Raw genomic sequence first — 67,485 nt, forward strand, 5'->3', positions numbered from 1 at the left:
AGTAATATCTTGAAGGATACAGGCTGATAGGCCTCTGATTGGAAAGGATAGAAATTGGAATAGAGGACAAATAGGCTTGCCAACTCACGTTTTATGATCTAGCAGCTTGGATTAAAAGAAAAAGACATGGACTTTGGAAACTTTGGTTTGAATTCTAGCTCTGAAACCTGTTATCTGAACAACTACTACCAAGGCTCAGGTTTCTTATCTGTGAAATAGAGATAATAGTTGCATTGCCTACCTCACATTGATGTTGTACTGGAAGACTGTGAAGGTTCCTCTAGCACTCTCTACATTTAACCCGCACTGGCTTCTCCATTCCCTTCTTTGGCAGGGCCTGCTAATGTCATTGGGAGCTAGTTTCCCTAGATGGAATTGGTGAAGCTCCTGAAGGACAGCTCTGTGATGTGTATTCAAGACATGATTTAGAATTGATAAGAAGAGAGAATAGGGCAAAAGCAGAGAAGGTATGAACTTTAGTGAATAGAAGTGAATAGAATGCCCCAGAGCCAGAGGCATGTGGGTAAAACTGATTCCCCAAAATGTCCCTTGATTTCCAAGTCCTGCTAAGATTGGATTAGCCTGAGACCCATTGCTGACCAATCAATGAATGTCAAAGTGATTTGGAGTCTGTAAACTTCAAGAAATCTTACTAGGCCTTTGGGCAGAGCACCTGCAAGTCCACAAGAAGAAAAGGAGAAAGAAGGAAAGAAAGGAAGGAAGGAAGGAAGGAAAAAGGGAAGAAAAGAAGAGCTATGTAACAGCATTGGGGCTGTTCCTATTACTCACAGAGGTTGTTGTTAGTCCTTCATTCTTGAAGAAGACCATGACATATGACATTGTTGGGCCTTGGTTGGTTTGGAGTGAATTCAGTCATTAACTGTTTGTTTTGGCCAGAAACCTCCCTTCCTAGACTGAATTTTTTTTTTTTTTTTGGACTACACAAAAAGAGGGTCCTAGCTTCTTTTATTTCTCATCTGTCTCTGAGATTCTTATCCTCCCAACAGTTTTTTCTCCTTTTTTTTCTTGAAGTGGTCACTCTTGGTCTCTTTGCCTCATCTCTCTCTTACCTAACCTTAATGACTGAATGGGTGTTGCTTCAGTCAAACTGTGACTGGGAAAGACCTAACTTTAAAAAGTCAAGGTTTCCCACTTGATTTGTATCTGGCCACTGGATTCAGATGGCTCTGGAGGAGAAAGTAAGGCTGGTGATTTTGTTCAGCCCTCCCTCACTTAAATCCAACTGACTTGCGTGTCATGGAAGACCTCCCCCTCCCCATGTCATGGTCTTCAAAAATGAAGACCAAACAACAAGGAGATAGGACTTTTGAGGTGAAATTACTCAATCCTTGTTTGGACTGTATCATTGCATTGCATTCTTGTATATTTTATTATTTAAACTAATCAGGGTGACTTCCCTGATTTCTGTGTAACAATGGAAATTTTTGCAAAGGAATCTTTAATTTGAAAGATATAATACCAAATATACAAACTGCCCCAATTTGTGGAGGGTCTAATTCTCCTCCTCCCCTTCACCATCTCAGTCTCTGGGGAAGGGAAGAGAATTGAGTTCATGGCTTAGTTCCTGTGGAGCACAATCCCAGGTTCAAGTCCCAATACCTCCCTCCCCCAGACTTGAGTCCCAGGCACTCTGACTTCTCAGGGTTAACATGTCAGTGGGACTGGTTGCTATCTGAGAACATTTCAGGGTTCTCTTTGATGTCTTGAATTTCTTTAGTCTGCCAACCTACATTGATGCATTACTGGTGGTGTTGTGAATGAATCCAAATATCTGGAGAACAATATGGAACTATGCCCAAAAAGCAATAAAACTGTTTACCCTTTGACTCAGCAATTCTAATCTAGGTCTATATCCAGAAGAAATTGTAAAAAATGGGAAAAGATCACATATTCCAAAATATTAGTAGCAGCTGTTTGTGTAGTGGCAAGGAATTGGAAACTGAGGGGATGCCCATCAGTTGGGGAATGGCTAAACAAATTAAGGTACATGAATACTATGGAATATTATTGTTCTATTAAGAAGCTATAAATGGTTGGACTCCAGAAAAGCATGAGTTACAGGATTTGATGCTGAATGAAGGGAGCAGAACCAAGAGAATATTGTACACGTTAACAACAACATTGTGGGATGATCAACCTTGATGTAAGCACTCCCCTCAGCAGTTCAGAGAGCTAGGACAACCATATTAGACTGGCTATGGACAATGTTATCACAATCAAATGGAGGAAAAACAAAACAAAAGAAAAAGGAAAACCAACCCTTCAGAATCTGATGAACACTTTATAAAAATTATCTCTTATTCCTTTCCCTTAATCCTAATTCCCTATACTGAAAATTACTACTATGTATGTTTATCCAAAATATGTATGTACAATGCTAGCCTGTTTGCCACTGAGGGGAGAGAGGGTAGGAAGGGAGGGTGGAAAGAAATTTTATAACTTAAAAATATACATGTGCATATGGATGAAAATAAATACAATTTTTAAAAAGTCTGCCATCCTAGCTCCAAGGTCACTAGGCTAGTCCTGTGGGGATCATCTACAATATCTAAAATTAAAGACAAACCACCCAGAACAGAAACAAACATCACCAGCCCTATATCTTTAATTGGGAAAGCAAAGAAAGGATGTTTTTGTTCCTTCTCACTGGTTTGGCTCATGGCGTCCACACTAGGTACAGCAGATGAGAGAGAAAACAGTGTAAAAGATGGGGAGTGGGGAGAAATGGGGATGTGGGAAGAGAGTGAAAGGCTTGGTCTTGCCAATTTTAAAGATGCAGGCAGCCAATCAAAGGGATACCCCTCCTTGCTATGTGATGGAACAAAGAGAGTGTAAACTGGGTCCCTCAAAAGCATCTCCATGTTAGAACTGAATATGCCCGGAAAAGCCCAGGTTATACCTTTTGACTACTTGTTTTATATATATTTGCTTGCAATCTTGTGATTTTCTTTTTTTGTGTACCAAACATTTGGTGGGAGAACTAAATTGACCAAGATTAAACTATTGCTATTTCCAATCTGGAGCAACCAGGGAAAGAGGTTTTTGTTCTGAAAATCCTGAAAGCAGCATAACCCTGAACTGAAAATATATGATGTGTAAAAGATAGATAAAATTTTAACCTAATGTCCCCTTTGAAGACAGGAGAGTGAAAGAGGTATTGCTTAGTCATGGTCATCATTCTTCTTTCCACAAAGAAAATTAATGTCCCTTGGAGATATTGAACAGGTCATTTCAGATCATATCTATCTGAAAAATTCCTGTTGTGCTCCAATTGTTTGGTTCTTTATTACCTAGTTTAACCTGCTATACTGGTAATTAATCCAAAGAGTACCCAAACAGCAAGAAAGAATCGAAAGGGCACCAATGTGTAAGATACTCACATGTGGCAAAGGGGCTTTTCCCTGACTCCAGAATTGCTTCACTTCCTTGATGGAGTTCTCAGCTGAGGGTGTCCTTAGCAGTATTTTTTTGGGGGTACTCTCAGGGTCAGTGTCTTTTTTGAGTTCATACCATTTTTTTCTCCCATAAGGAGTCATAATCTCTAGACCTACTGCCATCATCTGTCTGTAAGAACTACCTCTTTTGTCAGCTATTACAACTCCAGGGAAGTCTGTGACTGATTCCTGGAGGCACTGAAAGCTCTGATGGATCTTCTAGTTGTTGGGATATTCCCCTTTCAGAGAGGAGGAATGAGGGATAGAGGAAAAACTGAAAGAGAAGAGAAAATAGAGAGAAAAATCACAGATAAAAACAGAGAGAAAGAAACCTGGAGAAAGGGGGGGGCAGAGAGAGTTAGAGTGAGAGAGAATAAAATGGACAGGAAGAGAGAAAGATGAAGAGAAGAGAGGAGGAGAGGAGAGGAGAGAGAGAGAGAGAGAGAGAGAGAGAGAGAGGAGGGAAGAGGATCGATCCCGAGGACAGATCAAGGAACAGACATGGATATGATCTCATATAGAAGAGTAAGAAGTAGCTGGACAGGTAAGAGCTGAACTGAGAGAAATGTCATGATAACCCCAAGAGAGGAGAAGGCTTCAGAAATGTTTCATTAGATGAATGTATTTAGCCTAGGTATGAGAGAAGTCTGAAGAAGAAGTATGTTATAAAACTTATGGAAAACTCAGGAGACTACCTGCTGAGGCATCAGAAGTATGTTGAAGGATACAGGATGACTTTAAGTCAAATAACTTGAGAGAGATGATCTTTGTCAGTTCACAGCTTTAGGGTAATTGTGCTTTAATGGCTCTTCTAAGCATTTCCTATTAATTTCATTTTAAAATTTCTTCTACTTGGGATGATGTAGTGGGATGGGATTATTGAGCTCTGAGAAGGGAGAGTTGATTAGGTATGGGTAAAACAGAGAAATGGGAAAATGCAGGAATATCTATCTCTCCTTTGGTTGAGAGAATATACCCTAGTGGATCAGGTCTAGTTTTTGCAGCTGTTTTACTATCTGAGAATGCTATAAAATTTGATTGCTATCCAAGAACATTACAGAATTGTCTTTCATGTTAGAGGACTCTTGAATTTCATTAACACTGCTAATATTAGATGATATCCTTATTTTAATCACAGACTCCACTTCCTTGTAGAATTCCTAATACTGGCTTCCAAATGAGTCCTACCTTCAGTTTCAGACTGATTCCAAAACTTAACCTAAGACTAGAACTCAGCCTTTGGCATAGTGCTTAATTTTGATCATAGATTTAACTTTTGAGTTCTGAGCACCAGTCAGGTTTCTTACTCCTGCTCCAGAAAGAGGACAAATCTTTTTTTATTTTTTAAAATGACAAATCTTAACCCCAGACTGATTCCTAATTTTGGCCAAATTGTGATGTTAACTCAAAATAATTCCTTAGTCCTGATCACAAACTGAGGTCTAATCCTTACAATATTTTAAGCTTCTAACCTTAGTTTTAAAGTGTGTTTCTAATCCGAGCCCTCAGTTGACTCCCTAAATTGGCCAAAGATGAATCTCCTAATCCCAGGTCAACATTGACCTGGTCACATCGGGTCTCCTAACCTTAGACCCAGACTGGTCACCTTATCTGGCTCCTTAATCCCCACTAGAAGCTCATACTTCTTGACCTATTAAGGCCACAGAATTACACTTGAGGTGACTGCATTGAGCTTTGATCACAAACCCATAGTGACTAACCCTGACCCCCAAACCTAGTTTTCACTGCATTCACTCTCAAACTGACCCTTAGCTCCAGACAGAACAATATTTGTAATGTATAAATGTTGTTTATACATTCACTGTTCCTACCAGATACCAGGTTGTCCCTCACTGAGCTATAGACCAATTCCTAACCCTGACTTGAGATATCATGCAATGATGCTCACATTTCATGACTCTCCTTTCTGCTTTGCTCCCCCCCATCTGTCTTCCCTCCCTATTCTACTTTCCCTTTTTTAATCCACAGATTTCCTTTTCTTATAAAGACCCATATATTCTCCTTCATGTTCCATTGCCTCCTGGTGCTTGCAGTCAATAACCCACTTCCTTCAGTTTATGCTTACCTTTCAGTTTCTTCACCCAAAAGGCCCCTCTTTTAATCTGGTTTTTAGTCTTTTCCTTACCTAGACTTAATTGATGGCCTATGTGCCTTAAAGTCTACCTGCCGTGGAACATTCCTTCAGCTTTATACTTGAATGGATCATATTAGGAATAAGAAAATGAAATTTCTTGTTCCAGTGGGTAAATTGGAACAGCATGAGGTGGCTAAACTAGAGCAAGACCTAGGAAACAAGAGTTTGGGTTCTGGAAATGAAGTTTTCATTCCTTAGCACCTAACTCTTCAAGATGAAGTATTTTGATTATAAAAATCTGTCCTTCCATTTACTGATGGAGTGTGGGACATTGGGAAGAAGACTGAGACTAGGGTAAGGAATTTTGGATTCTAGCTTCAGCTATTGATGTTTTGGAAGCCTGAGTGTTGTTTTGTTTTCAGGCTTGTCTGATTTCTTTTTGGGATTTTCTTGGTACAGTTACTGGAGCGATTTGCCATTTCCTTCTTCAACCCATTTTACAGATGAGGAAACTGAATTAAACAGGGTTAAGTGACTTGCCCAGGGTCACACAACTACTAGGTATCTGAGACTGAATTTGAACCCAAATCTTCCTGACTCCAGACTCACTGCTCTATCCACTACCATCTAGCTGCCCAGAACCCTGAGAATAAGTTATTTAATGTCTCAGTCTCAGTTTTTTCATCTGTAAAATGAGACTGATAATATCTGTCTCACCTACATACTGCAACTTCTAGAGAGATAAAGGCCACAAAGACTGAAATGTATTGCACAAATGTGAAGCATTATTACTATTAGGAACAAGAGGAAATGGAAGAAATCAAGCATATCCACAAAAGGCCAAAGAGAGCAAAGTAAAAGATTGTGTCAATAAGAAATTAAAATCAACATTTCCTTGGTGGAGGGTATAAAGTGGGTGAGTCTGACTTGGGAGGGGGGTGAGCTGCCTCTGTTGTAGATGGGGGCTAGGTATAGGGGTCACTCAGGACAATAATTTTTGCAATTATCCTCACATATACCTTCCTTTATTTCTCCCCAGCCTGTCACCCAGCACATGGTCATATTCTTAAATAACACCTTGGAGGATGGGATACAGATGGGCTGTATGGTCTTCTTGATATGAACTGGTGATTTCAGTTTTACCAAAGCCATGTCCTTGGGGTGGTCTATCACTGAAGTTAGGATGAATGATGATTTTTGTCACAGAAACATCTATGGGATGCTTTAAATTGAATCACAATGGTAGGAGAGCAGTTGCACCCACATGAAATTTCCAATTTCTGATATCTTTTTTGCTAAAGAGGGAAAAAGAGGAGAATAGATAATATATATGATAGTCCCAGGGTTCCTAGGTCTCAGGTACATTGGAGATGATTTAAATCTACATCTTTGATTTTACAGATAGGGAACTGAAGGCCAGAGAGGTTGTAATTTCTCTGAGGTGTCACAAGGAGCCTGAAATCTTGGAGAGAGTTCTAATCATTGCTACATTGGAATTTGCCATGGTTATCAGTTATGGCTAAACCCTGGACTCAGGGTTTTTTTTAGGGGGGCAAGGTAATGGAGTTGTGACTTGCCCAAGGTCACATGGCTAGTTAAATATCAAGTGTCTGAGGCTGGATTTGAACTCAGATCCTCCTCACTCCAGGGCTAGGGCTCTATTCACTGCTACACCTAGCTTTTGAATGTATACTTTGTATACTGTATACTGACTGTATACTTTGATAGAGCTGCTAACCCCACGCCTGTATTCGAGGGGTCCTTAGTAGGTCCCTCTCCCAAATTTCATATCTACGTGCCTAACATAGTACCTGAATTACACTTAATACAATGGAAAGCATGGTGAATATGGAGTCGGAAATCCTGAGTTCACATCCTTTATTGACTTTTACTTATCTGTGTGCTCTTGGGCAAGTTATTTGACTTTTTTGGCCCTAGGTTTCTTCATTAGTGAAATGAAGGTGTTGGCTTAGGTAGTGTTTCTTTTGGATCAAAATCTATGATTTCTTTGGGCCTGAAAGGTTTGATTCTTTAAATTCATTCCATAAGCACTTGGTTAATAAGCAAGGCACTGTTACCAATGGGTACACAAATATCCCTTTGTGAAGGTTGGGGGCAGTATGGAAGGAGAAAGGGAGGTTCAGTGACCATAAGGCTTTCTCAGGTGTTTGTGGGGATTAGTTGACGGCTAACTGAGAGCAGGAGATGATAGGAATTTGGAATGGGACATACCTGGAAGGAATTGGGAGTAGATGGAGGGGCACAGAAACTGGGGACTCCAAAGGTTCTTTTTTTTTTTTCCATTTTTTAAGGGCAGCCTTTTTGGCATCAGCATTTTTTTCTTTAAGGGTCCATTATTATTATTTATTATTATTATTGTTATTATTGTTTTTAGGTTTTTGCAAGGCAATGGGGTTAAGTGGCTTGCCCAAGGCCACACAGCTAAGTCATTATTAAGTGAGGCCGCATTTGAACTCAGGTCCTCCTGACTCCAGGGCCGGTGCTCTATCCACTCCACCACCTAGCCCCAAGGGTCCCTTATTGTTCATTTGTCTATGTTTTCAGATCTCTGGGGTCCCCTTTCTTCACCCCCCCAGTCTAGAGGTTCTAGACCCTGCTGGGAAGCAGGACGCCCCTGTGGGGGCACCGGCGCAGGCTGACCCTGGATCCTCTGGTTATGGGCAACCTGGGCCGGGCCATTCTCCCCGATTCCACAGACTTGGAGAAGCGGGGAGGGGGACTGGGGAGATGCAGCCCCCCCCCCCCCTTGTTCGCGCCCCTCGGCCTCCCCCATCGGTCTACTCAGCTTTTGTTCTGGTCCCTTGCCCCACCCGCGCCTCAGCTGCCGGGGCCCTGGGGCGGAGGCCTAGGCCTTCCTCATCCCCACCGCGGCCTGAGCCACTTCCCCACCTAGGCTCCGGGGCCCCGCGGGAGGAGGACGGGGCGGCCCGGGTCACGGCCTCCCCGTGGAGGAGGCCCCGGCCTCTGGCCCGGCCGGCGCCCCCGGGAGCCGGGCGCCCCCGGGAGCCGGGCGCGTCCAGGAGCCGGGAGCCCCCGGTAGCCCCCGGGAGCCGGGCGCGTCCAGGAGCCGGGGCGCATCCAGGAGCCGGGCGCGTCCAGGAGCCGGGAGCCCCCGGGAGCCGGGCGCGTCCAGGAGCCGGGAGCCCCCGGGAGCCGGGCGCGTCCAGGAGCCGGGAGCCCCCGGGAGCCCCCGGGAGCCGGGCGCGTCCAGGAGCCGGGCGCATCCAGGAGCCGGGCGCGTCCAGGAGCCGGGCGCCCCCGGGAGCCGGGCGCGTCCAGGAGCCGGGCGCCCCCGGGAGCCGGGCGCGTCCAGGAGCCGGGAGCCCCCGGGAGCCCCCGGGAGCCGGGCGCGTCCAGGAGCCGGGCGCATCCAGGAGCCGGGCGCGTCCAGGAGCCGGGCGCCCCCGGGAGCCGGGCGCGTCCAGGAGCCGGGCGCATCCAGGAGCCGGGCGCGTCCAGGAGCCGGGCGCCCCCGGGAGCCGGGCGCGTCCAGGAGCCGGGCGCCCCCGGGAGCCGGGCGCGTCCAGGAGCCGGGAGCCCCCGGGAGCCCCCGGGAGCCGGGCGCGTCCAGGAGCCGGGCGCCCCCGGGAGCCGGGCGCGTCCAGGAGCCGGGCGCCCCCGGGAGCCGGGCGCGTCCAGAGGTTTCTTGGCCTCGGGGATCTCCAAGGCCGGGCGGACGCCTGGAGGGCCCCGGCCCCGGCCCAGACTCCATGGGGTCACGGGGGTGAAGTCTGTGGGAGGCGGGGGTGACCTGCCCGGGGGGGGGGTTCCGGATTCGGCTCCATCAAATGGGGCATCAGGCTGGCCCACCCTGGAGATGGGCCCAGACCCCAAAGCAGGAGCTCGGAAAGAGCTAGAGGCCGGGAAGGGGAAGGGAGGAAGCAGCCAGAGTGCCTCCTCCTGAGGGCCCTGCAAGGGAGGCCCACAAATGGCCAAATGGCGGGGGCTCATCCTCCTAACCACCCAGGGGCAAGGCTGCCTCCTCATTCCGTGGTTGAGGTCACCCAACTAAGTGTTTGAAGCTGGATTTGAGTCCAGGTCATTCTGAGTCTAGGCTTGAGGTCAGCTGTCCGGGTCTATCCAGGGTAGCTCTGGAATGGGGCATGATAAGACCCGATGATGGCGGGAGAGAAAGGGTTGTCATCTTGGAGGGACCCCAATACGGTAGAGAGAATAATGTGTATATTCTTAATTTATTTATTTTTATTTTTTTTATTGCTTACAGATATATTTCTATTTTTCTCTTTTATTTATTTATTAGGTGCTCTACCTTTTTTTAGAAAGATTTTATTTATTTTGAGTTTAACAATTTTCCCCCCATTCTTGCTTCCCTCCCCCTATCCCCCACAGAAGGCATTCTGTTAGTCTTCACATTGTTTCCATGTTGTACATTGATCTCAGTTGAATGTGATGAGAGAGAAATCATATCCTTACGGAAGAAAAATAAAGAATAAGAGATAGCAAAATTAGATAATAAGATAATGGTTTTTTTTTTTCTAAATTGAAGGTAATAATCTCTCATCTTTGTTCAAAATCCACAGTTCTTTCTCTGGATACAGATGGTATTCTCCATCACAGACAACCCCAAATTGTGCCTGATTGTTGCACTGATGGAATGAGTGAGTCCATCAAGGTTGATCATCGCCCCCATGTTGCTGTTAGGGTGTACAATGTTCTGGTTCTGATCATCTTGCTCAGCATCAGTTCATGCAAATCCCTCCAGGCTTCACAGAATTCCCATCCCTCCTGGTTTCTAACAGAACAATAGTGTTCCTTGACATACATATACCACAGGTTGTTAAGCCATTCCCTAATTGAAGGACATTTACTTGATTTCCAATTCTTTGCCACCACAAACAGGGTTGCTAGGAATATTTTTATAAAGTGATGTTTTTAACCCCTTTTCATCATCTCTTCAGGGTATAGACCCAGTAATGGTCTTGCTGGATCAAAGGGTATGCACATTTTTGTTGCCCTTTGGGCATAGTGTATTCTTAATTTAAAAAATTATAAACTTATTAGCTGCATACAAAATGACCAATAAAATAAATGTATTAAAATAGAAAGCAAACTCTTACCCTAAACTCTTAGTCAGGATCAAGAAAGTCTTCTTGTATTTTTGAGGGTCATCTGTTCTGGAGATGATCGTTATTTTTTTTTTTTTAAGAGGGGATGGATAGCTATCTCAACTTTTTTATGTCCTTGTTTTTTTTTCCTCTTGGTTAAAAGGGACATAAATTAGAAGAATTAGGTAGCTGTATGTGTGGAAAAGACCATACACAGACTCTTTTTAAATCAATAGGGTGAGCTTGGGATTGCAGAATGAATTAGTAATCAACAGATTATAGATTTAGCCCTGAAAGGCTAATTTTCTCAAATCTTCCCAGTTCAACTCCTTATTTTACTGATGAGGAAGCTAGACTCAGATTGGTTAAATAATTTGCTCAAATCACTTAATATTTAAAACATTTGCATTATAGAGGAAGTAAGAGATTTGAACCCAGAAACTCATACTTCCAATGCAGTGAGTTGGGAGGTCAGAAATAAAGATGTGAGTTCATTATAGTGTCACATTTTAGGTGAATTCTTCCTAAATTGGAATGGCTTCTCTTTGAAGGGAGGAGATGCCTTCCTTAGAATTTGATTGGTCTGGAGAACTAGAGTCTGAATCACTGACTTAATCTTGTCCTGGTGCATTAAGACCCCCTCCTTTGGGGAACTGGAATCCTGAAGGCTTGGTTCCCACTGTACTGTTTGATGTTCTGATGGAAATCTCTGTTCATTCATTTTTGCAACTTCACCCTCAATAACTCTGTATGTCTAATCTATTGTCAAATCTTGACATTACAAGCCCTTTGTTGATGTCCCTTTCTCAAATAGCCCCCACCCTAGTTCAAGACTTCATTGCTTTCTTTTTCAAAAGTCTACCATTTGGTTTCCCTACCTTAAAATTTTCCTCACTCCAATTCAACCTCCATTGAGCTGCTAATATGACTTTTCTAAAGCATAGTTCTGTCAATGCTACTCCCCTGCTCAATGAGCTTCATTGGTTTCTTATACCTCTAGGATAAATATTTGTATTTAATTTTTTTAAATTCATTTTTATTTGTATTCTTAATACCAAATTCCCTCTCTTTACTTCTCCTTCACTCACTGAGAAGTCAAGACATGCAATACTTATTGTACATATGAAGTCATGTGAAACATTTCTTCATTAATTATGTTTCCATAAAAAAAAGAAAAAGAAAAGTTTCAGTCTGTACTTTGAATCCATCAGTTCTTTATCTGAAGATGTAAGGGTGTAGGTAGTAGTATTGTTGGGTCAAACAGAATAACCAGTTTTTTTTTTTTGTTACTTGTGTATGACATTCCATCATCTGTATCTTTGTATATATTCTGGAGATTTCCCATGCTTGAGATGCTCTGCTCTCTCTCTTTTGCTTCAGTTTTCCCGGCTTCCTTTAAGATGAAGCTTAAATTTCATCTCCTGCAGGAAGCTTTTCTCAAATCTTCTCAGTTGCTACCATCTCAGATGGTCCTTATATTCTGGAAGTCTGGTGGATGTAGCTAGTAAGTATTTATAGAGCTAGGTGGCTAGAGGATAGAGCACTGGCCTTAGAGTCAAGAGGATGGGAGTTTGAATCCAGCCTCAGATACTTCTCTGTTACTGTATGACTTTGGGCCTCACATCCATGGTCATCTCCAGTGGTCCTAATTCATATCTGGCCACTGGACTCAGATGGCTCTGGAGGAGAAAGTGAGACTGGTGACTTTACTCAAATCCAATTCATATGCTTGTTATGCATCACCTCCTTGATGTCCTGGTCTTCTTTGAAAATGAAGGACAAACATTATTTTTATAGAACAGCTGAATGTCTGTGAAGCTCTTTACATGTATTACCTCCTTTTATCTTTATACTAACCCTTTCAGATAAAGGTTAATATTCTTATCATCATTTTAAAAATGAAGAAACTGAGGCTGAGAGAGGTCATATGACTTGCTCAGGATTACACACAAAGTAAGTATCTGAGGGGAGATTCTAACTCAACTTTTCTTGACTCCAGGACCAATGTTTAATACACTAGGTTGCCTCATCATCCTTGCTTACAGACCACCAGTAAGGGAAAATCTATACCTTACTTGCCTGAGTGATAGTCTAGTTCAAGTTTGAATAGTTCTTAGGTATGTATTCCCCTGTAGATTATATCGAAATTTGCTTGTCTGAAACTTTTACCCCTTTGCTACATACTTGTCAATCAATGGCAAACTGTTGATAATGGATAGTTGGATTGCCATTTGTGTGGTATCAGACCAATCACGTAATATCTTTGGGTCTCAAAATGAGGTTAGATTAGATAGCATTGAAGGTCCCTCCACCATTAAATAATCCTGTCAATCTCTTATTTGACCACATTATTTGTATTTGAATTAACATATTCCATTTCATTGATATATACCACCACTTATTTTGGACACTAAAGTTGCTTACAGATTTTGGAATTTATATCTAATCAGCTGAAATTAGTATGACCAATCTTTAAATAGAAACCTTTTTTTTGTCAAGGCAATGGGATTGTGACTTGCCCAAGGTCACACAGGTAAATAAGTATTAAGTGTCTGGGAGCAGATGTGAACTCAGGTTTTCCTGACTCCAGGGGGCTAGTACTCTACCCACTGCACCACCTTACTGCCCCTTGTGGTTTGTTTTTGGTAATATTTTCAGGGTATTAGTCCAAATGAAACTGGGTTGAAAGGTATCTGTGTTATTTTTTACTGTAGGGCATTAAATTCTCTCCTAAAAGATTTCATAAATAAGCAAATATATGAATAATGAATAAGTGTAGCAACTTCTTTCTCCACAATCCCATAAACATTTAATTTCATTGTTTTTAATTATTTTTGTAAAAAAGATTCCATAAGTAAACAAATACCTGAATAATTAAAAGTGTACCTATTTCTCTTTAACACCATCATTGAATCCCATTGCTTTTAATTATTTTTGCCAATTTCATTGAAATAAAGTAGTCCTTCAAAGTTGTTTTAATTTGTATCTCATTATTAGTAACTTTTCTAAGTGTTAGCAATTTGTGTTGCCTCTTTTGAAAATTATCATTTTATTATCAAAATTTATATTTTTATTTATTGTGGTCTGTATATTTTATAAAATATTTTATTATTAATTTATCTGTTTATATACTTTAATAATTTATGAATCACAGAAATAGAGCTGGAAGGAATCAATTCCCTCATTTTACAGATAATAATAATACTGACACCCAGCAATGTTAAATGAGTTGCCTAGGTAATATTTGCTCAGTGGAAGAGGTAATATCAGAGGCAGATTTTGAACCTGGCTCCCTCCCAGGTTGGTGACTCCAGTTAGTGAGCTTTCCAATGCAATCATACAACTGAGTCTTTTTTAAAAAATCTAGTAATTGGTATTCTCTTCTCTAGTCAGATTAACACCACCACATAAGGCTCTTAGGCACAGAAACCTAATCTCATGGGGAAGTTTGACACAGAACTCTTCAAGTTCCTACTATGCTTGAGCTGTTTCATAGTTCCAGAAGACAAATGGAAGCCAAGAGTGACTGCCTGGAAAGGATGGGGAGTGGAGACGGATGGAGTCTGAAGTCCCTAGGATGGAGAGAGTAGAAGCTATATTGAGGCTTGAGTTGGAGGTCTACAGGAATAATCCAGTTTTTATTTTATTAATTTTTTAAATTTATTTTATTTAGGGTTTTTTTTTTTTTTTTGCAAGACAAATGGGGTTAAGTGGCTTGCCCAAGGCCACACAGCTAGGTAATTATTAAGTGTCCGAGGCTGGATTTGAACTCAGGTACTCCTGACTCCGGGGCTGGTGCTCTATCCACTGTGCTATCTAGCCGCCCCAAATAATCCAGTTTTAATCTTTATTTTCTCTCCAGCCAAGGGTAATACCTTGGCCATGAGCAGTGAGGATAGACCCAGGGATAAGACAAAAGGAAAGTCACAGTAAGTATTGGTATGATCATGAATTTTTTTTAATTACAATAGTCAACCAACAACAATTAGATAGAAAGATTAATATATGAATACAGAGAGAACCCCACAGTCTCGCTGACCCCATCACCCCCATTTCTTCCTTCTAGTCAGCATTTTGGCTTTTGTATGAAATGTATGAAGTCATTCTCAACCCAGGATTCCTTCAACGGAGCAAATAAGAGTCCTTAATTATTTTTTTACCAAAGTTCCAGCCCTGGGAGAGAGCTGTCCCTCCCACCTCTGGTCTTTACTCAGGTCATGGCCTCACTTTGTCAGACCTTAAGTGGGCAAGTTGGGAAATAGGCTAAGGGAGGCCAAGGACAGGTGTAGGCTGAGGAGGCAGAAAAGCTTAGAGTGTTTTAAGCTAGCAGTATTTGAGTTTATTGTTTGTAAGATCCATTCAGTGTGCATGCTGACATTGGTGAAGACACTGGGCCGGTAGGGCCGAGCACAGCCTTCTCCCCAGCTCACAATGCCTGCTAGATGCCAAATACCATTGATTTTACAGGACAAAGGACCTCCAGAGTCACCCTGGGGAAAGATGGAGAAAATGAATCACTCTTAAATCATGTCAAAAGAGATTTCCAATTGTGGAGCAAAGACATGAAGGGAGGCAGAATATGAGCATTGATAGTTGGGGATTCCTGTATCCAATTTAAGGATTCCAGAAAAACTGTAAAGCAATGGGAAACCAATGGTCCATCTCACCTGACAGGAATCCTTCTTGCCCTCTTTATAGCCAGCACACATCATATCATCATATACCCTGGATACAAAAGAGGGAATGTTTGTTCCTTTGTGATAGTAGATATCACAGGTCTTTTGATCAATAAGAGGCAATTCCACTGCTTGTAGGGACCTGAATTTTGGTTGGTCTGGAGATGTGGGAACAGGAAAGGTCATAATAGGGTCAGAGAAGAAAGAGGGCAATATCAGAACATTTGACTCTCTGATTTGGGGCTCCCAGAATCTGGATAATAAGACCTTGATGGATGTGAACAAAGATTTTTAGAGGAGCAAATGCTTCAAAACATTCATTTATAGGTAGATCTGGAATGTGTGTTTTAATCTTCCCATGACAAAATGAATTTTTTAATAAGTCTGAGAATTCATGACACTTTGGACTAAAAAGTGAAGCTACTCATTGAGGTTTTAGGATACAGACCAGACTTTTAGTGTACTATTTAAGACTTGTCTCAAGGTCACATCACCTTTCCATCCTTATCCCAACATGAAATCACTGTTTCAGACAAACTTGTTTCCTTACCCTTCTCATGCTAAGCACATTCCCTCTCTTCAATCTCTGCTCAGCATGTTTCTCTCCTAAAATTCTACCTCTCCTCAGGGACTAGATCAAGTCTTACCTCTTCTAAGATATTTCCTTGGCTTCTCTAGCCCACAGTGGCTTCTTCCTATAGCCCTTCTTGGCTGGATTCCTCTTTTGTATTCATCATAATTAAATTTTCTTGTCTCCCTAATAAAACTCAGATTTGTGAGGAAGAGTATGTTTTATCAACTTTATGTTATTGAGTCCCTTGCAGTCTTTTGGATACTATCAATTTTAGTTAAATGACAAAAGAATGGGGTCAGTTTTGACTCTGTGGCTATTTCAAAGGGTCTCCATTCCCCTCTAACCTAAGTTTACTCAGACTTCATCCTGAATGTTGGGGAGGTCTAGCATCTTTCAAAACTCTTTTGCCACAGCAACCAGGGTAGAGTTTACTCCTCTCTCCTCCTTTTTGAACTCTCATCCCTTCCTTATGCTGAGCCTGCTCATTATGGGTCTTATTATGCCATTCTGTCCTTCGGTTGCTACTGGACTGAGGGAGGTCACATCATACAGGGACAAGATCACTGGGCTAAGGAGGGAGCAGAAACCCTCTGTCTTGGCAAACTTTGGGACTCTGGATCCATGGTCTGCTCATCTGTAAAATAGGGATGGATACTTTGTAAACTTTGTAAAAAACACAGTACCAGTGTAAGGAGAAGTCATTATTAGGGACAAAAAGAAGTGAGCAAATGGACAAAGGGCAGAAGGGAATAAAACATGCAATTACAGTTGAGATCTCCAGGTTTGCTTCAGAGTGGGTGATCTGTCTGGGGAGGCAGATGCAGGCAACCCCCAGCAACCAGGGGCTGGGGAATAGTTTGACCAAATGTCCTTTGTCCCCTCACCCATTCTTACTTTCCTTTTCTCCTATTTTTCCCCAACCTGTCACCCAGCACGAGGTCACATTTTCGAACTCTCTCATCGAAGTTGGGAGACAAATAGGAAGCACAGTGTCCCTGAAGCGAAGTGGTGACTTTAGCTTGATCAGGGCGATGTCCTTGGGAGATTGTCCTTTATACAAGGGATGCACGAAGATTTGGCTCACCCGGTGTTGGAAATAAAAGTGATTAAGGAGAAATAATCTGGACGGCCTAATTATACGTAATCTCACTTGGACCCTCCAAACATTCGGATTGAAAATCTGGCTGGGGAGAAGGAAGGGAGCAGATGTTATAATTGTCTCAGAGGCAGCTTAGTTTTGGGGGTGTTGGGGTGAATGATTTTGTTCTCTGCTAAATGCCAGAGACAGTAGAATCTTGCTTCCTGGGGATTTTTCAGGCAAGTATGAGAAAGTGAGATCTTACATTAAGGAAGAATTACCTGTTGACAGATTCCTACACCAAATTTTCAACCAACTTGTAGGCCTAAAGATTCCACCATTAATAATTCATTCTTTTGTTTCTAAAAGTTTTTCTTTGAACTCTTAAGTGGTTCTAAGTGCAAATGCGTGTGTTGGGGGAATGACTTAACTTTCCTAGGAATTGGGGACAGTAAGCTTCTGTAATGGCCTGGGACCAGGAGGGTGACAGGGATATAGAAAGGAAATTTGAGGGACTCAGATTCCAAAAATAGCTCCTTCCCCATTTGTGAAGGGAGCCTTATTTCTGTGACAGCTTCTCCAAGGTCTTTCATTACTTAGCTGGCAAGAGTTTTGGGGTGTCCAAAATCCTTTAGATTCTTTCTAAGAACTGAGGAAAGAGTGGGGAAGGGGGTGGAGAGGGGAAGGCTAGGGATGAGGAGGCCCTGATGTTGATCCTGCCTCCACATCCAGCCATGCCCTGCCGCAGGGGTCTGAGGGTCACCCCCTCCAGAGCTTGCTTAGAAGTGGCACTCACTTTACTGAAGCAATGAGCGGCTGTCAGCAACCATTTGGCGTGGATGACGGTGGCCCCGCACCAGTGGTGGGACTTATACATCAGACTAGCCTGCCACGGCCACTCCTGCAGGGTGGTGTCCCTGCCCCCAACGATCCGACCTCTAGCGTGGGGTTGTCCGCAGGCTTGGAGAAAAGGAAAAGATTGTGCCAAGGCCGCCTGACCTCCCTTCCAGAGGCTCTGGCCTCCAGGCCTCCTCTCCTCCCTCTGGACCCAGACTGGGTTGCTAACCTTTGTAGGGAGGACAGAGGGAGGAGTGAGCTCGTGGGGAGTAGGCCCCCCCCCAGAGCCCCTGCCCCACCTGTCCCACCTCCCCATCTCTGCTCCCCGCCCCCCATCCTCCCTTCCCGGCCTCACTCTTTCCCTGGACTCTCAGGAGCAGGGGCAGCAGGAGGACTAGGCTGGCCCAGCCCATGCTCTTCCAGCTCTGGGGCTCCTGCCCTCAGGACGGGGCTGGTCTGGGAAGCTCTGGGAGGCCGTGAGGCCCGGGCTCCCTCTCGGGGTCTCCCTGCTCCGGACGTCCGGCGGGCACCGTGGAGGGGGCACCTCCCTGGATTGTGGGAGGACAACCCAGAGCGGGCTGGCTCAGCTTCTTCCCTCTGGCTGACCTCTGATGGTGCCCCCCGGTGGCCTTGGTCTATGTGGAAGGGGGCAGAGGGGGAGGGAGAGAGAGAGACAGACAGACAGAGAGGTGAACAAATTTAGAGAGAAATGGAGGAAGCCAGAGTCCCTCTCCTTGCTATGAACAAGATTTAGTCTCTGGTTAATTCCCAGGGGGCAGTAGGATGGAAGAGCCGGAGGTCGGGGGTCGAGGGGGGCAGGGACCCTGCTGGGGATTCTAGGAGCTGAGGAGGGAGGGAATTTCAGGCATGGGACAAGGTTGGTGTGAAGCAAGGGGGTGGAGACGGGGTTAGGCAGGGGATGGAAAGCTGAGATGAGGAACAGCAAACAAGACAATTTGACTGGAATGCTGGCCGGTGGTGAAATAAGGTGAAAAAAAATAGATTTGAGCAAGATTGAGAAGGTCTTTACATGCCAAAGTGAGAAGTTGATATTTGATTCCATTAGAGAACCAGTAATCTTGGACCCATGGACGGATTCCAGCAAGTCAGCAAACTTGTATTAAAAAAATTACAACAGGGGTGGCTAGGTGACGCAGTGGATAGAGCACTGGCCTTGGAGTCAGGAGTACCTGAGTTCAGATCCGGCCTCAGACACTTAATAGTTGCCTAGCTGTGTGGCCTTGGGCAAGCCACTTAACCCCATTGCCTTGCAAAAACTAAAAAACAAAAAATTATAACTGTATTTTGCTGGAATTTGTAATCCTATGAATTTTATTTCATTCATTTAAAAACATTATACTGAATAAAAGGATTTATTTTAAAAAAGGGTGGGGGCAGCTAGGTGGCACAGCGGATAGAGCACTAGCCCTGGAGTCAGGAGGACCTGAGTTCAAAATAGATCTTGGACACTTAATAATTGCCTAGCTGTGTGACCTTATGCAAGTCACTCATCCCTATCCCCTTAAATAAATAAAATTTTTAAAAAAAAGATTCAAAAAATTTCAGAGTATACACACACATACACATACTCAGATACCTTAAAACTTCTTGAACCCTATCAAGGTGACAATATAAGATTCCTGCTTTGGAAATATTACTTTGGCAACTATATGAAAGATAGTTTGGAGTGGAGGGATAGGAAGCCAAAAAGTATAGTTAGGAGACTATCTATGATTCCCAGACAAATGGGGATGAAGTCCTGAACTGGACAGGTATCCAAATGAGTGTAGAGAAGTGGGAGGATGATAGCACAAAAGTCCACAACTTTAGTTACCAGGTGCCCACCACCAAGCTGCCAACATGGGTAAGGGGTGACCAGAGAGGTAAGGCTACTTGCTGCACATTTAGAAGAGTCAAAGGAGGAGAAGCTGCTTCCCCTTTGTTAAGTGGCACAATGCCCAACTCCCTGCTGCTCTTATGGGGCATAGATTTCGGAGGAGGGTGAGAGAGGAACCAGGGTTTGTAGCTTTATCCTGGAGTACCAACCCTTTCTGTGTGGAGCCACTAGTGTCTCTGGCAGTTGTCAGGTTCATCCTCCTCTCTTGTCTCACCCCCTAGGTAAGCTCCAATTAGGTGAACTGGAATCCAGCTCCCTATACAAAGGGAATAGATTCAGAACTGAAAAAGACCTTAGAGGTCATCTAGTACAACCCTTTCATTTTGTAGATGAGGAAACAGAGACCAAAGAATTTAATGATTTGCCCAAGGTCATACTGAGAGTCAATACCAAAGAGGAGATTCAAACCCAGGTAGAAGAGATAATTTATTGATAATGGGGGTTATTTCTTTATTTAAATCCTTAATGAACCCCCCCTTTTTTGCATCATTTCCAGTTCAATATATCCTTTCTACCTTCCTCTTCCAGAAAATTATCCTTTATAGCAAGAATGATTCTATTAGACTTTTTTTCTGGTTAAAAACAGTCATTTTAATTATTAAAAGTTTCTTTTAATAAAAATAAATTTTGTCCATATCTTTTCCATATTTATTTCTCCTTTTCCCACTTTCAGATAACCAAACTTTATCCCATATGTCTGAAAAAAGTGACAATTTTGTTTCTTCTTCGCCTATGCTTTCTTCAATTTCTTTTTTATTTTAGTGCTACAACTAACATTTCTATAATGGCATTCTTGCTTTACTCCTATGATTGTATCAGAAAGACCCGCTAGTTAATCTCCATTACAGATAATACTTTCTGTGTTTCTGTTCCTCCCAGCTCCCTCCCCCCCATCCTTTCTCTGAAGGCACTCGGTGTCCTAGCTTGGCCCTTTATCTTCTGACTGTCCTCCCTTGACAGTATCGAGTCTCCTGGTTCTTTGCCCCACCCCCCAATCCAATCCAACCTGTTTTCAGATAAAATTTAACTAAAGCAATCCAACAAAAATTTTAATGGCTTACCTAATGAATATAGTACCTACTGTAATAGTGTCCCACTCACTGGATCTCAGGTGCTTCCTGTTCCCATCTGCATTCCTGAATCTTTAGAAGTCCAAGAATGCCTGAGAGTTTTGGGCTATGACTCTAGGGTCAAGTTTATAATAAGGGGAGCTGGATTACTGATGATAGTCAGTGATATGGGGCCTTTTAAAGAAGGTAGAGGAAAACTTTGCATCTTCCAGAATTTGAGCAGAGCAGTCATTGAGAGTGGGAATCTGACCAGAAAGTATTGGCTTCCCTAGCACTAGCCTATGCAGGCAGACTAAATTAACTTTGCTAAAGCTGGCAGCCTTAGAGAAAGCCTTGCCCCTCATCTGAGCCACGATCACATTCTCCACATAACCACTGAGATCTCTGCTGGGAAGGAGAGAATGGGGCAGTAGTAGAGAGGGGAAAATGAAGAGTATCCCAAAGGGGCCCATGACAGGGGTGTGGAGTCATCGTCTTTATAGTATTTTTGGATCCTTCCAACAGAGCAATTAATCCAATAGTGCCAGGTGAGAGATTTGCCTGTTTGGGCCTTAATCTCAACTCATTACCTTATCATAGAGACAGATAGCCTTTACCTTATACCCTTCCCCCACTTCTACCACCCAGTCACTTTGAAGATGAGAGGAGGGTCAACTTGGACAAAGGACTGGTCATGGGAAAACATAGTCCCTGGTGAAGTAATGGAGGATCTAGAGAACCAGGGCCCACAACAGGGATTCTTGGGTTAAATCAAAGATGGGGTAAATGCAGATGTTTGAGTTCAGTGAGGAGCTTTTGGGAAGGTGGTTCAGTGGTTCAGTGTTAGGTATGGGCAGATGGGGGTACCCCTCCCCTCTAGCTACCTCTCACATGAAGGATCCTGTTTCTGGCAAGAGCAATGATTGCTTCCTTATAATTGAAAATTCTTGCAATAAATAGGTAATAAGATGCTGAAAGTGAAGTAATAAATGAGGTCACCTCTGTAAATATTTCTGAGTTGTGGTATCCCTACTCTTTCCTTACTGGGATGTCCAACCAGTTTGCTCTTTTGGTCCAAATAAGCCCAACAAAAGCCCATCAAGGGTTGAATGCAGAATTCAGTAACCATTCTTGACTACAATACAACCCGCACTACCAATGAGCACAACAAATGTGACTGGGCCAAAGGAAGGACATGCAGCCTGCCAGCAGCAGTTAGATTTAGTTAGTAAACCAAAGGTGACATTAACTATCTGACATACAGAACAAGAGAAGAAATTAGAATTAGTCCAAATATTGTGTCACTAAAGTGTGATTTTTTTTTTCTACTGCCAAACTCAGTCCAGTCTATCTAGAGTTGGATGGGAAATGCCACTTTAAATGTCCCTAAGTACTTTCATTTGAGTCACTGTTGCCCAGTCTTTTCAGGGAAGGAGACAGAAAGTACATTGGGATTGTCACCAACAACATAGAATATCCTTTACCAGAGAGCAAGGGAAACCTTTAAGCTCATATTTTCCTCCTATACTTCCATTCTGAATGGTACAGTAGACAGGACTTTCTAACTTTGCAATCAAAGGACCTGGATTAAAATCTAGGAGTTTTATTCATAATGACTGGTGAATGAAACGTAATTGGAATCAGAGTACTCATAGACAAGAGGGTTGTCATAAATGTGACAGGTAATAAAGGACTGGATGCAGCAGCCCTTTGAATCCAAGACATTTAGAAATAGAAATAGAAACACCTAGAAATCACATGGTTGGAACAGAGAAAGTCAGATTCTAGTAAAGTAGAAATCAATATGTAGAAAGAGGCTTTTATTTAAGATGACATAGACTGAATTGAACCATTTTCCTGGACCCTTGGTTCCTTACAGCAGGCAGACTCTCCTGAGGCAGTTAGTTCTTCCATTGATCTACTGAGATTATCTGTAGGGTCTGGCCTAGGGGAATTCTTTTAGCGTTCCCCATACTTCCTCACTGTTCTTGGCTTTTGCCATGCATCCTGGCCTCCTCATCTTTTTATCTATGTCCACTTTGACCCTTCTCCATATCTTTATCCTCTTCCACATTGCTTTGTCCTATTCTCCTGTTCATATTCATACTGTCTTGCCATTCCAGCTCCCCACATTTGCTTTCAAAAAGGAGGGTCAGGTCACTGCTGGAGTGCTATGTCTGGGACAGGGTGAGAATGAAGTGGATGGGGTGGGGGAAGAAGCTTAGTCCTTACTGAGCTTCTTTTCTGCCATGATGGAAAAGGTCAAAAAGAGGGACCAAGTTTTCACTTCACTCCCTGATTACTCCCCAACCCCTGTAGCTACATCTGTGGTATTTTTGCCCATGTGCATCTTCTAACTCCACTGCCAAAAGCTCATATTGGGACTCAGTCTTTGTAGTTGGGTCAATTGTCTTGCCTCTAGCAAAATACCCATTTGAAATTATTTTTGAAGGAAACCATTTCTCTAAATGAATCCTGGATCATCTTGTAAAAGTCCCAAATTTTGCAACTGATGCCTTGCTTTCTCCTCATGTTTGAGAACTCCCCTATGTTCTACCCCTGTATACCCTACTATGAAATTATCATTGGGATAATCAGTATTGAAATAATATTTTATTGTCAATGTAAGACTCTCCAAAATGACTTCCTGGAAGATAGACAAATAGTCCTTATAATCTCCCTATTCCCTCGCTCACTTTCTCCACTTATTTCTCTGGACTTGGTATGTAGTTTCTCATCCCTGGAACTAGGAATCCTCATATATTATTTCAGGTGAATAAAGGAGCTAAGAGCCCTGGGTATGGTCACATTTAGCCAAGCCTTATGGAGAATAAACAAAAACTGTGCTTAGAAGGGTTCTAGAAGAACCTGGGGCGGGGAGCAGGACAAGGAGAATGAAATGGTCTGCACTCAGGGTGATGGTACTGCTGATGACTTTCTGGACCCAGGTGCTGTAGGGGGCAATGCTGGTGAAAGATCTAGTTTTGATTCCTGCTGAACAGTCCCAGTCCCAGTTCATGATCCCAAACTGGTAATAGATATCCTGAATCCGACATATTAGGGGGCCACCTTGGTCACCCTGGGGAAAGAAAAAAGACAGTGAATAAAAAATTAATTGTGGTGAGACTTCTAGGTTGTGTCTAGAGCTATGAAATAGGGAAACTCAGGTTCAATGTGAATTCTTTGGGATAGAAAGACCTGGGTTCAATGTAGGAAACTGGAGTTGCCTGGGTTTCTTTGGGGTCATTAGGCAACAGGGATGGGTGAGTCTTATTGGGCTGTCTCTTACCACACATATTTCAGCTGAATATAAAGGCATGAGGACACAAAGCACATCATTCTGGTAGGTCTCAGACTTTTTGGGGATGCCCCATCCAGCCCAGGATGTTTTCACATCTGCCCAAGTCAGAGATTTTTACTCTTCCCTCCAGAAGTTCCACTGTACCTTCTAGGGCTAAAGGAGCATGACAAAAAAGACATCAGTGTTAAAATGAGGGACATTGAGAAGTAACAAATAGGCTATTGTCAATTCTTCTATAGCTTAATGACCTAGATAGCCTCCCCACAGCTGATCCTGTGGTGCCCACCTCTCCATCTTTTTATTCCGGATTCCCGATTTCCATACTGATTTCCCCCAATCTAGGGGAAAACCCACTCTAAACAAACAAACAAAAACCCAAACTAGGTATGTTTCTTTGTAGCTCTGGAGTATTTCTGTCTTTTTCTGGTTTGTCAGAGGTTCTGGGAGTCAAAATACCACAGCTCTGTTACAGAGTGATCTTTTCCCATGGAATTTACTGCTGATATCATTTATATTATAAGCCACTTTTTGTATATGGAATCCTACCTAATATTGTTACATGTTTCACATCTAGTCTCCCCAGTGAAATGGAAGCTTTATAGAGCTGAGGCTTGTTTCTTATATTTCTTTGTACCTGTTCCATTGCCCTTCTAGATAAGAATTCTAGATATTGATTTCAATTTCAATTTCGATTTCAATTTCAATTCAATATTCAATTTCAATATTGATTTCTTATCTAGAAGCTTCCATTTCACTGGGGAGACTTGATGTGAAACATGTAACAATATTAGGTAGGATTCCATATACAAAAAGTGGCTTATAATATAAATGATATCAGCAGTAAATTCCATGGGAAAAGATCACTCTGTAACAGAGCTGTGGTATTTTGACTCCCAGAACCTCTGACAAACCAGAAAAAGACAGAAATACTCCAGAGCTACAAAGAAACATACCTAGTTTGGGTTTTTGTTTGTTTGTTTAGAGTGGGTTTTCCCCTAGAGAACCATAGAGAACCAATCATAGAGAACCATCCAGGAGTAATGCCAAAGTGCTTGACTGAATCCAGAAGAAAAATATACAACCTCCTTATTTTACAAATGAGGAAGCTGAAGCACTGAGAAGTTAAGGGGCTTGCTCAAGATCACATAGTAAATGACTGAGACAGGATTTGAACCTAGGACTTCTTTACTTCAAGTCCAGGACTCTACTACACCACATTGCCACTTAGTTGCTGTGTGACTGGGCAAATCACCTAATTTCTTCCTTGAGTCTCAGGGACCTCACCTATAAAATGAGGATCCTAATAGGACCTATCTCAGAGAGTTGGTGCGAGATAATTTATATAATATTCTTTACCAAAAAAGAGCTTTTGTTTTGTTTGCATTTTACAAGTAAGCTTTAGTTGTTAGTTTAAAATTTGTTTTGTTATTAGTTTCTTTAGTTTGATGTATAAAAGTATTCCTTATGATTAAGCATTAATAAAAATTCACTTAAAAATACCCTTGTTGTACTGCCTAATAAAATGTGCTGCATACATTTTCGCAGGACTTCCCACCTTCCATCCATCCCCATGCCTCATCTTTCCTAATCTTGTATCATTGAAAACCTTCAAATATGAACTGATTCTCTCACTGGAGCATCACAGCATCTTACAGTTGCTGCTGATATTATTACCTCCCTATGAGGTAGATGCTCCAGGAATAACTATCCCCATTTTGCAGAAGAGTAAACAGAGCCCTGGAGTGGTTGTGACACAGGTCCTAGAGTTGGCCACCAAAGCCGTGTTTTCCTTCCATGAAACTCTCTAGGACTCTCTCCAATATACTTCCTCTTTCCACCAGCAGCAACACATCAGTTTGAATTGAGTTGATGTCATTCTCAGAAGGCCCTGAGAGGTTTCCTGGGATGGAAATGATGCTGTGAAATTCTAAGAAGTCTTGTTCTTGCAATTTCTGGGAGGGCCCAGGGAGTAACTAAAGAGTAAAGAAACAAAAGGAATCTCTCCCTCCAGTAACATTGGGAACCAAGGAAGGGGTGACTGGTGCTAGCAAACAAGACCCTCCCAGATTGATGGTGGTGGGCTTGGCCTGCCTAGTAAGGGAGATGTGGCTCACTTTTCCCTGGTGTCACCCTCATAAAATAGTACTATCACCATTAGATACCTTGACTTTCTCTGAGTTTTCCCCAGCCTGCTATCCAGCAATGTCTGGTTACTTTTAATTCCCAGGGTCCTAGTGGGACGCAGATGGGCAAAATATGTCTTCTGTAGGAGATTTGTTGGATCAGCTTTACTAAGGCGATGTCCCTAAACTGGCAAGGAACATACCCAGATGTAATGACGATTTTATCCATCCTAGGGAAAATATTCTCGGTGTTCTGGAAAGGTGGCCAAGAAACCAGTGGTTGGGTAGGCATAGATGGAGCCAAGCATCATGGTATAAGTATTATTGGACCTGGTAGGAAATAGAGCAGACATACCCACAATCTCAGAGTCAGGGGAGACCCTCTATTGTGGCCCCCCCACCTCCCCAGCCCATCCTGACTCTACCCAAGGGGAGCACTCACAATTGGAAGCAGCTGGCAGCTGTTAATAATCCACTCTGGGTTGATGAGGGTGGCACCACACCAGTTCATGCCTTTATAACTCAGGCTAGCTTGCCAAGGTCAGTGTCCACACTGGGGTCGAAGCTTGGGGTGCCCACACGCTGTAAGGGGGGAGGAAAGTTCTCCTGAGCACAGGCCTGCCAACCTGCCCCAGGCCCCTCCCTGCTTCCCTGTCCCAGCCAGTTCCACCTGAGGAGCTTGACGTTCTGGCCTGTTTTGAGTTCTGGCCCATGCCAAGGGCAAGACCTCCCTCCCTTCTGAGGCCCCAGGCGCCTTACCCCCCACAGTTCATTTCCTAATGCTTGGCCACTCTCTTCCTTCCATCTAGTTTGTTTTTTTTTTTCAAAATCTTAGACTTTTAGGCCCCAAGTCTTACCTTCATATGCATCTTTATCTGGATCAACTGGCAGAGGGGGATAAGGAGAGAAGAAAGCTGTTATTGGCCAAAGAGTTGTCTCAGAGCCAAAATGTTTTTGTGTATGTGGGAGTGGGGGTGGGGGTTACTGCTGCCCCCCCCTGCTCCTACACTGGGGGGCATTACTGCTGCCCCCCTGCTCCTACACTGGGGGGCATTACTGCTGCCCCCCTCTCTGTCCCCTACACTGGGGGGCATTACTGCTGCCCCCCTCTCTGCTCCTACATTAGGGGGCATTACTGCTGCCCCCCTCTCTGCCCCTACACTGGGGGGCAATACTGCTGCCCCCCTCTCTGCCCCTACACTGGGGGGCATTACTGCTGCCCCCCTCTCTGCCCCTACACTGGGGGGCATTACTTCTGCCTTCTCTCTGTCCCCTACACTGGGGGGCATTACTTCTGCCTTCTCTCTGTCCCCTACACTGGGGGGCATTACTGCTGCCCCCCTCTCTGCTCCTACATTAGGGGGCATTATTGCTGCCCCCCTCTCTGCCCCTACACTGGGGGGCATTACTGCTGCCCCCCTCTCTGCCCCTACACTGGGGGGCATTACTGCTGCCCCCCTCTCTGTCCCCTACACTGGGGGGCATTACTTCTGCCTTCTCTCTGTCCCCTACACTGGGGGGCATTACTGCTGCCTTCTCTTTGTCCCCTACACTGGGGGGGGTTACTGCTGTCCTTTCTCTGCCCAGTCCAGGCCTGGGGCTGCCCCCCGCTCAGTGGTGCAGCCTGTCTGCTGCAGCAGGACAAGCTGGAAGGCCAGGTCGGCCTCATCCACGGTTCGTCCTCTTCCGGCTCTGGGGGCTGCGCTCCCCTCTCCTCCCCTTAGCCCTGGGCAGCCCTCTAGCACCTCCTGCAGGCTCTGAAGGCTGCTGCAGACTGCCCCCACCCCCAGCTCCGGGCGTCCCTGCTGCCTTGGGCCTGCTCTGCACATTTCCCACCCTGGCCAGTCCGGCCCCAGCCTGGGCTCCAGGCCGAAGCAGGATGCTGGCCCCCAAGACCCGGCCTCATCTCCCCAGAGGCCTGTGCTTGGACCCCAGGTCCCCTTCCAGCTCAGGCTGCCTACCTCCCTGTCCCACCAGGGTTGGACCAGGGTCAATGTTTCCTAAGGACACATGCTTCATTTCCAACTTTAACATTTTCTCCATCTTTTTCTCAAGTTGCCAAGCAACAAAACAATCCAACCCTGATTTTTGCAACTGGCTCTTCCAGGCAGATCTAAACTTCTGGCAGTGTCCTCCTGAGTCATTGCCCCCAACCTGGGGGGGGGGAGGCTTATTGCTGCCCTCCTCTCTGCCCCCACACTGAGGGGTGGGTTACTGCTGCCCTCTCTCTGCCCTGGAGGTGGGGGGGCTGCCCCTGCTCACTGGTGTGATGGAGATGAGGATTGCATCTTTAGAGGCCCTTATGCAAATTCATGCAAATCCAGAGGTAGGAAAGGGCAGGGGAAAACTGAAGGTCAAGCAAACCAGAATGGTAGACCACAGGACCGACTAAGAGGCATAATATCAAACAAAGCTGGAAGATAGATGGGAGTCAGACCAGAAAATTCTTGACTGCCAGGATAAATTATTATATTTAAAAATATATTATTTTATGTTTTGTATAGTCTATTCTATCTTATCATATAATATGTTATAGTACATTACATTGTATTATGTATTATATAATGTTGTTATTGCATTACTTTGTATTATATAATGTTGTTATATTATAGTATAGTATATAATGTTGTTATAGTTATATTATAGTATATAGTACATATAGTTATAGTATATTATAGTATAGTAATATATTTATTATATTATGTTATATTTTTTATATCTCTCCATTTCACCTAGAGTGGCATTCACAGAAGGGACTCTCACGCTGATCAGCAGGGGAACTTTAAAACTTGCTCCACCTGGAGGGACTGGTAACAGTTTTATATTAAGGGTAACAGTTATATATATATTAATATATTATTATTATATATTATCACAGAATTAATTATATATTATAGCAATACATCATTTTATTATATTATAATTAGATATTAATTATATAAATACTGATCATATTAATAAATTATATAAGTATTATATATTCTATTAATTTATTATGTATTATATATATATCATATTAAGTGCTGACCATCAGAAACATTTGATAGTAGAATAATCATTGTCCATAAGAGTATCCCATGGGGTGGACGGAGTCAAGATGACAGAGAAAAGGCAGGAACTCCTTTATTCTTCCTCAAACCACGCCAAATCCAAAAAGACTGAGTGAAACAATTTTCCAGTCCAAGACAGTTGGGAAGATCCTTGGGAAGGGTCTATTACACAGGGGTTAGAAATGACCAGCAGTGTAGCCTGGGCTAGGCCAGTGGGAACCAGTTCCAGACATCCAAGAACAGAATTTGGGGTGCCTGGGTCAGTGGCAGTGGTGGTGGTTTCCAGACTTCATAGACCAGGGATTGTCAAGGACAACTTATAAAGTCAGCTGGAAAACTCTGCCACCCCAGGGTAAGAGGGCAGTTCAGTCCAGCAGAGGTCTCAGCAGCAGGTCCAACCCCAGTGAACCAGGAATAGGCCTCGGGAACCTCTCCACAGCTACTTCTAGAGCGTTCAGCCCATGGATAATAAGTGTATCGGGGGAGATTGCAGAAGTCTCTTTGCTATCCCTGAAGCAGGACTCTGTTGCTTTGCCATACTTAGGTAGTCTGGTGTCCCAGTCTCAGGAAAAACAGTAGAAGCACAACAGAACTTACTGTCTTAGTGGAACAAGGATCCTCCTCACAGCTCCATGGCAGAGGGCAGTGCTTGTGGTCAACCACAGAACAGAGCACAGGTCAGGAGAGTAGTCAAAGCCTCTCGTAAGACCTTGGAGGAATTGAAAACTTGCAGGTCCCTGGAGGTAGCTCTGAAAAGAGCTGCAAAAACCCTCAAAAACTTAGGACAGTGCATCTTCCATTCTGGAAGCAGAGCCCCACCTTAGCAAAGAATTAAAATCAAGTCAAAGTCAAGTAATAGAAGAAAAAAATCTGAACATAGACAATTACTTTGGTCACATGGAGGATCAAAATACATACTCTGAAGAAGATTAAAAATGTCAAAATTTCTGTATCTAAACCCTTCAAGAAAAATACGAATTGGTCTCAGGTCATGGAAGAACTCAAAAAAAGATTTTGAAAATCAAGTAAGGGAGGTAGAGGAAAATTGTGAAGAGAAATGAGAGTGATGTGGGAAAATCATGAAAACTGAGTCAGCAACTTAGTGAAGAAGATTCCAATAAATACTGAAGAAAATAACATCCTAAAAACCAGTTTGGTCCAAGTGGAAAAGATAGTACTTTAAAAATCCAATAAGGAGAAGAGTTCCTTAAAAAGCAGAATTGGCCAAATGGAAAAGGAGATATTTGGCTTGGAACATTTACTACCTTATATCTATTGGATTGGCTTATAGGGCAGAAGGAGAAAATGACAAATGTTGGAAGGGATGTAGGGAAATTAAGATACTGATGCACTATGGGAGGAATTTTGTAGAGCAATTTGGAACTAAGACCAAAGGGCTATAAAACCTTTGACCAAGGAGTACCACTGCTGGGTCTGTATTCCACAAGAGATGAAATACAGGAAGAAAAGAACCTGTATGTATAGGGATATTTATAGCAGTGCTTTTCTGATAGTGGGGAGCTAAAGATTTAGGGAATGGATGAACAAATTGCGGTATGTGATTGAAATGAAATGCTGTTCTGTTATGGGAAATGATGAATAGGATGCTCTTATTAAAAAAAAAAACTTACATGAACAGATGCAATGGGAAATGTATTTTATACAAGTAACAGCAATATTGAAGAATGACCCCAGGGTCATGAGTGATCTACCTTTTCTCAGCAATGCTGTGACCTGAGACAATGCTGAAGGACTTATAATAAAGAATACTATCCACCCCAAAGTCAAAACTGATGATAATTTTTTTGAGGTTTCTCTTTTTTGGTGGGGGGAGAGGTTTATGTTTACTTTTATAGCATGACTATTGTTAGTAATGTTTTTCATGGCTATACATTTTTAAACTATACCAAGTAATTTATTTCTCAATGAGGGGGAGTGGGTTGGGCGGAAGGGAAAGAATTTGGAACTTAAGGTTTTGGAAGACAATGTGGAAACTTGTTTTTTGTATGTAACCAGAGGGAAAAAAAATAAGAGTACTCCATCTACTAATTGGAATTCTTGCCTTTGAAGTCACTGATAAATTCTGAGGTTGTATATAGAGTTTAGAGGCAGTTGGTGACTCAGTAGATAGACCACTGGGGCTGGAGTTAAGAAAACCTAAGTTCAAATCCAGTCTTAGATATTTTCTAGCTGTGGGAACCTAGGCAAGGCACCTAACCTTTCACTGCCTTACATAACAGATCTCCTGGAGAAGAAAATGACAATTCACTCTCATATCTTTGCTAAGAACACCTTAAAGGGAATCACAAGCTGAAACAACTGAATGATAGTCCATTGAATATTTCATTAGAACTATTAGATGCTGCCTGTTAATGATGGGTGTAGCACTGACCAAAGGTGAATTCAGTGTTCATTAGCAGCCACCTGAATGCAGATAATCTATGTTATTGATTAAAAGTGTTTCTTATAAAGGTAAAGGTGATCTATGATACTCAGGAAATCACACTATGAAATTATCAAAAGATGTAAACATTTTAGTATTGGACTATCTTTTCTGTTCTTTTCTTGTCTTTTGATAATTGGCAGCAAGAAAATTTGCAGTATGAAGGTCTTTGAGAAGTGATGGCTCTTGGTTTTGACTTTTCCCAGCTTTTCCCAACTTCCCTCATGTTGAAGAAGGAAACTGATCAGCTATGGGTCTCCAGGTTGGGGAGGGGACTTGGGACTTCTCTTAATCACAGTTAGCAAGAAGCCAAGAGAGCATGATCCTGTTTTTGTTACTTCTGTTGTTTTTGATGAGTTCATTTTCCCCCCTGCTTTTTGGTAAAGGAGATTAGATAAGGCTATGACCTTGTAAGTTTCAAAAAGTTAGAATTTTGAGTCACTAGAGTTCTGGGAGCTGGAGTTCATACTGGGGATTTCTGGAAGCCAAATTATGAGAAATAAAGTCATCAGTAACTGTGTTGACCCAGCCCACCTTATTTTGAAGTGAACTTGATGGGGACAATGCAATGCATTGTGTTGTTGGAGCCTACTTTTCCCAGGACTAAGATGATACAGGGGACAATGGGCCTCTAGGTTTTGAGGACAATTATAAATGTAACTAATTATAATTTTTGTTCTTGTTATTTCTTGTCAGTAATTTTTTTTTGTGAAAGTGAAATAGATAGATACAGAGAGAAAGAGACAGAAACAGAGGAAACAGAATAGAGATAGAAATAGAGGTAATACAGGGGAGAATGTGCCTCAAGGTGTTGAGGGGAAATGATTGCAATTTTTGTTCTTGATATATCTTGGTAGTAAATATTCCTTTGTCAAAGTGGTGTGAGTGTGAGAGTGTGTGTGTGTGTGTGTGTGTGTGTGTGTGTGTGTGTGTGTGTGTGGAGAGAGAGAGAGAGAGAGAGAGAGAGAGAGAGAGAGAGAGAGAGAGAGAGAGAGAGAGAACAGGCAGACAGAGACAGAGAGATGACAGATACCAAGAAAAGAAGATGTTATCCTCAGGGATACAACTTTTCCTCCCTAGAGATCTCCTTGTTGTTATGAGAATGGAAATAGTTGGAATTTTGCAATAAAACATTATACAACTGTAACTGAGCCACCATAAGTAGAAGAAGCCAATCTGACTATGATGGTTGATGCTTGGGGAAATTTGTTCTCCTTTCCTGGATCCTTCCCTCTCCCTACAATAAGAGGAATGCTTGCATAGATGAGGAGAGCTGTGAACTTCATAGTTATCTCCTAAAGGAGCAACAAAAGGTGTAATGAATTCTTTTTATATTTTTTACTTCCCTTGCAGTCACTTTTTTACACCCTTTATAATATACTAGGATATTAAGACACCTATGATATCTAATTTAGGAAACGCAAATACTACCAAGTCTGAAAGGTCACACTTTAAAGCTTCATTGAGTCTACTACCTGCCTCTTTATATTCTGGAATCTCATCAATTAAACTGGGGTGGGGTGGGGTGGGGTAGAAGGAGACTCAAATGATGAAAGATTTCTTGATATCAACTGTGTCTCCCTTCCCAATACCTTTCCCCTACTTTAGGGTTATTATGTTATAATTATATTATACATACAAAGTCCTCCTGTTCTAATAATTTTACAATTATTTGGATCTTTGTGAGCTACAACATCCTTATACTGGAGTCCTTGAGTATAGAGTACTGATATTGTTTCACATGACTAACGTATTTCAATTTATTTTCCCTTTCTGTTCGATAGACTGTTCTTGAGTTACAACTATAATGTAAGATTGTAAGTAATTTTAGATAACTGCTTAGAATTCTCTAGAAAATCCTTGGATAGGCACATGAACTATTAGACTTCCATTTGGGGATGGAATTCTTGGTTTGACCATCTATTACATAATTATTCTAGCCTATTTATATCTTTTTTGAATTTTTGACTCTGCTAGCTATCCTATCTTTATATCATATGCAAATTTGATAAGATAAAAATATTGAGCAGAATAAGTATGAAGAGTTGCTTTACTCTGCTACAAATGTCCATTTAAATCAACATCACACCACTAATGATTATTCTTTGAGTCCAATAATTAATAAGGATTTATATTCATGACATTGAATTATCATCCAGCCAATTTCTTTATTTAGTCCGTGGGACAAGTACAAGGGTTTTTATCAAATAATCTGCTGAAAAGATTAGGATTAGATCTAGCATGGGACTATATTTTAGGACTGTGTTTAGCAGCTATGTAGTCTTGCTCTACCCTTTCCCTGATATTTACCTGTGTTTACTTGCACACCATTTCAGGTAGAACACTTATCTAGACTTTGATGTGTATTCTCAAGATGTTACATTACCTTGAAATTCTCTTCCTTTCTAGTCTTCCTGTTCCCCTCCTTTTTCTCCCCGTACCTCCTTCTCAGACACAATCAGAGAACCTAGTTTATCCTCAAGTAGCTTTACGGAAAGAGCTCTGGGTTTGCTATCTGTTTAAATGGGTTCAAATTCAGAAACACCCCGCTCCTCCCAGCTATGTGACTATATAGACATGTCACTAAGCCATTTTGAATCTGTTTCCGCCATTATAAGATGGAGGAAAAGGTTGGTATCTCTGGGTAATTGAGCTATGAGTGAGTTTAGTACCATCTCCTTCATGGTTCTCTGACCCTTGCAATCTCTGGTCCATGGTTCTGTCACCAGAGCATTTCAAACACCCCAAATAAATCTTTTAAAGAATTTTGGTGGACATGAACTTTTATCCTGTGAATGCAATGAATTAGACTTTATTGAAGGCACCTAATAATTTTGTGCTCCAGTCTTTTTACCAAATGAATTAGGATTATCTTTGGGTACTATAAGGAATCAATTTAAAGGGAGAATCAATCAGATTCTTCACTTCATATTCCCACCCCCCCCTTATGTTTAGTGGCAATTATTCTCTGAGTGATTTTGCACTAAATGATCACACTCAGGAAGTAAAGAATCAGGTCATAGGCACAGCACTTGCTTACATCAGAAGGGTTTATTGAAAGATATTTCTATTATACATAGGAAAGGTCTCAGGACGGCTGGAAATGAAACAGGAATGCTAAAACTCTTCTAAGACAAGGTTTTAAAGAGATTTTTCTACCACCTTTCTGGGTAGCACAAAGGGCTCAGATCAGAGTGTGTGTGTATGTTAGGAAAGTTGTAATACCAAAGATTGTGTGGCAGCATTGCAGAAAGAAACCCTGGCCCCAAATATGCCTCAGTGTCATTCCTACTTTATATTGGAAAGGTCGCATCTATGACTTACACCAGTGATGTATCAATTTTTCAGCAAACTAGGTACTCTCAGGCAATGATTGGCTGGATGGAATGGTGAATGAAAGATCAGAATGTTTTTGAGATGCAGAAGTTGGTTAACTATAGCTCCAGGAACCCTAGGGTATTATAAAATTAAAAAAACAAATAGAAATAACTTCATTCTGGTCTAGAACATATTATCTTAATTTTTTTTAGAAAAAGGGAAAGATCTCAGCAGTTCTCAGCAGTAAAGCAAAATTTCATGGGCAGTTAATTGCCTTGGTAAACAGAATGAGATAAAAAGGGCCCAGTAGAAAATGAACTGAGTATCTTAATGTGTTGACTTTAATCAATGCCAAGAAAAGTGATCTTGAGGCATATTCTCTGAAAAGATAATAGGATCTTTGTTTTTAAAAAGTTACAGCTTTCCCTAGATACAGTTTTAGCTAGTCTGGTCAGTTTTATTACTAGGAAATCATTGCAGTTTTAGGAGTCCTAAACTATGAATATAGCCTTAAATACATCAAGAAAAGGAGTATAAAGACTACCAAGACAATTGGATGCCATGCATTAAGGCAGAGAATCAGAAAGTGCTTACTCTGTGACCAGAGTAAGCAGATTTCATTGTCCCTTGTGAGGCAAAAAATATGTTCCTGGACCTAAAGGGCATTTTAAATTGGGGAGATGCAATATAAGAGTGATAGTATCCAGGTCTGGGTTTCTGAGGTACTGATCATAAATGATATCCAGTGTCAGAGAATGGAGAAATCAGTGTAGTTAACCCTGGAGTCATCAGGGTTGACTTGGCTTCATATAGCAGGGTTTTGAAGATTAGATAAAATTTGATTTTAAGAATGTTGGGGGATACTTGTATGTGTGTGCATGTGTTCATGTGTGTGTACATGTGTTCATGTGTGTGTTCATGTGTATGTGAATGAGCTTAGGTATGTCTAAAAGACAATAAAGAGACAGTATAGGTGGTTTAGAGGTTCCTTAAGACAATAGACCACCCAATGGAAGTCTAGCCAATATGCATACTTCTAGCAACCTGCGGCTCATTTCTTCTTTCTTTTTTTGCAATGGGGTTAAGTGACTTTCCCAAGGCCACACAGCTAGGTAATTATTAAGTATCTGAGGCCAGATTTGAACTCAGTGCTCCTGACTCCAGGGCCAGTGCTCTATACACTGTGCCATCTAGCTGCCCCTACTCATTTTTTAAAAATTTAATTTACTTATTTTCATTTTCTACAAATAATGTTTTTTATACATTAATAAAATATTCTTGTTTAAGAGTAAACAAAATAACCCCTTCCCCCCAAAAATATAGAGGAGAGAGAAAAAAATAAAAAAAAATAGTAATAATTGTAGGTATGGCCAGGTGGTGCAATGGACGGAGCACCAGCCCTGGAGCCAGGAGCACCCGAGCCCACCTCCGGCCCCGTACACCCAACAATCACCCAGCCATGTGACATGCAAGCCACCCCAACCCCACTGCCCTGCAAAAACCAAAAAAAAGAAAAAAAAGACCCAAAATAAAATAAAATAGTAATAATAGTAGGGGTGGCTGGGTGGTGGACAGAGCATTGGCCCTTGAGCCAGGAGCACCCAGGTCCAAATCTGGCCTCAGACACCCAACAATTACCCTGCTATGCGGCCCCAGGCAGGCCACACAGCCCCATTTGCCCTGTACCCCCCCAAATAATAATAATAAAAATGTGCTTGAGTCTTTGTTCCAACACCAACAACCCTGTTGCAGGTGGATCACATTCTTTATGATAAGTCCATGGCAAAAGTTACTTCCATATTTTTCCACTGTTGCCATTGCTGATCGCAACTCCCTCCTTTTCTATTTCTCCACTACTATGTACTTTATTTTCTCTCTCCTTTCACTCTGACTCTGCTGTAGGGTAGCTGAGTGGCACAGCAGACAGATCCCTGGTCCGAGCCCCCCTACCACCCCTTAGGCCCAGCATCCACCTGGCCCTATGGTCCCGGACAGGCCATCCAATCCTTGCAAGAAGTAAAAAGGAAAATGTGTTATATCTGACCACTCTCCCCCCATGGTCCATCCTCTCCCCCATCATTCACATCCCCACCCCTTCCCCCTGTCCCCCCTCTCCTTCTTACTCCAGATGCCTATACCCAATTGAGTATATATGTTGTTTCCTCTCCTAGCCATCTCTGATGAGAATGATGATTCCCTCATTCCCCCTTGCCTTCCCCCCTTCCATATCATTGCAATAGCTCATTGTAATAAGAAAAATCTTATTACATGAAATATCTTGGCCTATTCCCCTCTCCTTTTTCTTTCTCCCATTACATTTCCCTTTTTTCTATTGACTCCATTTTTACACCATATTTTTTCTTCAAATTCAGCTTTCTCCTGTGCTTCAACTATGAAAGCTCCCTCTACCTGCTCTATTAACTGAGAAGGTTCATATGAGTATTATCAGTGTCATTTTTCTATGCAGGAATACATGCAGTTCATCATCATTAAGTCCCTCATATTTTCCCCTTCTCCTCCAATCTCCATGCTTCACCTGAGTCCTGTATCTGAAGATCAAACCTTCTGTTCAGCTCTGGCTGCATTCTAAGCTCTTTTGCCTTCTGGTTTATTATATTCCAAGCCCTACGTGCTTTTAATGTAGTTGCTGCTAAGTCCTGTGTGATCCTGACTGCAGCTCCACGATATTTGAATTGTGTCCTTCTGGTTGCTTGTAATATTTTCTCTTTGACTTGGGAGTTCTGGAACTTGGCTATAATATTCCTAGGGGTTGGTTTTTTGGGATTTCTTGCTTGGGGGGATCTGTGGATTCTCTCTATTTCTATTTTGCCCTCTGCTTCTAGGATATCAGGGCAATTTTCCTGTAATAATTCTTTGAAAATGATGTCAAGGCTCTTTTCCTGATCATGACTTTCAGGTATTCCAATAATTTTAAAATTATCTTTCCTAAGTCTGTTTTCCATATCAGTTGTTTTTTCAATGAGATGTTTCACATTTTCTTCTAATTTTTCATTTTTTTGGTTTTGAAGTATTGAGTCCTGATTTCTCATAAATTCATCAATCTCCCTGAGTTCTATTCTTTGTCTGAAGGATTTGTTTTCCTCAGAGAGTTTTCTGATCTCTTTTTCCATCTGTCCAATTTTGCTTTTTAAAGCATTCTTCTCCTCAATAACTTTTTGAACTGTTTTATCCATTTGACCTAAGCTGGTTTTCAGCATGCTATTTTCTTCAGCATTTTTTTGGATTTCCTTGACTAAGCTGCTGACTTCATTTTCATGTTTTTCCTGCATCTCTCTCATTTCTTTTTCCAGTTTTTCTTCTAACTCCCTCATTTGATTTTCAAAGTCTTTTTTGAGCTCTGTCATAGCCTGAGCCCAATTTCTGTTTTTCTTGGAGTCTTTAGATGCAGGAGCTTGTGCTTCTTCATCTTCAGACTGAGTATTTTGATCCTTCTTGGGCTCATATGCAAAATATTTCTCAATGGTGTTCCTCTTGTTTCTCTCCTTGCTCATTTTCCCAGCCTGGGCCTGGTTTTGGGGTGCTTCCTGAGCTTTTGGGACACTCCCACAGGGATCTTAGTGTGTGAGGCTCTGTCCTCCCTCCTGGTCTGTGAATGACCATAAGCACCCCCCTCTGCCATGGGGCTGAGGTGGGGGGGCCCTGCTGTTCTATGGGGGGGTCTAGACTGCGATCAGGATCTGAATGTGGTCAGAGCCCCAGAGTCCTGTTCCAGGGGCAGAGGACAGAGCTTGGCAGTCTCTCTCTTCACTCCCCTCCCTAGGTTCAATGGGCTCATGCTTACTGGTTCAGCCTGCTTCTGTTTTCTGGGTGGCCAAGCTGCTAGCTGTGTGCCCTGAGGGCTGGACTTCACGTGCTCACTCTGGCAGAGGTTCCCCCCCCTGCTGTTCCCCCAATTTGTGCCCGGTGCTCCCCGGGGTGTAGCTCAGGAAACTCCCCCGCTGCTGTGAGCCACGGCTCCCAGCGCCCTGGGGCTGCCTCCAGGAGGCTGAAGTTCTTTTGCTCTGGCGGGCCACCCCTCTGGCGGGCTGCTCCTCCGACCCTGGGGAGCAGAGCCTTTCTGCTCTTTTCCAGGTTACCTTGAGTAGGAGAACTGCCTCCCTGGGTCCCTCTGTGGGTTCCTGTCTCTCGAAAATTTAGTTAGAGTCCTTAGTTTCAAAGATTTATGAGAGAGCGCCTAAGACAAGATCCATTCTTGTTGCCATCTTGGCTCTGCCCCCTCCCCCCATTTCTTAAAAGGTAGTTCATTCCATCATTGGACAGCTCTGAGCATCCTGTAATGAATTTCCTATTCTCTTTGCTATTGTAAGTTAAAATCTGCTTCCTTGTATTTTTTTCTGGTTGACCTTGTTCTTCCAGGGGGACCAAGCAAAGCAAATCTAATTCATCTTCCAAATGCTAATCCTTCTGATATATAATAGCAGGGATCATGTTTCACAATCCCACCCCAAACTTGACAAGAGTAGGCATTCTAATTGGTTCTGTTCACTCAACTTCTTAGTCACCATCCTCTGAACTTTCTCTAGCTTATCAGTACTCCTTCTAAAGAGCAGTGCCCAGAATTAAACTCACCAGATGCAGTCTGATAAGAATAAAAGACAGTGGTATGATCGCTTCTCATTTCCTGGATGCTGTATTTCTTCTTTTTAATTTTTAAAAGTTATTTGGTGATTTATTTTACCCGTTTTATGTAAAAACAGTTTTTAACATTTGCTTTTTAAAATTTTGAGTTCTAAATTCTCTCCCTTCCTACTCCTCTCCATTGAGAAGGCAAGTAATTGATATACATTACAAATATGTAGCTGAATGGGATAAAGTCTGAAATTTCTTCAGTAGAATATTATAGATTAGAAATAGTTGAGCTGTGTGTTATATCTCTTCTGCCTCTCCTCCCCTGACAAGCAACTTAATGTTACCTTGACCAGAATGTAAAGAGTAAACTAACCTTGTCTTATCTGGATTGAAGTCCAGAAGTTTCTACATTCCTTGTCCTGGGTGGGTGAGGGGGACAGATGAACCTGTCTCTGTTTGAATTATATGCTTTTTTCTTTAGATTGTGAATACCACATTCCTCACTAATGAGCATGGGTCAGTTGGGGGGTGGGAATTGCTTTAGGATAAATAGATCATGGATTCCTTGTTCCTACTCCTCTCTCTCAGAGTGGATAATTGAATAAAACTTTTCTCTTCATACCTTGAAAAATCTCCTAGTTTTATTTAAGTGGGTAGACTCATGCCACACATAGCCATCCAAAACATATCCATAAAAGTCAAGCTGTAAAAGAAAACATAGATGTCCTCCTGAAAAAAATCTCAAGAAAAAGAAATTAAAAAATTTATGTTTCAATCTGTATTCTGAAAACTATCAGCTCTTTTTCTGGGTATGGATAGCATTTTTCATCATAAGTCCTTCAGAATTGACTTGGATCATTGTGTTGCTGATAAAAGCTAAATCATTCAAAGTTGAACATCCTACAATATTGTTGTTATTTTGTACACAGTATGTTTCACTTTGCATCAGCTCATGTAAATTTTTCTGGGTTTTTCTGAGAGCATCCTACTCTTCATTTCTTAGAACCAAATAGCATTCCATCATAATCACACATCACAATTTGTTCAACCATTCCCCAACTGATAGGCATCCCCTCAATTCTCAATTCCTTACTACCAGGAAAGAACTGCCACAAATATCCTTGTACATGTTGTCCTTTCCCTTTTAGTTTTTCATCTTTTTTGGATACTAGTGTCATTGCCAGGTCAAAGGGCATGCATGATGTTATTATAGTCCTTTGTCAATGTAGCAGAAGATCACATAGCTTTTTAAGCTGCATATCATTCATGTGAATTCAGTCATTTCTCCTCAATCCAATTAGGTCTTTTCTACATTAAAAATAATCTGTTTTCCAGATTTAGTTTCTCAATTTATCTGGAGGGGAGAGTGTATGATGGTGACCATCAGGAGAGAAGGTTGGGCTGGGAGTGGGTGGGATGACTGGAAGACTGACTACACTTTTAATACAACTCCAAGGCAAGGGAAGGCTTCCCCAATAAAGTTAGAGCTGGTAGGAGCAGAATAGGAAGAAAGAGCCTTGTTGGTTCAGCAGCATCAGCTTCTGGAACATTGTTTAGGATCCAATTTTTGTAGACATTGACATTGGTGTAGACTCCAGGCCTAAAAGGACGGGCACAGCTCTCTCCCCAGCTTACAACACCAGCTTGGAACCAGACTCCATTCATGTTGCATACTAGTGGTCCTCCAGAGTCCCCCTGAAGAGGTGAGGGACATGGTTAACCTGGACTATGGGGAAATATGGGAGGAAAGAGTTTAGCAGAGGATCTATGGTTTTTCAGAGCTGGGTTGGAACCCTAGGAAGGGGAGTATGAGGCACTGAATAAGCTGGGAGGGATGCTGTATTAATTTGGCTATTTGCAGTAGAGGAGAAGATGTGAATGAGTGACTCTCAGGTAGGACTTTAGAGAGATAGGTACATCTGGAGTATTTGGGGGTAGGAGAAGCTGCCTGGAAGGGGTCCCAGGAAGCCATCTTACCAGGCAGGAATCCTTCTGGCCATCATAGAAGCCTGCACAAAACATGTCGGAATAGATGATGATCTGAGAGGCAGGGATATTTGTTCCTTCATGGTAATAGTCATCACAGGTTTGGGTATTAATGAGGGGCACCTCTAATTCTTGCAGAGTGTAAGGTGGAGGGAGGTCTATGGAGATGAGAGAGGGAGAAAATGTTAGACAATTTAAAAAGTGGCTGAGTCTGAGATGGGAATAGACGATAGCTATGGTAAAGTAAGATTGTGCTTACTTTTATAGACATGGGTTCAAATCCTGACAGCCATTTAATATTTGTGTGACCTTGGACAAATCATTTAATCTTGCTAGGACTTATTTTTCTCATTTGTAAAATCGGAGAGTTAGACTAGATGACCTCTGAGATTCTTTTTAGCTCTAAATGACCTATAGTTTTTCTTATAACAGTTTTTTTTTTTTTGAGGAGGATAGTATAAGTTTTTAATCTTTATTTTTACAAATGAGTAAACTGAGACTCATAAAGATTTTTGCCCAAAGGCTTAGAGGGGAAGAGCTGGAAGTTGTGATTTTTTAGCCCTGAGGGTCAGGGTTTTTGCCACTGATTAGTTAATTACTTTTTTATTTATCTATTCTATAGAAGACTGAACATATAGTAATCCATACAATTTTTGCGTGGCTTTGCAATGTATTTTTGCTCTAGGCAGCAGATAGAGGGCTAGGATTAAAATCTGGAAGATGTGGATTTGAATCCTTCCTCAGACATTTACTTAACTGTGTGACTCTAGGCAAGATACTTCACTTCTCAACCAGAGTTTCCTCATCTGTAAAATGAGGATGGCAATAGCAAATGAGATAACATTTGTAAATATCATCATAGTAATGGAGCTTAGTAGATGATTAATAAGTAGGCTTGAGGATGGCAGGAGATGTAAAGAGACATAAACTTTAAAGTGCAATATAAATGCTAGCTATAATTGTTATTGCCCTAATCCTGGAATGTTAGATTTAGCAGTGAAGAAAGATCACTGGAGGAAACAATTTCAGTTAAGTAGTTTCTGAATGAAGTCCAAAGCCTGATTGTAAAGGACTGAGAAGTGAGTAAGAGGTGAGAAAGTGGAGAATGGAAATATTGATAACTTATTCTAGAAACCTAACTGAAAGAGAGGAGAAATATAGCTAAAGGGAATGGTAGGGTCAAATGAAGGCTTTTTAAGGATAAGGGAGGATCTAGGCATATTTATAGGCAACAGAGAAGTAACACAGTGTCTAAAAAGAGGTTGCCATTTAGGGAAAGAGAGAGGGAATTATCAAAGGCAGAAAGCTCCCAGAAATGGGTAAGATAGAAAGGATGGTAAGAAGAGGGTCACCCCATCATCTCTGCATCATGATGTCTTAAATGGGCTGTCACTATTCCCTGATTTTAGACTTAACTATACTACTAGCTAACCTGTGATTTTGGACAAGTCCCTCTTTACCCTCTTTTCCCCCTTTATTTTCTCACCTGGAAAGTTAAGAAGTTGAACCAAATGATCACTAAAGCCTCTTTTACTTTTGACACACTGTGATTTTTAAGTGTTTTTCAATAAAGAATTTCTCTTGGACTCTAGTACTCACTTAGAGTCAGCAGAAATAATTTTAACATGGCTTTGTCGAGTCATAAGACTTAAGAGTTCAAAGTAACCTTTTAGATCAGAGGTGTCAGATTCACTTCCACAGGTCACAAGCAGCCTGCAGAACTGGTTGAGCAATGATTAAAATGTAATTGGGAAAAGTATCATAAAATAAATAATGAAACCTAGATACTATTAATTTGTGGTTTTCTGGATCTGATTCTATTTGAGTATGACACCACTGGTCTAGATTAGGTAAGTCAATTTAAGTCAGGGAATAAGGAAGATTTTCCACAGATGGGCCCATATATGAATGACCCTTTGTGGAGGCAGCGTTACCTGACTTCTGATGATATCATGTACTTTATGTGTATTCTTTTTTGGAGATGAGAGGAACACTGTGTTTATAATTTCTCATTTTTTTTTTTGGCAAGGTTATTGGGATACTCAGAGTCACCCAGCTAGTATCAAGTGTCTGAGTCTAGATTTGAGCTCTGGTCCTTCTGACTCCAGGGACAGTGCTCTATCTTCTTCTTCTTCTTTTTTTAAAATAGGTTTTTGCAAGGCAATGGGGTTAAGTGACTTGCCCAAGGTCATACAGCTGGGTAATTAGTAAGTGTTGGAGGTTGGATTTGAACTCAGGTCCTCCTGACTTCAAGGCCAGTGCTCTATCCACTGTGCCACCTAACTGCCCCAGTGCTCTATCTTCTGCACCACCCAGCTTCCCTTCTCATCTTTTCTTTGGAGAGGCAAGGCAATACAATGGGAAGAATGTTGGGTTTTAGAGTCAGCAGTTTTGCACTCTAGTCCTGATGGACATTTGGATAGTTACCTCCTTTCTCTGAACCTCAGTTTCCTCAACTGCATGCTGGGCATAATAATTCTTGGATGACTTATCTCATGGAGTTATTCAGAGGAAAGTCCTCTGTAATTCTACAGGGCTATAAGAAGTTGAAGTTTTAGTGGCGTAGTTTTTCAAAATTTATATATTCTTTACCCCCTGTAAATAAACTTTCAGAAATGAACTCAAGGTCTGAAGGGTGTGGGGACTGTGAGAAGAATAAAAAAGTTAGGACTAGAATATAGCTCCAGAAGCAATGTGAGTAGCAGGAGAAGGGGATAATGAACTAGGGATTGGACCCAGCAAAGTCAAGCAGATTTAGGTGCAAGTCAGGAGAATGAGTGCTTCAAGTTCCAACATCCATTCAAGTCTTCAAAAGTTGTCAAGGACAAAAGTCTCGTGGATCAGTTACAAGAAGATCCTGGATTTCTGTGGAAGATCAATCCATGAGTCCAATTAGCTGAGTAGATTATTGCAGTGCTGCCTGAAAGACCTGTAGCCTAGGAAAGTAGAAAAATTATTTTGATGCCCACCCATTTCTCCTACCCACTCTTACTTTGGCCTTCCCCAATCTGTCCCCAGCCAGTCACCCAGCACAGAGTACTATCAACTAGATGGTCTTCACTGTCTGGGAGGCAGATGGGGAGAATGAGGTTGGTGAAGTTGACTGGTGAGTCCATCTGAATCAGAGCAATGTCCCCAGATCCAAATTCTTCTTGGTAGTTGGGGTGTAGGATGACCCGGCTCACTGTTCGAATCACTACCTCAGGAGGACTGAAGAAGAGGGAGGATGAGAGCGAACCCAGTATTACTGAATACAGTGAAAGATCCGCATTTCTAAGAGAAGAAAAGAGGATAAGAAAAGATGGTTTTGGAGGAATGTGTGTGCATGGTGTGTGTGGTGTGCGGTGTGTGTGTGTGTGTGTGTGTGTGTGTGTGTGTGTGTGTGTGTGTGTATGCTCCCACGGTGCATGTGAGAGTTGGTGGTGGTGGGAAAGCATCAGAGGGAAACTCAATCTCAGAAAAATTTTTAAGGTAGTCTCTGGTGGAAAATGTGGAACACTAGAACTTTGGACCTTGGAAGCTTTTTCAAATGGGCAAGAATTTCTCCAGAGAACAATTTATCTAGAAGCAATGACATGATTGAGACAAATATCTGAAAGAATTAGTAACATTGACCAGTGTAAAGTTTCATTTAAATAGTAACTATTACCATTATTATTGTTTATATAGTATTAACTAATTTTAAATAACACTTTGGTGATTACTACCATAAACAGAAGGTAAGCTATTTTATTCTTGTTTATGTCACACTCTTAATAGCTAACCTTTACACAGAACTTTAATTTTTGCAAATTGTTTTACATGTATTATCTCATTTGATCTTCATAACAACTCTGGGAAGGTATATAATTATCTCTATTTTCCCGATGAAGAAACTGAGAGAAACAGAGGTTAGATATTTTGCCCAAGGTCATTCAGCTAGTAAGTGGTTGAGGCTAGATTCTGGTCTTTCTGACTAGAAGTCCAATACTCTATTCATTGTACCATTTCACATTGTCCCAGGGCAAGCTTCTTCCCTTTCAGTGGATGCATTCCACATGTTTTCCCTTCCTTCTACATCCCTATCTTACAATCTTCCTCCCAACACATGGCACAAAAATTCCTAGTTATTGCTCTGAATGGGTGACAGCTAAGTTTCCTACCAGATTCAAGATGAAATGATCTAATGAATCTATAACCAAGCAATATCAGTCTGTTTTTTTAATTATTATTATTTTTTTGTTGAAGACAACTTTATTTGAGATAAAAACCAAATGAATTTGAGATCTCACTTTTTTCAGAGAGAGAATAAATTTTTTTTTCTTAGGTTTTTGCAAGGCAAATGGGGTTAAGTGGTTTGCCCAAGGCCACATAGCTAGGTAATTATTAAGTGTCTGAGACAGGATTTGAACCCAGGTACTCCTGACTCCAAGGCTGGTGCTTTATCCACTACACCACCTAGCCACCCCTGAGAGAATAAATTTTAATACTAGAGTAAGAGATAATAGCTGAAATTCACATCTGCTTTAAAGTTTGTGAATATTTACATATATACTTATATATTTATTTAAAGTTTGTGAGTATTTCAGATAGATATTTACATTTAAATGCTTATTTACTTATTTTAAGTTTGTGAATATTTTACATATATATTTATATTTAAATACTTATATACTTATTTAAAGTTTGTGAACATTTCAGATAGATATTTGCATTCAAATACTTATTGATACATATAAAATTTGTGAATATTTTACATGTATATTTTCATTTAAATATTTATTTAAAATTTGTGAGTATTTTACATATATTTGCATTTAGATACTTATATACTTATTTAAAGTTTGTATTTCACATATATTTACATTTAAATATTTATTTACTTATATTTTGTATTTCATACCCATATTTACATTTAAATACTTATGTAAAGTTTTTGAATATTTTACATATATATTTACATACCATTACAACTTTGTGAATTACCATATTTTCCCATGTATAAGACATATAAGATCCAAAAAATTTGGGATCTAAAAAGTGCAGTGGTTGTAGATTTTTTTACTCATTTCCTATTTTTTTGTGCTCATTGTTGTAGAAAATGTAGAAATGCCTTAGAAGGAACTGAGGACGAGGCAATATATAAAGACAATGATTCAACATCAAACACAGATGAGGACAAGCTAATGGATGGGAGTTTTGATAGTGATGAGGAGTTGTATGAATTTTATGATGAATAAAACTTGAGTTCAATAACTTTGTGTAGTACATTTTTTTTAAAGTTTTGGGCTCCAAAATTAAGATGCATCTTATATGTGGGAGCATCTTATACATGGGAAAATATGATAGGTGAATCATTACTCTTTTTATAGAAGAGAAAACTGAAAGTCAACTTGTTTTCTGGCTGAACACAATAATTAGTTTTGTTCTTGGCACAGTTTTCTCTGTAGTAATCCTGTGTTCATAGTTATCAAAGTAAGATACTTTGTAAAGTGCTTTGCAAGCCTTAAAAAGCTAGCTATGTTTTTTCTTCTTCTTCTTCTTATTTCTGTGAAAAATAATAGTTAAATATGAGTACATTAATATATTACTTAATTACTAACATGTTTGTAACACTTTAGTAAAGAGAAAAAAATTCATTTTTCATAACAGATCTCTGAAGGAAGGCAATGTAATTTTTTTTCATTGCTATTTTTTACTATAAGGAAACTGAAATGTTAGAAAGAGGATTTCACGATAGTAGATTTAATTGGCATTGGAGCTGGGAAGTCTTTCTGGCATCATAAATGTGTCAGTCTCAGGGTCAAGAGCTAGGCACCTTTGGGTCTGAAAATAGTCTGAATAGGACCCAAGGGGTCATGGATATACCATAAAATTGTCTAAAGATTTACAAAGCACTCTTGTTAGCCTAATTATCTTGCTGTATCTATTAAATTCCAGGACTGTCTCCCTTTGCCCAGGTGCAGCTGGAACCATAAGATAGTAAACTTCACTCCCTCAAACTTGTGGGAAGCCCATGAATATGTGACTCTCTCTGTCTTAGGAAACAAGTTCAGACATAACACAAAGACCTTGACCCTTTTCCTACTCTGTCTAGCCCCCCTATCTATACTGAGCCATACGTTTACATATGTATCAGTATGACAAGACAATATATCTAACTGCTTCTGTATTCTGCTTGCACTCAGTACCACCCCCCCCAAAACACTATAAAACCCTATCCCCCCAAACACTCAGGTACTGTCTGATTTGGGCATTCTTTATCCCCAGACAATCCCCAGGAATAAGGAGCTCCAAATTTATCAAATTCTGGTCTCTGTCTTGCTCTTTGGGTTCGACATTTGGAGGCCCCAGCGAGATCTTGGTGTTTTGTGTCACCAAAGGAGACCACGGGAGCCTTGAGTTTAGATTCAAACGGACTGTCTCTCCCTTTCCTAGGGGAGCCGGCCCCTGATGATGTTCCAGGGCCCCAGGACCAGGTAGACATAGTCTTAGTATGGACCTCTCTTCAACTGCCATCCCCCCATTTGGCCTAAGTGGAGATCCTGTAACACCTCTGGAGGTAAGCTTGTTCTGGTTCTGGGTCTAGACATTTGGTTGCAGGGGAATTCCGTATCAGACGTGATGTCCATGTCCCCTCTTTTGGGTGCTCCTTATGATAGTAAGGAACATGTCTGGTCGGCTTTTGGGAGGGAGAGATTGTCAGATGGGACAATGAAATCTCCCCTCACAGCATTCCTGAGCTGTCAGGAATTTGCCATTGGCCTGTGTTTGTTGATATGTGTTGAGATTGTCAGTTTGGAAAATTCTTTTGTGTTTGTGTGATCTGTGTTTGTGTTTAGATTGTCTATTTGTGTGTTCGGGTTCTTCTATTGATGTGTTAGATGGGGAGAAAAGTTCCCCTAAAATTTTCCTTGGGTTGCCTCATTTAAATTTCTGCTCTTTATTTCTAGGCAGTATTCATCTAATGCCCTTACTGGCTCTCCCCTTGAGCCTGCTTTCTGCCTGTGTCACAGTGGGTAATATGATCCCTCCCTCCTCACCCCTGCGTTGTCTCTTGAGCACTTCCAAGAGGGATTTTTTTATTTTTATTTTAAAAAAAAGGAATGGATTTTGGTGTTAAATTGACTGAGGCCAAACTACTCACCCTGTTACCTTACTATTATGAGAAGGGCCCCCCCATTCCCTGTTTATGTTCCCTTCTCTTTCCCATTCTCCTTGATTCTGTGCTGCCAGAGTGTTTCCCCCTCCTTCCCCCTTTCAGGAGAGAGAGTTACTTCAGGAAGAATTAGTAAAGTAAGTGTTAAAAGGGACCTTATTTTGAAGTTAAAGAAGCAGTAAAAGAGACAGAGAATATTACTAAATATGTTAAACAAAGAAATCATAGAAAGGAATGCTATATTAATTTGAAAATAGGGAAAATAAATTTCAGAAAGATAAGAGAGTTATAGTGTATAATGTGTTAAAGTGTTATAATGTGGTTACCAAGATATGCCTGTATAGGGGAAACTAAATAGTTAATCTTTTTTTCAGAGTGATATGACATCATTAGAGCTTCAGGAGTTTATCATTATAGATTTAGATATTGTTAGTTATTACAGAAAATTATGGGACATGCAAAGATTGAAGAATAGAAGACCAACCCCTCCAGAAAGAATCTAGGATGGTCTCTCTATAAAAGTTATTCAGTTTACTCTATTTGAAAAACAGGGGGCAGGGAATATTCTAATTGGGCTAAGGGATTTTTGAATGACTGCCTTCTCCAGGATTTTAGCAGTTATAATCAAGAAATGTTAAATATTAAAACCTTGGAATGGAAAATGTATTGTGAAAAGTGGAATCATATCTGTGGTTTATATAGCTGTACAAGCTATGTGATTCTAGTTCAGAATAGTATGAATTAAAGTCAAGAAGAGCTAATGAAAAGGAATTGTGGAAAATGTGAGTTGTATAGTTTGAGTAAGAGATTCTGAAAGTACTGGAAAGAAAATCCAGACATAGAGACAATTGGGGTTTTTTGAACCATTTGTTAAGTATGGAAAGTGGTAAAAGTATGTAGACAGAAGATTTGAGCATGATTGACTTCGTACACCAAAGATGGATTTTGGGAACTTTGGAAATTGGTGTACAAATCATTATAAGAAAAGAAGAAAGTATAGAACTATAAGTCTATAGGGAGATATGTGTTTATATGAGGTTGGGGTGATTTAAAATTGCATTAAATTTGTACTTTTTGCAATGTTTAGCAGTGAATTGATTGAAAAGTAATAAACCCCATACAATGAAAAGTTTAATATGAAAGCAATTTCTAGGTAAATGTTAATTTTATTATGTTATTATTGATCCTATAATGTATTAATCTAAAGATACATGTAAATTGAATTAAGGGGTTTGTAAAAATATGTTTGAGTTTGGATTCTGATGTTTTATGGTCCCTCCAGAGTCATGGGAATCAGGACAGACTTGTGAGTTCTGTGTTCTTAAGCTTTAGGATAACTAAAAAAGGGGAAGGTAATATTTTACACTGATTGGGATATAGTTCATGTCTTTGGGAAAAATCTGGAGTGAGTGAGTAATGATAGACAGTAAAGGTAAAGAATTAGTACATATCACTTTGATATCTCAAATTGTGGGGAATCTCTAATTCCCAGAACATAGAATATTCTAATATTAAGAATTGTTGGTCAGTGAGGATAGAAAATTCTTATAAATGAGAGCATTGAGAAGTTAGAATTGCACTGATAAAGATAAAAAGAATTTATAAACTTTTTAGGCTTTTGAAAAGAAAATGATTTAAGGCTAATTTGAAAATGACTTTTGGAATTTAAGAGAAGTATGAAGAAAATCTTGTAGTCACAAGAAGGGATTTTTTGCAACAATTAATTCTTCGTATTTTAAAGTTTTAGGAAGTAAAGAAACCATACATGCAATTGAAATATGCTGTGTACAATTAGTAAACTTTGTATAAGAACAGTTTGAGCTATACTTTTTGAGATTTTAAAATTATTTTGTAATAACAAATGAATTCAAGTTTCATCTATCACAAAAGATTTTGTTATGAGAAAAAAAAACACTAGAGAATACCTTGCCAATGGGTTATAGTTCTAAAGGTCTTTTTGGCCCAGAAAATTTGTGAAAGGCTTTGTTTTTTTCACCTCATGTTTATGAAAGGGAATATTGATATGTGAGATCAATATAGATTATTTATTACCTGTTAAAAAGAAGAAATTATACATCTAACTGTAACACTGTCATGAGTAATAAGTGTACATTGGGCTTTTGAAATTATTGTATAAAACTAACATTGATAGAGGATCTTATTTTCTCTTTTTTTTTTTTTTACTTTTTTTATTAGGTTTTTTTGCAAAGAAAATGGGGTTAAGTGGCTTGCCCAAGGCCACACAGCTAGGTAAATATTAAGTGTCTGAGATCATATTTGAACCCAGGTACTCCTGACTCCAGGGCTGGTGCTTTATCCACTGTACCACCTAGCCACCCCTGAGGATCTTATTTTCTTTGAAAATAGAAGTGTATTTGGAAGAAGAGATAGCATAAGTTATAAAGCAAAAATTCAGAAGAGGTTTGTTTGTAAAAGATACTTAATTATAAGGTTAACTTTAAGAGAACCTGTTGTTTTATGGTACTTTAAGAGAATGAGATGTCAGCATGCTATGTTTCATGTAGGTTAAGAATTTAATGTTTACATTATATCTTAACTACAAGATACTTTTTTTTTGCAAGGCAAATAGGGTTAAGTGGCTTGCCCAAGGCCACACAGCTAGGTAATTATTAAGTGTCTGAGGCTGGATTTGAACTCAGGTACTCCTGACTCCAGGGCTAGTGTTCTATCCACTGCACCACCTAGCCGCCCTTAAGATACCCTTTTCAATAATATTGAATAAATGTGAGGGGCTTTGGAAAATGATTAGGAAATTAAAAATTATGTAACCCTAATTAGATGACTTATCAGTAAGTAAGATTGAGGGGTGTTATCAAACATGTGATCTGCTTTGGGAAATATAAACTATTTTATTGTAATGATGTCAAAGCTGGAATTAATGATTGTTAATGAGGGAAATTATCAAAGCATGACCCTCTGGGTTCCCTGAAATTTTAAATGATGTGTTGGACCTTGCTCCAGATCTGTAGGTTCAGGTATAAATGTAATAATGGAAAGATTATTTTGTGAATTCTAGTTCTTAATGTGTTACACTTATTACTGTTTTGTTAAATTTAGAGACCTTAGTCCCTGAATTTCCAAACCCCATCTCCCCACCCCTGTCACCAGGTCCTGTCTGTTCCCCCTTGGAAGATTCCTTCGCTAGATCAAAAGGGGGGAATACAAAAGCAGCGAAGGTAATGAACATTCCTAGACCTGGCTCCCCTTCCCCCTGAACCAGCCTACTCTCCCCTCGGAAGATTCCTTCGCTGAATAAAAAAGGGAGAAAAGGTAGCAGAAGGATGGTGGGGAACTGGTAGAAAAATTTTTATCTCAAAAACAATAGAAAGAGAGACAGTAAAAGCGCCTGCAGCAGGTTTTGAGTATCTCTTGGTTTTTGTTGACACATTTTCAGAATGGGAAGAAGCTAATGAAACAGCCTTGGAAGTAGTTAAAAATTCTAAATGAGCCCCTTCCAGATTTGATCTCCTGCTAGAAATCAGTTCAGACAATGGCTATGTGATTCTAGTTCAGAATAGTATGAATTAAAGTCAAGAAGAGCTAATGAAAAGGAATGGTGGAAAATCCAGATACTGGGAAAACTTGAGTGCTTTTTGAATGTTTAGAAAGTAACCCTATTTAATGTATTCTGATGACAGGGACACTCAGAGTACATATATGTGATATATGTATAAGGAAGGGAGCTTATTGATTGTGCCCCCCCCAATCTAAATTGTGAAGTGGATTCACTTGGAGATTTAAGTAGGTAAAACAACTATTTTAGATCACGGGACTTTTAATGAATTTTCTTTTTATATCAGATACCAGGATGGTCAGCAAAAGGAAATGCTACTGGGTAAATGTTATGTTCTTGCAGCCAAGGAAGCCAAGATGTCAGGTGACTGGGATGGGCAGCCAGAGGGGCAACTTCTCAATATGGCTGAGGTTGGACCCCTTTGACTTGATTTCCCCAAAATGACATTTGGATAATGTCTCACCTGTAAGAATAAATCTGGCCTAAGACATTTGACTTACCCATGTGACCTCTGCCTGGGCACTGTCCTGGATCTTTATAGTTAGTTACTAAGAAAATTAGAAAAAGAAATTTTAGGTGAATTGGATCTAATAGCCAGAGATAGGTTGGGTGTGTTAGGTATGTGGCTCTGACACCTGCTAGCAGCTACATGTTAAGATAGGGATTAAGTTTCTTTAATTTTTAGAAGGGATATTTAGGTAAGAAGAAAAATGGGAAATTCTTAGGATAATTATAGCTTTAAGGCCTAGCTTAAGGAAAGGAGTGTAAGTCAGATAAGTATATCAGGGAAAGGAAAATCAATGGTATACTTATTTTGAAAAATTTCATTTTGGTTAAGGATGTTTGAGCCATTATCGCAATAAGAGCAAAGGCTAAGATTGTTTTATTTTAAACTATATGCTGAGTACTCTGAACTAAGATGATTGTTGAATGTATGTTACAAGCTTAAGACAGTATGGCAATTCTCATTGGGAGTTTGCTCATATAGTAAAACACTAACGAAAGTTTATTGTGTTAAAGTTAAGAATGTGCATCAATATAGCAATAAGGCAAAATGTAAATTGCAATAAGCTCCAAAATCTCCTTGTCTTGTGATGAAAATATGTGTTTTGATCTGAATAAAATGTTAAGCAGTTTCTTTACCAGAAGACAAAGTCTCAGCTAGTTGCCTGAGCTGGAGAGGACTTTTTGGAACAGATTCAGAAGCAGAAGGACATCGGAGATCTCCAGGAGAGAAGAGAAGAGAGGAGAGACACTGGACCAGTTCATCTCTACCATTTCTCACCTATGTATACATTGTGTAGTCAAGGGATCTGTTTTTGTAACCTCCCTTTGATAATGTAAGTGTGACACCCCTACTTATCGCTTCTCCTTATGAAAAGGAGGAGAGGCAGGGTGCAGATGTTCTCCATTGAAAGAAAAAGAGGGAGACTATTGGGTAGTATGTTTATATTCTATCTAAGGAGAGTTATCTCTGATTTAGCTGGACTGTACAACTTAAAGAGATAGGTGGATTGAGATGTAATGATGATACCTGGATCCTTTGTAAAGATGCTTGTAGTTCATGCTCAAGCAGGTTATGAAGATGACAACTCAAGGATTTGAGTTATTTTGAAAAAAAAAGTGGGGAATGAAGTACAATATCAATGTTTGTGAAATTCCTGTATAGAAAGGGGTCCCTGACATCCTTCTGGGCCCTGAGAAATTCCTTAGAAATATAACTTTGGCTAGGCACCTTTGGGTCTGAAAATAGTCTGAATAGGACCCAAGGAGTCATGGATATACCATAAAATCTAAAGATTTACAAAGCACCCTTGTTAGCCTAATTATCTTGCTGTATCTGTTAAATTCCAGGACTGCCTCCCCCTTCCCCAGATGTGGCTGGAACCATAAGATAATAAATTTCACTCCTCCAAACCTGTGGGAAGCCCTTGAATATGGCACTCCCTTTGTCTCAGGAAACAAGTTCAGACATAACACAAAAACCTTGACCCTTTTCCTACTCTGTCTAGCCCCCCTATCTATACTGAGCCATATGTTTACATATGTTTGTATTAGTATGACAAGACAATATTTCTAACTGCTGTCTTTGCTTCTGTATCCTGCTTGCTCTCAGTACCCCCCCTCAAAACATTATGAAAACCCTATCCCCTGAACACTCAGGTACTGTCTGATTTGGGTATTCTTTATCCCCAGACAGCCCCAGGAATAAAGATCTCCAAACTTATCATTTCTGGTCTCTGTCTCGCTCTTTGGGTTCAACAAATCAATGGCAGATGATGAGATCACAAAGCAAAAATAGTAGAGAAGGAAAAAGGAAGAGGGTCTAGGACTAATCCTGTGAGACATTCACAGACAGTGAGCATGAAATTGAAGAGCCATCAGATTGTAGGAGAATCAGGAGAGAGCAGAACTACAAAAGCCTAGAGAGAAGACAGTATCAAGGAGTTAGTGATTGACAGTGTCAAAACCTACAGAGAGGTCAAGAAGATGAGGACTGAGGAAAAGGCCATTAGATTTGACAATTAAGAGAGTAGTTTCAGTTGAATTGAGGTAGGAATTCAGACTATAGAGAATGAAGAAGAGTAAGAAGGAAAGGGAGTAGAGTTACCTATATTGAAGATAGTTTTCTTAAGGTGTTTAGTCACATAAGAGAAGAGAAAAAGGGATGATAGATAGGGAATGAATGGATGAGGGTTTTTTTGAAGATGGAGCATGTTTACAGGCATGGAGGGAAACAGCCAGGGAGAAGAAAAGTGAGAGAGTGAGTATTTCAGAGGGGTCAATCTGTTGGAGAAGACAGGATAGAATGTAGAGGCAAGGAAGAAGGAGGAGGGAGTAGCAGAAGGCATGTAAATTGATGTGAGATGAGAAAAAGAGGCACTCTTGACAAGTAGCTTCAATTTTTTCCAGTAAAATTTAAGGTGTTTCTTAACTGGAATGGTAGGAAGAGGGAGAGCCATGAGAGATTTGAGGAGGACTTCTTAGCAAAACAAGGGTCTTTCCATCTGAACCCTTCTCAAGTCCCATACATTGGCATGAAGGGATAGCCATGGAGTTTAAGCATTGGTGACTAGAGATATATGCCTTTAACATGTAAAGTTTTTCTTTTTTTGTCTTCCTTGCCCACACTATCCAGATCCCTAGGGCCATGTACTACAAGTTGAACCAAGGGAAAAAAGAGATCAGAGGAGCGAAAGAGGAAAATCAAGGTCTAGTTGATTTTTTCCCCTTGCTCTTTTTGCAGGCAGATAGGCAGATGAAGTACTGGGGCAGGAGCAGGAGGCTTCCTAGGATTGGGTAGGAGGATTACAGGGGAGCTGCTGTGGAAGTACTGCTGAGAGGATTAGGAAAGGGGCAGCTAGGTAGTATAGCAGAAAAAGTACCAGCCCTGGAGTTAGGAGGATCTGAGTTAAAATAGTGCCTCAAACACTTGATATTTACAAGCTGTGTTACCTTGGGCAAGTCACTTAACCCCATTGCCCCTCAAAATAAAAACAAACAAAAAAGGAAAATGAGAGGATTGAGAAGAGCATTAGAGAGGGGGAAACCAAATTAGTAGAATTACTTTCTTTTCCTGTCAAATTAGAACCTCCCAGAAAGAGTAGAGGGAAAGGGAATGGGAAGAGAAAGAAAAGGAAGAAGGAAGAAAGAGTAGCTGTTGTGGGAAAAGCTTCCCTCTCAACCTCACACTGTTAAGGGATGTAGATCCTGGATAACCCCTATTAAAAGAGATCTGCTACCTGAGTATACTTGGCCCAGTATACTTGGTTTATGTGAATATTAAACCTATTCTGCTTATATAGAGGTGTATTTCAGTGTCCTAAGCCTAGAATTGTCCTCACTCTGGATATGGAGAGAAGTTCTCAAAATGCATCATAGAGTACCTTCCCTCCTCCAGCTCAGAATGGATACTCACCCATTTAAACAATGGGCAGCTGTTAGCACCCAGTCTGGAGAAATGAGCGATCCACCACACACATGGACATTATTCTCTTGAAGACTGACTTGCCATGGCCACTGTCCTAACTGGGCATTCTGCCCTGAGACAATTCGATTTCCACCTTGGGGACGTCCACACACTTCTGAAAGAGAGTAGTCAGGAAAGCTTCAGCTTTCCCTCTTCTTTGAACCTCCAAGTAACCTACCCATGGATCTCTGGATTTTGATATCTTCTGCCTCCCCCCAACTGCCGTTCAGAGCCCAGGTATCCAGGACCTCCCCTCCTCCCAAGTTTAATCTCCTCCTCTCTCCAGCACACCACTCAGATAAGAGTCCTACCTGAAACCATGTTTCTCTCAATTGTATGTGAAAAAGAGGAAGAAGATGTGAAGTTGCTCTCTGTGAGGGGCTCACTCAGCACCCCAACCAAGATGGACAGCAGCAGGAGAGCTTGACAAGAAGCACCCATTATCCCTTCTTTGGTGCTAATCCTTCCTTATGTTAGGTTATATATCCGGTTCTCAGAGAAAGAGATTAGGGAAATGAGACCAGTTTATTGCTTTACCTTTACTGGTTGAGGGTGGAGATAAATAGAGGGTGGATTCTTTTCTCTTCTTTATACCCTAAAAACCTATGAAACAGAAACCAATAAGTCCTTGGTGTTTGTTGAGAGAAATAAGGAAGAAAAAAATAGATATTTATCTTAAAATTTTCCAGTTATTTAAAAAATATTTTCTATTTAAATACATAAACATGACAAGGTTTTGGCTTAATGCTCCTTCTCTTCCAATATGTGCAGGTTTTGTGGAGTCACCAACTTTCTTTCTATTTGCTACTGGCTTATTTTTCCTTTGTCACTCTCTTCCAGGTTCTAAGGCTTTCATGATCTGATATTTCCTCATTAATACTAAAATTGCACCATCTCTTATTAAGTAATCAAATAGATTTGAACCTTTGCCCCAGTTTATTATGTATTATTTAGTATTTATTTGAGTTGACATTTTTATGAAATGTTTATTTAACAGGTCAACTACTCCTCCCCCATCCCAAACTGGAGTTTCTTCTTGTTTCTATGCTGTGTGTGTGTGAGTAATGACAAAAACAGTTGCTGACAAAGCTAAACAGAACTATTTCAAAAGGGTATGGATAATAGTGACTTTAGCTTTTTTGTTCCCTAAAGGTAAAATAAAACACACACACACACACACACACACACACACACACGTACACACACACATACATGTAGACACGTCCTCTAAAGGTTAAAACAATGTTTAGATACACTAAATAAGTTCAATTGAGATCTGACCATTGGCACAACTAGGAAACACAAAGGATCATGGCAGTAGGAACTTTGTCCTGTGACTCAAAAATGTTTTGCTCTTCTGAGTCTCTGACCTTGGAGATGAAATATAAAATCATTCACATGTAATATGTCATAAATTCATCAAAGTTGGCTTGTATTTTCCCTCATTTTCAATTAAGCTTCATAGATTCTTCCCAACTACATGAGACCCAAAAGAAAACATATTCTCACTGCATAAAATTGGATTTTCCAACTATAGTGTAATAACTTGGAGTGGCTAGAAACTTGCTCTTCCTAGGAGGTATTAAACTGAGAGAAATGATTATTAATATTCAATGATTTGATAAAATCCAGAGTTCCCCCTTTTTCTACATTCCTTATTTCAAAATTCAGTCTCTTGAAGGACACTATTGATAATGAAATTGAATTAAGTCTCTTCAGTCTTGGCCAAATTCCACCCAATCTTCTCAGGTTTCAGTGGCAGGAAACTCTTTGAATAGATTAATTACTTAAGACTGGATAATTTAGAAGCAAATGACATAATCAAAATTGATTAGAATAGACCCAGTCTCTCATTATAATATTCATTCTCATTAATTTTTTTTGTCAGGTAAATTTTTGTTTAATTTTTAAAAATGAAATATATATAATATATACATGTATATTAAACATTTTTAAGCAAACATCTAACAAGTAAAATTTAGGGTTTTATGAAATGATATTGGATGATAATTGACTTTCAAAAAGGATTCCCTTCCTATACTTTTATTTATTTTTTATTTTTTTATTTTGTTTTACTCTTTTATTTAATATTTATTCTCATTTTGTACAAATAATGTTTTTTATACATTAATAAAATATTCTTGTTTAAGAGTAAACAAAATACCCCCTCCCCCATAAATATAGACTCACTTGAGCGATAAAGAGGAGAGAAAAAATTAAAATTAAAAAAATAATAGTAATAATTGTAGGTATGGCCAGGTGGTGCAATGTATGGAGCACCAGCCCCGGAGCCATGAGTGCCCAAGCCCACAGCTGTCCCCATACACCCAACAATCACCCAGCCATGTGACATGCAAGCCACCCCAACCTCACTGACCTGCAAAAACCAAAAAAAAAAAAGAAAAAAAGACCCAAAATAAAATAAAATAGTAATAATAGTAGGGGTGGCTGGGTGGTGGACAGAGCATTGGCCCTTGAGCCAGGAGCACCCAGGTCTAAATCTGGCCCCAGACACCCAACAATCCCCCTGCTATGTGGCCCCAGGCAGGCCACACAACCCCATTTGCCCTGCACCCTCCCCCAAATAATAATAATAAAAAATGTGCTTGAGTCTTTGTTCCAATACCAACAACTCTGTCATGGGTGGATCACATTCTTTATGATAAGTCCATCACAAAAGTTACTTCCATATTTTTCCACTGTTGCCATTGCTGATCACAACTCCCTCCTTTCATATTTCTCCACTACCATGTACTATATTTTCTCTCTCCTTTCACTCTGACTCTGCTGTAGGGCAGCTGAGTGGTGCAGCAGACAGATCCCTGGTCCTGGGGCCAAGAGGCCCAGAGCCCCCCATACCACCCCTTAGGCCCAACATCTGCCTGGCCCTATGGTCCCAGACAGGCCATCCAATCCCAGCCCCTTGCAAGAAGTAAAAAGGAAAATGTGTTATATCTGACCACTCCAGATGCCCATTGAGTATATATGCTGTTTCCTCTCCTAACCACCTCTCATGAGAGCGAAGATTCCCTCATTTCCCCTTGCCTTCCCCCTTTCCATATCATTGCAATAGCTCATTGTAATAAAGAAAAATCTTATTATATGAAATATCTTGGCCTATTCCCCCTCTCCTTTTTCTTTCTCCCATTACATTTCCATTTTTTCTATTGACTCCATTTTTATACCATATTTTATCTTCAAATTCAGCTTTCTCCTGTGCTTCAACTATGAAAGCTCCCTCTGCCTGCTCTATTAACTGAGAAGGTTCATATGAGTATTATTAGTGACATTTTTCTATACAGGAATACATGCAGTTCATCATCATCAAGTCCCTTATATTTTCCCCCTCTCCTCCAATCTCCATGCTTCACCTGAGTCCTGTATCTGAAGATCAAACCTTCTGTTCAGTTCTGGTCATTCTAACAGGAACATTTGAAATTCCCCTGGTTCATTGAAAGTCCATCTTTTTCCCTGGAAGAGGACATTCAGCCTTGCTGGGTAGTTGATTCTTGTCATTCTAAGCTCTTTTGCCTTCCGGTATATTATATTCCAAGCCCTATGAGCTTCCAATGTAGTTGCTGCTAAGTCCTTTGTGATCCTGATTGCAGCTTCATGATATTTGAACTATGTCCTTTTGGCTGCTTGTAATATTTTCTCTTTTACTTGGGAGTTCTGGAATTTGGCTATAATATTCCTGGGGGTTGGTTTTTTGGGATCTCTTTCTCGGGGGGATCGGTGGATTCTCTCCATTTCTATTTTGCCCTCTGCTTCTAGAATATCAGGGCAATTTTCCTGTAGTAATTCTTTGAAAATGATGTCAAGGTTCTTTTCCTGATCATGACTTTCAGATATTCCAATAATTTTTAAATTATCTTTCCTAAATCTGTTTTCCATATCAGTTGTTTTTTCATTGAGATGTTTCACATTTTCTTCTAATTTTTCATTCTTTTGGTTTTGAAGTATTGATTCCTGGTTTCTCATAAATTCATCAATCTCCCTGAGTTCTATTCTTTGTCTGAAGGATTTGTTTTCCTCAGAGAGTTTTCTTATCTCTTTTTGCATCTGTCCAATTTTGCTTTTTAAAGCATTCTTCTCCTCAATAACTTTTTGAACTGTTTTATCCATTTGACCTAAGCTGGTTTTTAGCATGCTATTTTCTTCAGCATTTTTTGGATTTCCTTGACTAGGCTGCTGACTTCATTTTCATGTTTTTCCTGCATCTCTCTCATTTCTTTTTCCAGTTTTGATCTATTACATACTACCTATATGAACTTGGGTAAATCTCTTAACTTCTTTGGTTTGAGTTTCAACTGTAAAGTGAAAAGTTTGTGCTCAGGGGTAGGCTGGCAAACATTTAAAAACCATGTATGACAGACTTGAAGTTTAATTTGTAATCAAATTTTTTCCACGATTGTCTTAAGGAATGATGATCAATGACATAAGAAACCAATTCCTGCTTTGTAGTATTTGCCAATTTCTGAGGTGTAAATGCTCACACCAAATATTTAACAACTGGCTCCTCTGTTCAATTCTGGCTCCAGCACCTTCCTTCCCCTCCCCATCTTCACCCCATTTGCACTTTCTGTTGTTCAGTTGTTCAATCATATCTAGCTATTAGTGACCAGATTTGCGGTTTTCTTGGCAAAGACTTGGAGAGGCTTATCATTTCCTTCTCCAGTTCATGTTACAGGTGAGGAAACAGAGGCAAACAGGATTAAATGACTTTCCCAGGCTCACATACTAGTAAGTATCTAGGGATGGATTTGAACTCAATTTCTTAGGGTCTCTTCCATTTCCAAATCTTATAATGTTTTCTAGATGAAGGAATTAGAAGATAAGAATCATGTTCTTTGCCAAGACTTCTTTTTATCCACATTAAATTCCCTCCACTCTTCCTTATATCATATAGTTTTAAGACCTTTTTCCTAACTGGTTGTATACTTTTGACCTACTTGACCCAGCTTTTATTCTGATTTCTTCCTACATTTCTTTATTCCCCCCATCTGACTGAACTCCTTTGGGCATTACCTTCATGTCTCATAACTTTATTATCCTGAAAGATCACTTTAACTTTGGAATTCACAGCTCATTAGTACCTTTTGCTCTATAGACCTTTCTCTCTCATTGGAGAGGATGGAGATGGAGAGTTCCTCCAGTAAGTTCTTGTTCCTTACTAGGTATATAAACTTAGGCATTTAGATCAGCTTTCTCTTCATTTCTATCTCCTCCCTTTCAGCTTCCTTTTATGTGCTGGCTTTTCCCATTAGAATGTAAGCTCCTTCAGTCAAGAATTATCTTTCTTTTTCATATTTTAAATATTTCCCAGTGCTTAGAACATAATAAGCACTTAATAAATATTCATCTATTGACTGACATCTTTGACCTTATCTTCTCTGACTCCTCTTCTACCTTTTGCTTTCTAAATATGCTGGTGAAAAAAATAAATTTTACTTAATAAATATTTAATGTAATCTTATAAAATTTTTATCTTTAAACATGTTTATGTTTAATATCAATTTAATATTAAATTTATACAAATATGTAATACATGTATGTTATACCTATAACACATATGTTAACCTAAATTTTTGTACACTATGTTATCCATGGATTGTTACAGCTGGAAGGGACTTAAAAGATGACACAGTTCAACACTCTCATTTTATATATGATGAAACTTGAGATATAGAGAAATTAAAAGAATTACCTAAGTCCCCCCAGTTAGTTAGTGGCATAGCTTTGACTCCTAACTTATAGTTTGCCATTTTTTTCTGTGACATCATACTCATTTAGTCACTTGGTACTCAGATAAATCTGTGATCTCGTCAGTTCAGAAGTTCTCTCCCATGATTTGGTTTGTAGCCCATATATGCCTGCCCATGTTGTACTGTGTGACTCTTGTTTATGTCTTCCTTAACATTCACCAAAAAGGATCAACTCAGTATATTGGAGATCTTCCTCAATTTCCCCAACATCATGAGGGTACCAGTAGAATACTCTGGTTGTTTACTTGAAGTCTTTTATTTGCCATGTTTCTTGTATGTCTTCTCTTGATGTCATATAATTCTTTTATGATATAATTTACTCCTGTTTTTCTCTGGAATTTTTATTGGTTATATATTGCAGCCTTCTTGTTCCCACCATGAATCTTTCCATTGTCTTCTGCAGTGGAATGCTCGTTTTTATTTTACTAATTAAATTTTATTTCTTTTAATGAACAAAAATTCAACTTTCATCCTTCTCATCCCTCCCCTCCCTTTCAATGAGCAAAGAAAAACAAAGCCCTTGTAACAAAAAAATGCAATCAAGAAAATTAAATAACTGTATTTGTCATGTCTCTAAATTATGTCTCAATTTGCTTTCTGAGACCATTACCTCTCTGTCAGAGAGTGGTAGAATATGGGTAGCATGAATATTCATGTTCAGTTCTTTGGAAAAAGTGATGTTCTAGATTTCATTGTCCTCAGCAACACCAATAAAATATTTATATTGAAAAAATGAGTTTTGCTGTTATGGGAAAGCTTGGAGTAAGTAAAGATGCTTTAGAATTTTCAAAAAACAAACTAGTCTACTCTCTTCTTCCTTTTCAACCCTTGAGATCTAGATAACTGTCCATCTGTATTGTCTATCCCAAAGATCTATATGTATATCCTTTAGCTATATTTAGCTATCTCAAGATCTACACTATTGGAAGGATTTCTTAATTTTTTTAAGTGTAATGGATTCTTTTAACAGTATGGTGAAGCCTATGAACCCTTTCTCAGAATGGACAAAATAAAATAAATGGAACTACAAAGAATATAAATTTGTTGAAATACAATCATCAAAAGAAAAAAACCCCCACAAGTATACAAGTTTCTAGAGTACTGGTTTTTACAATTCCTGTTTCCAGGGTGTCCATTTAAATTTATATATTGAAATTGGGCAATAGACATTCTTCATTCATCTTTTCTGTGTGGATGAATGGGCCAAATTCCTTGGAATTGATTACAGATCTCTTCTAGGAGGTTCTACCATGTTTTAGAGTTTGATACAATCAATAGAATACTATCTGTGAACAGGTGCATCTGGAGCATCTCACTATCCACAAAGAAGCCTTCCTTGACCTAGACTTTATGCTGAATCTCTTCTAAAAGTAGTAAATACTTTTAGAAAGTGTATATTCTCTGTTTTATGCTTTGTCTGCTATTTATTATCAGTGGATCACTGAGCCATATTATTTCTGTTGCTTTTATTTTCCAAGGAATTTTGAATGATTCTTATATACTGATGGGGGACATTTTATTGTAAAGGAGCCTAAAGACAGCATTTTGTTCTATTGAGTCAAATGCATTTTGTATTAAAAAAAAATAGGGGAAGTTAGGTGGCCGTCAGAAGGACCCGAGCTCAAATCCAGTCTCAGATGCTAAATAATTCCCTAGCTTTGTGACCTTGGACATGTCACTTAATCCCACTGCCTTGCAAAAACCAAAAAAAAAAAGAAAAAAGAAAAAAAGATAAGCATAGTGATGTATATTCTCTACATCTAGTCAGTTGCAAAATTGGTACATTGTTGACAATTATTTGAGAAAACTGGACTGCTTCCTATTAATTCCCTCATCAAGAATGCTCTTAATTTGTATCTGGATGATTCTAGAAGATTTTATGTGGATGAGAAAGTATATAGATTGAAAAATGTTGATGTTTTATTGATCATCTAATTTAGGAATTGATATGATATGAAATTTTTTCCCCATTTTTTTTGGGTATGTTCCTCACTTTTATATACTTTTCAAATTGCTTCCTCAATGCTCTTACAGTTTTGTCACCTGAGGCACAGGTTAATTTAATTTGACTGCTTTTCCCATTTTTGGTAATTTTCTACTTCTATAAGTCTTCTAGGATTGTGATGTTAGGATTCAGGTGTGGTGGTTCTATTATCCTTGATGTAGGGTTATTGTGTGTATACACAGTCACAAACACACATGCAGGCATACTTTTTTTTTGTTTATGATCTCTTTATGTTTCCATCCTTGATTGTCCTTGAGATGACTTTGCTTAGTTTGAATTCAACATTAATGTTGGGTAGAATTTCATCAGGTAGAAAGAAAGTGGTTTAGGACCAGAGTGGGAGTACTAAAGGGTTAATAAGCTAAGTAGCACAGTGGATAGAATACTGGACTTAGAGTTGGGAAGACCTGAGTTCAAATCCAGCCCCAGATACTTACTGAGTAATCTGGGCAAAACACTTCTGCTTCAGTTTTCTCAACTATAAAATGGAGAATAATAGTTATATCTATCTCTTAGGATTGTCATGAGGATCAAATGAGATGATATTTGTCAAGTTCTTAGAATAAATAATTCCTTGGACATAGTAGGTGTCACCAGGTTTGGAGAAGGTCATCCCTACATTGGTGAGAAAGATTTGGACCATAGATTGATGACAGGTAGTGTGAGGGTAGGAGGTGGTAGGTACACATGTGTGGATGGGTTGCTTCCTGAGCTATATTCACCTACTCTTGGCTCCTATTGAAATCTACCATGAGCAAAAAATTGTCAATTAATTGATTAATTAACCATCTTGGTATGTGTCTGTAGTTGGAGCATTACCCCATGTAGGCTAGGTTAGTGTTTCCTTTTAGGGTGTTGAAATAGTTTTTAATTCCCTTTGGACACTTTTGGCTGGTGTATTGATCAAGCTTCCTGGTATCTATAGGTATAAAAAGTCCAGGGAATAAGGAGTCAACATTTCTCTCAGATATTTGACCATCATGGCAGCTAGATGATATGCTAGGCACTATATAAATGTTGGCTATTATTGTGATCATCTTCATGATGATGATCATATCACAAGGTAACACAGAGATAAGGAAGCTATAATCATCTGAATCAAACTATACTTGTCTTAACATCCTTTATATTTTTCCTCTTGTGAAGGCTAAATAAACCTCTTTTTCTTAACTATTCTACGAATTTCTCATTTCACTCCAGTTTCAAAGCTGAATTATTAGAATGGTCCAGGCTAGATGACTATAGTGTGCAACTTGGCCACAAGGTGGCATCACTTCCCAACTGTGTTAGAAGAACTTTCCTGATCAGTTGCAGTCTCCCACAGTGTTCACAAGATGGTGCTCCAACCTCACAGGAATAATCCTCTCTTTCTTCCATTAGCCATCTCTTCCAAGGGAGTGGCTCTAGCATCACTATAAAAGAAAATTATATAAATAAGTGATTAATTTGCTAAAAAGTGATCACAATAGGACACCCCCTCATATCTATTTAAATTTCCAATTTTCTTTATTTAGAAATGTCTCATCCTTGCTGCCCACCCTTCTTCATTGTCTCATAGGATTGGGCAATTTACTTTTTTTTTTTAAAAGTAATCTGATTTTATGAAATAACAAATAACAAAATTGTAAAGAACTTTCTATGAAAAAAATTTCAAGGTTTGTTACAGCAGGATCAACTCCCCATACTACCCTGATTCTCCAAATGTTTCCCTTCTAGGCAATTTAAGGAAGGATGATTTATATGGAAAGGATTTAACAAGTTTTGCAACTTGAGTTTTCTTCAACAACTCTGAGGAAATAAAGGAGCAAGATATGGTGGAACTGGTATCAAGTGATATCACTGTAGTCATGCTTTGTGTTACTCTAATCTTGCCCACTTGGAGTTCTCTACAGGTGGTTCCACTTCTCATGTACCTATTCTTGGCTTCTTTAGGTCTGCAGAATTCTAGGGGTGTACATTTGTATGGTTTGTAGGGTGCTATTCTGCTCTAACCACTTGGAAGGGAAAAAACACAAGTGGAATGTTAAGGGATGTCTCTCCCCTCATTCTCTCCCCATTACAAGACTACAACAACTTGAAGATAGAAGAAAAGAGCCAGAAACCTGATTTCCCTAGTGTATATTTTCTGTGATCCATGGTTAATCCATGGTTGGGGTCATCATCAACATTTCTGGGGACATTAGAAAAACCTGTTTGTAGGTTATCTACTAAGTTATAGGGGGTTGTAGTTTTTATAAATAGAAGGAGTGAAATGCTCATGTACTCACCCTAGCAAAACAGGAGAGTTTTGGAAAATTGAAAAATTAAAGTAAATTAAGTTTTGCTATTGTAAATACCCTTTGAATTAATAAAGTTGTATTGAATTACACAAATTTCTCTGAGTTCATCCTTTTTGTCATTTCTTATACTACAATATTACATGACATCCCAATACCAGAATTTGTTCTTTCATTTTGGACACTCCCTTCTCATAGTCTACCCCTTTCTAGCTCCATATATCCATATATCATATATCTCCATATATACTCATTTTTCTTTAGCAATTCTTTGAGCTTGACTTCTGTCTTTTTAAATTGATTTTTGAAGATCAACCAAGGGTCATGTCAATTTCACCCATTCTATCTTTTTCTAATTCATTCCAGGACTCATTTGTGTATCTCATACAGAAATCACCTGGAATAACTATTTTAAAAAAAACCAGTTAAATCCCTTTAATGTCAGGGCTTTCAAAGACCATGTGTCTAACTCAGTAAAGCAGCTGGAAGATATCATTATTATTGTTGTTCTGGATTTTTTTGCAAGGCAATGGGGTTAAATGACTTGCCCAAGGTCACAGAGCTAAGTAATTATTAAGTGTCTGAGGCTAATTTGAATTCAGGTCTTCCTGACTCCAGGGTTGGTGTTCTATAAGGTATCATTATTTTTTATTATATTTTATTTTTCCCTAATTGTATGTAAAGTGTTTGTAATAGATATTTTATTTTTCCAATTATATGTTATGAAAGTTTTCCAACAGTCAACTGAATGCATATACATATTTTAAAGTTACATAATTTCCTCCCATCCTCCCTTCCCTCTCCTCCCCTCAGCAGTGAATAATCTGGTGAATATTTTATATGCAATTTGTTTATCATGTTTATAGATTAGCTATTTTTGGTATGAGGAATTAGGATTAAGGGAAAAGAAAGAAAATCATGAGATTGTAAAGAAATACATAAGAGAAATTTTTTGTTTGGTTTTGTTTTGTTTTTCTTCCTCTGGATAAAAATTGTCCATTATCCATCTCCTAGGATTGTCCTAGCTCTCTGAACTGCTGAGAGGAGCTTCATGCATCTAGGTTGATCAACTCACATTATTTACAATGTGGACTGGTCTGTTTAGTGCAGAGCTAGCCAGGTTGATGACCTTGGCAACTGTCTGGCCTAAAGATAACTGCTATTCACAGTAAGAGCTAAACTCTTAAATGTGTGCAGTGTTCTCTTGGTTCTGCTCCCTTTGCTCAACATCAGATCC

General features: G+C 40.1%; 3 protein-coding genes and 1 pseudogene across 3 annotated transcripts in view; all 4 read right to left on the reverse strand.

The window, feature by feature from the left end:
• LOC141496453 (serine protease 33-like) overlaps positions 1 to 8,344 on the reverse strand; it is a 16,848-nt gene extending 8,504 nt beyond the window's left edge. The window contains exon 1 of the mRNA XM_074198988.1: positions 8,198 to 8,344. Within this exon, the coding sequence (XP_074055089.1) occupies positions 8,198 to 8,344 (147 nt within the window). The remainder of the gene's footprint in view (positions 1 to 8,197) is intronic.
• Positions 8,345 to 14,664: 6,320 nt separating this feature from the next.
• LOC141495530 (tryptase-like) lies at positions 14,665 to 18,550 on the reverse strand. Its single transcript, XM_074196950.1, has 7 exons — positions 18,158 to 18,550; positions 17,767 to 17,925; positions 17,397 to 17,400; positions 16,772 to 17,071; positions 16,727 to 16,732; positions 15,305 to 15,455; positions 14,665 to 15,127 (listed from the first exon to the last, which is right to left on the reverse strand). The coding sequence occupies exons 1-7, from the start codon at positions 18,213 to 18,215 to the stop codon at positions 14,876 to 14,878; spliced, it is 930 nt and encodes a 309-aa protein (XP_074053051.1). The 5' UTR covers positions 18,216 to 18,550; the 3' UTR covers positions 14,665 to 14,875.
• Positions 18,551 to 22,500: 3,950 nt separating this feature from the next.
• On the reverse strand, positions 22,501 to 26,707 carry LOC141496454 (testisin-like; annotated as a pseudogene).
• A 14,272-nt stretch (positions 26,708 to 40,979) lies between these two features.
• On the reverse strand, positions 40,980 to 56,643 carry LOC141496456 (tryptase gamma-like). Its single transcript, XM_074198990.1, has 4 exons — positions 56,514 to 56,643; positions 56,152 to 56,317; positions 51,780 to 51,966; positions 40,980 to 41,268 (listed from the first exon to the last, which is right to left on the reverse strand). The coding sequence occupies exons 1-4, from the start codon at positions 56,641 to 56,643 to the stop codon at positions 41,014 to 41,016; spliced, it is 738 nt and encodes a 245-aa protein (XP_074055091.1). The 3' UTR covers positions 40,980 to 41,013.
• Between the last annotated feature and the right edge of the window lie 10,842 nt (positions 56,644 to 67,485).

This window comes from Macrotis lagotis, chromosome 8 (genome assembly GCF_037893015.1).
Source record: "Macrotis lagotis isolate mMagLag1 chromosome 8, bilby.v1.9.chrom.fasta, whole genome shotgun sequence".
NCBI classification, from domain to species: Eukaryota; Metazoa; Chordata; class Mammalia; order Peramelemorphia; family Peramelidae; genus Macrotis; species Macrotis lagotis.

Excerpts from the sequence above, each read along its gene's own strand:
- LOC141496456 (XM_074198990.1), bottom strand. The coding sequence starts at position 56,643 with ATGGGTGCTTCTTGTCAAGCTCTCCTGCTGCTGTCCATCTTGGTTGGG. Across the intron at positions 56,318-56,513 it reads TGAGAGAAACATGGTTTCAG|AAGTGTGTGGACGTCCCCAA; the intron begins GTAGGACTCTTA and ends ACTCTCTTTCAG. Across the intron at positions 41,269-51,779 it reads TTGGAAATTCAGGGACTAAG|GGGGACTCTGGAGGACCACT; the intron begins GTCTCTAAATTT and ends TCACCTCTTCAG.
- LOC141495530 (XM_074196950.1), bottom strand. The coding sequence starts at position 18,215 with ATGGGCTGGGCCAGCCTAGTCCTCCTGCTGCCCCTGCTCCTGAGAGTC. Across the intron at positions 17,926-18,157 it reads CCTGAGAGTCCAGGGAAAGA|CCTGCGGACAACCCCACGCT; the intron begins GTGAGGCCGGGA and ends CTTTTCTCCAAG. Across the intron at positions 15,128-15,304 it reads GCAAGAAGGATTCCTGTCAG|GGTGACTCTGGAGGTCCTTT; the intron begins GTGAGATGGACC and ends ATCTTTCCCCAG.